The 71622-nt window shown below is 38.9% G+C and overlaps 3 pseudogenes; all 3 read left to right on the forward strand.

The window, feature by feature from the left end:
• Positions 1 to 23295: 23295 nt before the first annotated feature.
• LOC135966091 (uncharacterized) lies at positions 23296 to 24020 on the forward strand (annotated as a pseudogene).
• A 27281-nt stretch (positions 24021 to 51301) lies between these two features.
• LOC135966393 (uncharacterized) lies at positions 51302 to 55778 on the forward strand (annotated as a pseudogene).
• A 7226-nt stretch (positions 55779 to 63004) lies between these two features.
• LOC141408097 (uncharacterized) lies at positions 63005 to 65022 on the forward strand (annotated as a pseudogene).
• Positions 65023 to 71622: the final 6600 nt, after the last annotated feature.

Raw genomic sequence — 71622 nt, forward strand, 5'->3', positions numbered from 1 at the left:
AATTCATCCCAAAGATTAGAGCTTTCCCATCAAAAAGCCTAATGCCAAGACAGTTCTTGTTGAATTTGCAAAGTGATATTTGGAAGCCCATGGAGGGCATGGTGAAAAAGAAAATATCCTCAGATAAAAACTTTAAAGAAGCTTTCTGAGAAACTGTTTTGTGTTCTGTTAATTCATCTCACACTGTTACAGCTTTGCCATCAAGAAGCTGATCGCTAAGACTGTTTTTCTGGAATTTTCAAAGTGAAATTTGGAAGCCTATGGAGGGCTAAGGTGAAAAAGATAATATCTTCAGAAAAATACGGGAAAGAAGCTTTCTGAGAAACTGCTTTGTGATGTGTGACTTCCACACACTGAGTTACAGCTGTATTTCATGGAGCTGTTTGCTAGCCTTATTTCTGTGGAATCTGAGAACTGATATTTCAGAACCGTTTGAAGACTATAGGGCCAAAGGAAATATCCTCCGATAAAAATGAGAAAGAAGCTTTCTGAGAAACTTCTTTGTGATCTGTGAATTCATCTCATAGAGTTACAGCTTTCCCCTTAAGAAGCCTTTCGCTAGGACTGTTCTTGTGGAATTTGCAAAGGGATATTTGGAAACACATGGAGGGCTTTGGTGAAAAAGGAAATATCCTCAGATGAAACCTGGAAAGACGATTTCTGAGAAACTGCTTAGTGTTCTGTTAATTCATCTCACAGAGTTACAGCTTTCCCCTCAAGAAGCCGTCTGCTAAGACTGTTCTTGCGGTATTTGCAAAGTGATTGTTGGAAACCCGTAGAGGACTATGGTGAAAAAGAAGCTATCCTCTGATAAAAACTGGAAAGAACATTTCTGAGAAACTGCTTTGTGATGTGTGACTTCCACTCACTGAGTTACAGCGGTATTTCGTGGAGCTGTTTGCTAGCCTTATTTCTGTGGAATCTGAGAACTGATATTTCAGATCCCTTGGAAGACTATAGGGCCAAAGGAAATATCCTCCGATAAAAATGAGAAAGAAGATTTCTGAGAAACTTCTTTGTGATTTGTGAATTCATCTCACAGAGTTATCGCATTGCACGCAAGAAGCATTTTGCTAAGACTGTTCAAGTGGAATTTGGAAAGGGATATTTGGAAGCCCATGGAGGGCTACGGTGAAAAAGAAAATATCCTTAGATAAAAACTGGAAAGAAGCTTTCTGAGAAACTGCTTTGTGTTCTATTACTTCATCTCACAGTGTTACAGCTTTGCTCTAAAGAAGTCGATCACTAAGACTGTTCTTGTGGAATTTTCAAAGTGAAATTTGGAAACCCATGGAGTGCTTTGTTGAAAAAGAAAATATCTTCAGATAAATACTGGAAAGAAGCTTTTTGAGAAACTGCTCTGTGATGTGTGACTTCCGCTCACTGAGTTACAGCTGTATTTCGTGGAGCTGTTTGCTACCCTTATTTCTGTGGAATCCGAGAACTGATATTTCCGATCCCTTTGGAGACTATAGGGCCACCTGAAATGTCCTCCGATAAAAATGAAAAGAAAATTTCTGAGAAACTTCTTTGTGATCTGTGAATTCATCTCACAGAGTTACAGCTTTCCCCTCAAGAAGTCGTTTGCTAAGACTGTTCTTGTGGAATTTGCAAAGTGATATTTGGAAGCCCATAGAGGGCTATGTTGAAAAAGAAAATATACTCAGATAAAAACTGGAAAAAGATTTCTGAGAAACTGTTTGTGATGTGTGACTTCCACTCACAGAGTTACAGTTGTATTTCATCAAGCCGTTTGCTAGCTTTATTTCTGTGGAAAATGAGAACTGATATTTCAGATCCCTTTGAAACCTATAGGTCCAAAGGAAATATCCTAAGATAAAAATGAGAAAAAAGGGATTCTGAGGAATTTCTTTTTGATCTGTGAATGCATCTCACAGAGTTTCAGCTTTCCCCTTAAGAAGCCTTTCGCTAAGATTGTTCCTGTGGAATTTGCAAAGTGATATTTGGAAGCCCATTTAAGGCTAAGCTGAAAAAGAAAATATCCTCAGATTAAAATTGGAAAGAATCTTTCTGAGAGACTGCTTTGTGTTCTCTGAATTCATCTCACAGTGTTACAGCTTTCCCCTCAAGAAGCCGTTCATTAAGACTCTTCTCGTGGAATTTGCAAAGTGATATTTGGAAGCCCCCACAGGGCTATGGTGAAAAAGAAAATATCCTCAGATAAAAACTGGAAAGAAGCTTTCTCAGAAACTGCTTTGTGATGTGTGATTTCCACTCACTGAGTTACAGCTGTATTTCATGGAGCTGTTCTCTCACCTTATTTCTGTGTAATCTGAGAACTGATTATTCGGATCCCTTTGAAGACTATAGGGCCAAAGGAAATATCCTCCGATAAGAGAGAAAGAAGTTTTCTTAGTATATTCTTTGGGATCTTTGAATTCGTCTCACAGAGTTACAGCCTTCCCCTGAAGAAGCCATTCGCTAAGACTGTGATTGTGTAATTGGCAAAGTGATATTTGGAAGCCCATAGAGGGCTATGGTGAAAAAGATAATATCCTCAGATAAAAACTGGAAAGAAGCTTTCTGAGAAACAGCTTTGTGATGTGCGTCTGCCAGTAACTGCGTTACACCTGTATCTCTAGGAGCGGTTTTCTGGCTTTATTTCTCTGGAATCTGAGAACTGATATTTCGGATTCCTTTGAAGACTATAGGACCAAAGGAAATATCCTCCGACAAAAATGAAAAAAAAAAACCTTTCTGAGAAATTTCTTTGTAATCTGTGAATTCATCTCTCAGAGTTACTGGTTTCCCCTAAGGAAGCCGTACTCTAAGACTGTTCTTGTGGAATTTCCACAGAGATATTTGGAAGCCCATGGACGGCTATGGTGAAAAAGAAAATATACTCAGGTAAAAACTGGAAAGAGGATTTCTGAGAAACTGCTTTGTGATTTCTGACTTCCACTCCCTGAGTTACAGCTGTATTTCGTGGAGCTCTTTGCTAGCCTTCTTTCTGTGGAATCTGAGAACTGATATTTCGAATCCCTTTGAAGACTATAAGGCCAGTGGAAATATCCCCCAGTAAAAATGAGAAAGAAGCTTTCTGAGTGTCTTCTTTGTGATTTGTGAATTCATCTCACAGAGTTACAGCTTTAACCTCAAGAAGCCTTTCACTAAGACTGTTCTTGTTGAATTTGCAAAGTGATATTTGGAAGCCCATGGAGGGCTACGGTGGAAAAGAAAATATCCTCTGATACAAAATGAAAAGAAGCTTTCTGAGAAACTGCTTTGTGTTCTGTTCATTCATCTCACAGAGTTACAGCTTTCTCCTCAAGAAGCCTTTGGCTAAGATTGTTCTTGTGGAATTTGCAAAGGGATATTTGGAAGCCCATTAAGGGCTATGGTGAAAAAGAAAATATACTCAGATAAAAACTGGAAAGAATATTTCGGGGTAACTGCTTTGTTATGTGTGAGTTCCACTCACTGAGTTACAGCTGTATTTCGTGGAGCTGTTTGCTATCCTTATTTCCGTGAAATTTTAGAACTGATATTTCGGATCCCTTTGAAGACTCTAGGGTAAAAGGAAATGTCCTCCGATAAAAATGAGAAAAAAGGCCGGGTGCGGTGGCTCACGCCTGTAATCCCAGCACTTTGGGAGGCCGAGGCGGGCGGATCACAAGGTCAAGAGATCGAGACCATGGTGAAACCCCGTCTCTACTAAAAATACAAAAAAATTAGCCGGGCGCGGTGGCGGGCGCCTGTAGTCCCAGCTACTCAGGAGGCTGAGGCAGGAGAATGGCATAAACCCAGGAGGCGGAGCTTGCAGTGAGCCGAGATCGCGCCACTGCACTCCAGCCTGGGCGACAGAGCGAGACTCCATCTCAAAAAAAAAAAAAAAAAAAGAGAAAAAAGCTTGCTGAGAAATTTCTTTGTGATCTGTGAATTAATCTCACAGAGTTACAGCTTTACCCTCAAGAAGCCTTTCACTAAGACTGTTCTTGTTGAATTTGCAAAGTGATATTTGGAAGCCCATGGAGGGCTATGGTGAAAAAGAAAATATCCTCAGATAAAAACTGCAAAGAAACTTTCTGAGAAACTGCTTTGTGTTCTGTTAATTCATCTCACAGAGTTACAGTTTTCCCCTCAAGAAGTCGTTCGCTAAGACTGTTATTGTGGATTTGCAAAGTGATAATTGGAAGCCCATGGAGGGCTATGCTGAAAAAGAAATTAACCTCCGAGAAAACTGGAAAGATGCTTTCTGAGAAACTGCTTTGTGATGTGTGACTTCCACTCACTGAGTTACCGCTGTATTTCGTGGAGTTCATTGCTAGCTTTATGTCTTTGGAATCTGAGAACTGATATTTTGTATCCCTTTGAAGACTATAGGGCCAAAGGAAATATCCTCCGATAAAAATGAGAAAGATGCTTTATGAGTATCTAGTTTGTGATCTGTGAATTCATCTCACAGAGTTTCAACTTTCTCCTCTAAAAGCCTTTTGCTAAAACTGTTCTTGTGGAATTGCAAAGTGATATTTGTAAGCCCATGGAAGGCTATGGTGAAAAAGAAAATATCCTCTGATAAAAACTTTATAGAAACTTTCTGTGAAACTGCTTTGTTCTCTGTTAATTCATCTCATAGAGTTACAGGTTTCGCCTCAAGAAGCCGTTCGCTAAGACTGTTTTGTGGAATTTGCAAAGTGATATTTTGAAGCCCATGGAGGACTATGGTGAAAAAGAAAGTATCCTCAGATAAAAACTGGAAAGAAGCTATCTGAGAAACTGCGTTGTGTTCTGTTAATTCATCTCACAGTGTATACAGCTTTGCCTCAAGAAGCCAATCGCTAAGACTGTTCTTCTGGAATTTGCAAAGTGACATTTGGAAGCCTATGTAGGGATATGGTGAAAAAGAAAATATCATAAGATAAAAACTGGAAAGAAGCTTTCTGAGAAACTGCTTTGTGATGTGTGACTTCCACTCACTGAGGTACAGCTGTATTTCGTGGAGCTGTTTGCTAGCCTTACTTCTGTTGAATCTGAGAACTGATATTTCGGATCCTTTTGAAGACTATAGAGCCAAAGGAAATATCCTCAGATAGAAATGAGAAAGAAGCTTTTTCAGTATCTTCTTTGTGATCAGTGAATTAATCTCACAGAGTTACAGCGTTCCCCTCAAAAAGACTTTTGTTAAGACTGTTCTTGAGAAATTTGCAAAGGGATATTTGGAAGCCCATGTAGGGCTATGGTGAAAAAGAAAATATCCTCAGTTAAAAACTGGAAAGAAGCTTTCTGAGAAACTGCTTTGTGTTCTGTTAATTCCTCTCATGGAGTTACAGTTTTCCCCTCAAATAGTCGTTCGCTAAGACTGTTCTTGTGGAATTTGCAAAGTGATGTTTGGAACCCCTTAGACGGCTAAGGTGAAAAAGGAAATATCCTCAGATAACAACTGTAAAGAAGCTTTCTGAGAAACTGCCTTGTGTTTTGTGACTTCCACTCACTGAGTTACAGGGGGATTTTGTAGAGCTGTTTGCTAGAATTATGTCGGTGGAATCTGAGAACTGATATTTCGGATACCTTTGAAGACTATAGGGCCAAAGGAAATATCCTAAGATAAAATTGAGAGAGAAACTTTCTGATTATCTTCTTTGTGATCTGTGAATTCATCTCACAGACTTACAGCTCTCCCCTCAGGAAGTCTTTCACTAAGACTGTTCTTGTGGAATTTTCAAAGTGATATTTGGAAGGCCATGGAGGGCTATGATGAAAAAGAAAATATCCTCAGATAAAAACTGGAAAGAAGCTTTCTGAGAAATTACATTCTGTTCTGTTAATTCATTTCACAGAGTTACCGCTTTCCCCTCAAGAAGTCGTTTGATGAGTCTGTTCTTGTGGAATTTGCAAAGTGATATTTCGAAGCCATTTGAGGGCTATGGTGAAAAAGAAAATATCCTCAGATAAAAACTTTAAAGAAGCTTTCTGAGAAACTGCTTTGTGTTCTGTTAATTCATCTCAAAAAGTTACTGCTTTACCTTCAAAAAGCCGTTCGCTAAGACTGTTCTTCTGGAATTTGCAAAGAGATATTTGGAAGCCCAAAGAGGCCTATGGTGAAAAAGAAAATATACTCAGATAACAACTGGAAAGAAGATTTCTGAGAAACTGCTTTGTGATGTGTGACTTCCACTCACAGAGTTACAGCTGTATTTTGTGCAGCTGTTTGCTACCCTTATTTCTGTGGAATCTGAGAACTCATAATTTGGATTCCTTTGAAGACTATAGGGCAAAAGGAAATATCCTCCGATAAAAATGAAAAAGAAGCTTTCTGAGTATCTTCTTTGTGATCACTGAATTCATCTCACAGAGTTACAGCTTTCCCCTCAAGAAGCCTTTTGCTACAACTGTTCTTGTGGAATTTGCAAAGTGATATTTGGAAGCCCATAGAGGGCTATGTTGAAAAAGAAAATATCCTCAGATAAAAACAGGAAAGAAGCTTTCTGAGAAACTGCTTTGTGATGTGTGGTTTCCACTCACTGAGTTACAGCTGTATTTCATGGAGCTGTTTGCTCGCCTTATTTCTTTGGAATCTGAGAACTGATATTTTGGATCCCTTTGAAGACTATAGGACCAAAGGAAATATCCTCTGATAAAAGTGAGAAAGAAGTTTTCTGAGTATCTTCTTTGTGATCTCTGAATTCATCTCACAGAATTACAGCTTTCCCCTCAAGAAGTATTTCGCTAAGACTGTTCCTGTGGAATTTGCAAAGTGATATTTGGAAGCCCATGGAGGGCTGTGGTGAATAAGAAATTATCCTCAGATAGAAACTTGAAAGAAGATTTCTGAGAAACTGCTGTGTGATGTGTAACTTCCACCTACTGAGTTACAGCTGAATTTCGTGGAGTTGATCGCTAGCCTTGTTTCTGTGGAATCCGAGAACTGATGTTTCGTATCCCTTTGAAGACTAGAGGGCCAATGCAAATATACTCTGATAAAAATGAGAAAGAAGCTTTCTGAGTACCTTCTTTGTGATCTGTGATTTCATCTCAGAGAGTTACAGCTTTCCCCTGAAGAAGCCTTTCACTTACACTGTTCTTGTGGAATTTGCAAAGTGATATTTCGAAGCCCATAGAGGGCTACGGTGAAAAAGAAAATATCCTCAGGTATAAAGTGGAAAGAAGCTTTCTGAGAAACTGCTTTGTGTTCTGTTAATTCATCTCACAAAATTACAGGTTTCCCCTCAAGAAGCCATTTGCTAAGACTCTTCTTTTGGAATTTGCAAAGTGATATATGGAAGCCCATAGAGGGCTATGGTAAAAGAGAATATATCCTCAGATAAAAACTGGAAAGAAGCTTTCTGAGAAACTGCTTTGTGATGTGAGACTTCCACTCACTGAATTACAGCTATATTTCATTTAGCTGTTTGCTTGCCTTATTTCTGTGGAATCTGAGAACTGATAATACGGATCCCTTTGAAACCTATAGGGCCAAAGGAAATATCCTCCAATAAATATGAGAAAAAAGCTTTCTGAGAAATTTCTTTGTGATCTGGGGATTCATCTCACAGAGCTGCAGCATTCCCCTCTAGTAGCCTTTCGCTAAGACTGTTCTTGTGGAATTTGCAAAGTGATATTTGGAAGCCCATGGAGGGCTAAGGTGAAAAAGAAAATATCCTCAGAGACGAAGTGGAAAGAAGCATTCTGAGGAAGTGCTTTGTGTTCTCCTAATTCATTTCATAGAATTACAGCTTTCCCCTCAAGAAGCCGTTCGCTCAGACTCTTCTTGCGGAATATGCAAAGTGATATTTGAAAGCCCATAGAGAGCTAAGGTGAAAAAGGAAATATCCTCAGATAAAAACTGTAAAGAAGCTTTCTGAGAAACTGCTTTGTGTTTTGTGACTTCCACTCACTGAGTTACAGGGGGATTTTGTAGAGCTGTTTGCTAGCATTATTTCTGTGGAATCTGAGAACTGATATTTCGGATACCTTTGAAGACTATAGGGCCAAAGGAAATATCCTAAGGTAAAATTGAGAGAGAAACTTTCTGAGTATCTTCTTTGTGATCTGTGAATTCATCTCACAGACTTACAGCTCTCCCCTCAGGAAGTCTTTCGCTAAGACTCTTCTTGTGGAATTTTCAAAGTGATATTTGGAAGGCCATGGAGGGCTATGGTGAAAAAGAAAGTATCCTCAGATAAAACTGGAAAGAAGCTTTCTGAGAAAATGCTTTGTGATGTGAGACTTCCAGTCACTGAGTTACAGCTGTATTTCATGGAGCTGTTTGCTCACATTATTTCTGTGGAATCTGAGAACTGATATTTCGGACCCCTTTGAAGACTAGAGGACCAGAGGAAATATACTCCGATAACTGCGAGAAAGAAGTTTTCTGAGTATATTCTTTGTGATCTGTGAATTCATCTCACAGAGTTATGGCTTTCTCCTCAAGAAGCCATTCGCTAAGACTGTTCTTGTGGAATTTACAAAGTGACATTTGGAAGCCCGTGTAGGGCTATGTTGAAAAAGAAAATATCCTCTGATAAAAACTGGAAAGAAGCTTTCTGAGAAAATGCTTTATGATGTGTGACTTCCTCTCACTGAGTTACGGCTGAATTTCATGGAGCTGTTTGCTGTCCTTATTTATGTGGAATCTGAGAACTGATATTTCAGAACCGTTTGAAGACTATAGGGCCAAAGGAAACATCCTCCTATAAAAATGAGAAAAAAGCTTTCTGAGAAATTGTTTGTGATCTGTGAATTCATCTCACAGATTTGCAGCATTCTCCTAAAGAAGCCTTTCGCTAAGACTGTTCCTGTGTAATTTGCAAAGTGATATTTGGAAGCCCATGGAGGGCTAAGGTGAAAAAGAAAATATCCTCGGAGACAAAGTGGAAGGAAGCTTTCTGAAAAACTTCTTTGTGTTCTACTAATTCATTTCATAGAATTACAGCTTTCCCTTCAAGAAGCCTTTTGCTAAGATTCTTCTTGCGTAATTTGCCAAGTGATATTTGGAAGCCCGTACAGTGCTATGGTGAAAAAAAAAATATGCTCAGATAAAAATTGGAAAGAAGCTTTCTGATAACCTGCTTTGTGTTCTTAATTCATCCCACAGAGTTACAGCTTTCCCCTCAAGAAACCGTTCGCTAAGACTGTTCTTGTGTAATTTGGAAACTGATATTTGGAAGCCCATGGAGGGCTATGGGGAAAAAGAAAACTCACTCAGATAAAAACTGGAAAGAAGGTTTCTGAGAAACTGTTTCTGTTTTGTTAATTCTTCTCCCAGAGTTACAGCTTTCCCCGCAAGAAGGCCATCGCTAAGACTGTTCTTGTGGAATTTGGAAAGTGACATTTGGAAGCCCATAGAGGGCTGTGGTGAAAAAGAAAATATCCTCAAATAAAAATTGAAAAGAAGCTTTCTGAGAAACTGCTTTGTGATGCTTGACTTCCACTCACTGAGTTACAACTGTATTTCATGGAGCTGTTTGCTAGCCTTATTTCTGTGGAATCTGAGAACTGATATTTCGGATTCTTTTGAAGACTATGAGGCCAAAGGATATATTCTGCAATAAAAATGAAAAAGAAGCTTTCTGAGTATCTTCTTTGTGATCTGTGAATTCAACTCCCAGAGGTGCAGCTTTCCACTCAAGAAGCGTTTGGCTAAGACTTGTCTTGTGCAATTGGCAAAGTGATATTTGGAAGCAAATGGAAGACTATGGTGAAAAAGAAAATATCCTCAGATAAAAACTGGAAAGAAGCTTTCTGAGAAACTGCTTTGTGACGTGTGACTTACAGTTGTATTTTGTGGAGCTCTTTGCTAGCCTTATTTCTGTGGAATCCCAGAATTGATATTTCGGGTCCTTTTGAAGACTATAGGGCCAAAGGAAATATCCTCCGATGAAAATAAGAAACAAGCTTTCTGAGAAACTGCTTTGTTAAGTGTGACTTCCACTCACTGAGTTACAGCTGTATTTCGTGGAGCTGTTTCCTAGCCTTATTTCTGTGAAATCTCAGAACTGATATTTCCGATCTCTTTGAAGACACAAGAGCCAAATTAAATATCCTCCTATAAAAATGAGAAAGAAGTTTTATGAGTAATTTCTTTGTGATCTGTGAATTCATCTCACTGAGTTACAGCTTTCTCCTCAAGAAGCCTTTCGCTAAATCGGTTCTTGGGGAATTTGCAAAGTGATATTTGAAAGCTCATGGAGGGCTGTGGTGAGAAAGAAAATATCCTCTGATTAAAACTTTAAAGGAGCTTTCTGAGAAACTGCTTTGTGTTCTGTTAATTCATCTCAAACAGTTACAGCTTTCCCCTCAGGAAGCCGTTCGCTAAGACTACTCTGTGCAATTTGCAGTGATATTTGGAAGCCCATGGAGGGCTATGGTGAAAAAGATAATATCCTCAGATAAAAACTAGAAAGAAGCTTTCTGAGAAACTGCTTTGTAATGTGTGACTTTCACTCACTGAGTTAGAGCGGTATTTTGTGGAGCTATTTGCTTGCATTATTTCTGTGGAATCTGAGAACAGATATTTCGAACCCCTTTGAAATCTATAGGGCCAAAGGAAATAACCTCCGATAAAAATGAGAAATAAGATTTCTGAGAAACTTCTTTGTGATTTGTGAATTCATCTTACAGAGTTACAGCTTTCCCCTCAAGAATCCTTTGGCTAAGGCTGTTTTTGTGGAATTCGCAAAGTGACATTTGGAAGCCCAAAGAGGGCTATGGTGAAAAAGAAAATATCCTCACATAAAAACTGGAAAGAAGCTTTCTGAGAAACTGCATTGAGTTCTGTTAATTCATCTCACAGGGTTACAGCATTCCCCTCCAGAAGCCGTTCGCTAAGAGTCTTCTTGTGGAGTTTGCAAAGTGATATTTGGAAGCAGATAGAGGGCTGTGGTGAAAAAGAAAATATCCTCAGATAAAAACTGGAAAGAAAGAAGCTTTCTGACAAACTGCTTTGTGATGTGTGACTGCCACTCATTGAGTGACAGCTGCATTTCGTGGAGCTGTTTGCTCGCCTTATTTCTTTGGAATCTGAGAACTGATATTTCGGAACCCTTTGAAGACCATAGGGCCTATGGAAATATCCTCCAATAAAAGTGAGAAAGAAGTTTTCTGAGTATCTTTTTTGTGATCTGTGAATTCATCTCACAGAGTTACAGATTTCCCCTCAAGAATTCTTTTGCTAAGACTGTTCTTGTGGAATTTGCAAAGTGAAATTTGGAAGCCCATGGAGGGCTATGGTGAAAAAGAAAATATCTTCAGATAAAAACTGGAAAGAAGCTTTCTGAGAAACTCCTTTGTGATGTGTGACTTCCACTCACTGAGTTACAGCTGTATTTCGTGGAGCTGTTTGCTAGCCTTATTTTTGTGAAATCTGAGAACTGATATTTCATATTCCTTTGAAGACTATAGGGCCAATGCAAATATCCTCTGATAAAAATGAGAAAAAAGCTTTCTGAGAACCTTCTTTGTGTTCTGTTAATTCATCTCACGGAGTTACAGCTTTCCCCTCAAGAAGCCGTTCGCTAAGATTCTTCTTGTGGAATTTGCAAAATGATGTTTCAAATCCCAAAGAGGGCTATGATGAAAAAGAAAATATCCTCCGATAAAAACTGGAAAGAGGCTTTCTGAGAAAATGCTTTGTGATATGTGACACCCACTCATTGAGTTACAGCTGTATTTGATGGAAATCCTTGCTAGCTTTATTTCTGTGGAATGTGGAACTGATATTTCGGATCCCTTTGAAGACTATAGGGCCAAAGGAAATATCCTCCTATAAAAATGAGAAAGAATCTTTCTAAGTTACCTCTTGGTGATCTGTGAATTCATCTCACAGAGTTACAGCTTTCCCCTCAAGAAGCAGTTCGCTAAGACTGTTCTTGTGTAATTTGAGCAGTGATATTTGGAAGCCCATAGAGGGCTATGGTGAAAAAGAAAATTTTCTCAGATAAAAACTGGAAGGAAGCTTTATGAGAAATTGCTTTGTGATGTGTGACTTTCACTCACTGAGTTACAGCTATATTTCGAGGGGCTCTTTGCCAGCCTTATTTCTGTGGAATCTCAGAACTGATTTTTCGGATCCTTTTGAAAACTATAGGGCCAAAGGAAATATCCTTCGATAAAAATGAGAATTAAGCGTTCTGAGTATCTTCTTTGTGATCTGTGAATTCATCTCACAGAGTTACTGCTTCCCCTCAAGAAGCCTTTCACTAAGAGTCTTCTTGTGGAATTTGCAAGCTGATATTTGGAAGCCCTTGGAGGGCTGTGGTGAAAAAGAAAATATCCTCATATAAAAAGGGGAAAGAAGTTTTCTGAGAAACTGTTGTGTTCTTAATTCATCTCACAGAGTTATAGCTTTCCCTTCAAGCAGCCGTTCGCTTAGATTATTCTTGTGGAATTTGGAAACTGATATTTGGAAGCCCGTGGTGGGCTATGGTGAAAAAGAAAATATCCTCAGATAAAAACTGGAAAGAAGCTTTCTAAGAAACCGCTTTCTGTTCCGTTAATATTTCTCCCTGAGTTCCAGCTTTCCCCTCAAGAAGGCGATCGCTAAGACTGTTCTTTTGGAATTTGGATAGTGACATTTGGAAGAACATAGAGGGCTATGGTGAAAAAGAATATATCCTCAGATAAAAACTGGAAAGAAGCTTTCTGAGAATCTGCTTTGTGAAGTTTGACTTCCACTCACTGTGTTACAGCTGTATTCCATGTAGCTGTTTGCTAGCCTTATTTCTGTGGAATCTGAGAACTAATATTTCGGATCCCTTTTAGGACTATAAGGCCAAAGGAAATATCCTCTGATAAAAATGAGAAAAAAGCTTTCTGAGAAACTTCTTTGTGATCGGTGTATTCATCTCACAGAGTTACACCTTTCCCCTCAAGAAGCCATCGCTAAGACTGTTCTGGAAATTGCAAAGTGATATTTGGAAGCCCACAGAGGGCTATGGTGAAAGAGAAAATCTCCTCAGATTAAAACTGGAAAGAAGCTTTCTGAGAAACTGCTTTGTGATGTGTGACTTCCACTCACTGAGTTACAACTGTATTTCGTGGATCTCTTTACTAATCTTATATAAGTGGAATCTCAGAATTGATATTTCGGATCCTTTTGAAGACTCTATGGCCAAAGGAATTATCCTCCGATAGAAATGAGAAAGAAGCATTCTGAGTATTTTCTTTGTGATCTGTGAATTCATCTAACAGAGTTACAGATTTCCCTTCCAGAAACCTTTAGCTAAGATTGTTCTTGTGGAATTTGCCAAGTGATATTTGGAAGCCCATGGAGGGATATGGTGAAAAAGAAAATATACTCAGATAAAAAGTGGAAAGAAGCTTTATGACAAACTGCTTCGTGTTCTATTAATTCATCTCACAGTGTTACAGCTTTCCCCTAATGAAGCCGTTCGCTAAGATTGTTCTAGTGGAATCTACAAGGTGATATTTGGAAGCCCATAAAGGGTTATGGTGAAAAAGAAAATATCCTCAGATAAAAACTGCAAAGAAGCCTTCAGAGAAACTGCTTTGTGATGTTTGACTTCCACTAACTGAGTTACAGCTGTATTTCGTGGATCCGTTTGCTAGCCTTATTTCTGTGAAATCTGAGAACTGATATTTCGAATGCCTTTGAAGACTATAGGGCCAAAGGAAATATCCTCCGATAAAAATGAGAAAGAAGCTTTCTGAGAAACTTTGTGATCTGTGAATTCACCTCACAGAGTTACAACTTTCCCCTCACGAAGCCTTTCGCTAAGACTGTTCTTGTGGAATTTGCAAAGAGATATTTGAAGCCCATGGAGGACTATGGTGAAAAAGAAAATATCCTCAGATAAAAACTGGAAAGAAGCTTTGTGAGAAACTGCTTTGTGATGTGTGACTTCCACTCACTGAGTTACCCCTGTTTTTCTTGGAGCTGTTTGCAAGCCTTAATTCTATTTAATCTGAGAACTGATATTTCGGAAGCCTTGAAAAACTATGGGACCAAAGGAAATATCCTCTGATAAAAATGAGAAAGGATATTTCTGAGAATCTTCTTTGTGATCTGTGAATTCATCTCACAGAGTTACAGCTTTCCACTAAAGAAGCCTTTCTCTGGCCGGGCGCGGTGGCTCAGCCTGTAATCCCAGCACTTTGGGAGGCTGAGATGGGTGGATCATGAGGTCAGGGGATCGAGACCATCCTGGCTAACACGGTGAAACCCCCTCTCTACTAAGAAATACAAAAAACTAGCCTGGCGAGGTGGCGGGCGCCTGTAGTCCCAGCTACTCGGGAGGCTGATGCCAGAGAATGGCGTCAACCCAGGAGGCGGAGCTTGCAGGGAGCTGAGATCCGGCCACTGCTCTCTAGCCTGGGCTACAGAGCGAGACTCTGTCTCAAAAAAAAAAAAAAAAGAAGAAGCCTTTCTCTAAGACTGTTCTTGTGGAATTTACAAAGTGATATTTGGAAGCCCATGGAGTGCTACAGTGAAAAAGAAAATATCCTCAGATAAAAACTGTAAAGAGGCTTTCTGAGAAACTACTTTCTGTTCTGTTAATCTTCTCCCAGAGTTACAGCTTTCCCTTCAAGAAGGAGATCACTAAGACTGTTATTGTGGAATTTGCAAAGTGATATTTGGAAGACCATAGAGGGTATGGTGAAAAAGAAAACATCCTCAGATAAAAACAGGAAAGAAGCTTTCTGAGAAACTGCTTTGTGATGTGTGACTTCCAATCACTTAGTTACAGCTCTATTTCGTGGAGCTTTTTCTAGCTTTATTTCTGTAGAATCTCAGAACGGATATTTCGGAACCTTTTGAAGAGTATAGGGCCAAAGGAAATATCCTCCGATAAAAATGAGGATTAAGCGTTCTGAGTTTCTTCTTTGTGGTCTGTGAATTCATCTCACAGAGATACAGCTTTCCCTTAAAGAAGCCTTTCGCTAAGACTGTTCTTGTGGAATTTGCAAAGTGATATTTGGAAGCCCATGGAGGGCTATGGTGAAAAAGAAAATATCCTCATATAAAAAGGGGAAAGAAGCTTTCTGAGAAACTCCTTTGTGTTCTTAATTCATATCACAGAGTTACAGCTTTCTCCTCAAGATGCCGTTCACTAAGTCTGTTCTTGTGGAATTTGGAAACTGATATTTGGAAGCCCATGGAGGGCTATCGTGAAAAAGTAAATATCCTCAGATAAAAACTGGAAAGAAAGTTTCTGAGAAACTGTTTTCTCTTCTGTTAATTCTTCTCCCAGAGTTACAGCTTTCAACTCAAGAAGTCATTCACTAAGACTGTTCTTGTGGAATGTGCAAAGTGATATTTGGATGCCCATAGAGGGTTATGGTGAAAAAGAAAATATCCACAGATAAAAATCGGAAAGAAGGTTTCTGGAAACTGCTTTGTGATGTGTGACTTCCACTCACTGAGTTATAGCTGTATTTCGTGGAGCTGTTTACTAGTTTTATTTCTCTGGAATATCAGAACTGATATTTTAGATCCCTTTGAAGACTCTAGGCCCAAAGGAAATATCCTCCGATAAAAATGAGAATGCAGCTTTCTGAGAATCTTCTTTGTGATCTGTGAATTCATCTCACAGAGTTACAGCTTTCCACTCAGGAAGCCGTTCATTCAGACTGTTCTTGTGGAATTTGCAAAGTGATATTTGGAACCCCTTGGAGGTCTATAGTGAAAAAGAAAATATCCTCAGAAAAAAACTGGAAATAATTTTTCTGAGAAACTACATTGTGATGTGTGAGTTCCACTCACTGAGTTACAGCTGTATTTCATGGAGGTGTTTGCTAGCCTTATTTCTGTGGAATCTGAGAACAGATATTTCGGATCCCTTTGAAGACTATAGGACCAAAGGAAATATCCTCCGATAAAAGTGAGAAAGAAGTTTTCTGAGTATCTTCTTTGTGAGCTGTGAATTCATCTCACAAAGTTACAGCTTTCCCCTCAAGAATTCTTTCGCTAAGTTTCTTCTTGTGGAATTTGCAAAGTGATATTTGGAAGCCCATGGAGGGCTGAGGTGAAAAAGAAAATATCCTCAGTTAAAAACTGGAAAGAATCTGACACACTGCTTTGTGATGTGTGACTTTCACTCACTGAGTTACAGCTGTATTTCGTGGAGCTGTTTGCTAACCTTATTTTTTTGGAATCTGAGAACTGATATTTCGTATTCCATTGAAGACTATAGTTCCAAAGCAAATATCCTCTGATAAAAATGAGAAAGCAGCTTTCTGAGTACCTTCTTTGTGATATGTGTTTTCATCTCACAGAATTACTGCTGTTCCCTCAGGAAGCCTTTCGCTCACACTGTTCTTGTGGAATTTGCAAGGTGATATTTCGAAGCCCATGGAGTGTTATGTTGAAAAAGAAAATATCCTCAGATAAAAAGTGGAAAGAAGCTTTCTGAGAAACTGCTTTGAGTTCTGTTTTTATCTCACAGAGTTACAGCTTTGCCCTCAAGAAGCCGTTCGCTAAGTTTGTTCTTGTGGAATTTGCAAAGTGATATTTGGAAGCCCATAGAGGGCTATGGTGAAAGAGAAAATCTCCTCAGATAAAAACTGGAAAGAAGCTTTCTGAGAAACTGCTTTGTGATGTGTGACTTCCAGTCTCGGAGTTACAGCTGTATTTTGAGGAGCTCTTTGCTAGCCTTATATCTGTGGAATGTCAGAACTGATGTTTCGGAACCTTTTGAAGACTGTAGGGCCAAAGGAAAAACCCTCCGATAAAAATGAGAAAGGAGCTTTCTGAGATACTTCTTTGTGATCTGTGAATTCAACTCACAGAGTTACAGCTTTCTCCTCAAGAAGCCTTTCCCTAACCCTGTTCTTGTGGAATTCGCAAAGTGATATTTGGAAGCCCATAGAGGGCTATGGTGAAAAAGAAAATATTTTCAGAATAAAACTGGAAAAAAGCTTTCTAAGAAACTGCTTTATGATGTGTAACTTCCACTCACGGAGTTACAGCTGTATTTCGTGCAGCTGTTTGCTACCCTTATTTCTGTGGAATCTCAGAACTGATATTTCGTATGCTTTTGAAGACTATTGGGACAATGGAAATATCCTCCTATAAAAATGAGAAAGAAGCTTTCTGAGAAACTTCTTTGTGATCTGTGAATTCTTCTCACAGAGTTACAGCATTCCCCAAAAGAAGCCTTTCTCTAAGACTGGTCTTGTGGAATTTGCAAAGTGATATTTGGCAGCCCATGGAGGGCTATGGTGAAAAAGAAAATATCCTCCGATAAAAACAGGAAAGAAGCTTTCTGAGAAACTGTGTTGTGATGTGTGACTTCCACTCACTGAGGTACAGCTGTGTTTCATGGAGCTGTTTGCTAGCCTTATTTCTGTGGAATCTAAGAACTCATATTTAGTATCCCCTTGAAGAGGATAGGGCCAAAAAATATCTTTTGATGAAAATGAGAAAGAAGTTTTTTGAGATACTTTTTTGTGATCCGTTAATTCATCTCACAGAGTTACAGATTTCCCCTCAAGATGCCATTCGCTAAGACTGCTCTTGTGGAATTTGCATAGTGATATTTGGAAGCCCATGGAGGTCAATGGTGAAAAAGAAAATATCCTCAGATAAAAACTGGAAAGAAGTTTTCTGAGAAACTGCTTTGTGATGTGTGGCTTCCACTCATTGAGTTACAGCTCTATTTGGTGGCAATGTTTGCCACCTTTATTTCTGTAGAATCTGAGAACTGATATTTCGGATCCCTTTGGAGTCTATAGGTGCACAGGAAATATCCTCCAATAAAAGTGAGAAAGAAGCTTTCTGAGAAACTTCTTTGTGATCTGTGAATTCATCTCAAAGAGTTAGAGCTTTCCCCTCAAAAAGCCTTTCGCTAAAAGTGTTCTTGTGGAATTTGCAATGGATATTTGGAAGCCCATGGAGGGCTATGGTGAAAAAGAAAATATCCTCATATAAAAATTGGATAGAAGCTTTCTGAAAAACTGCTTTGTCTTCTCTGAATTTATCTCATAGACTTGCAGCTTTCCCCATAAGAAGCCGTTCGCTAATACTGTTCTTGTGGAATTTGCAAAGTGATATTTGGAAGCCCTTAGAGGGCTATGATGAAAAAGAAAATACCCTCCGATAAAAACTGGAAAGAAGCTTTCTGAGGAACTGCTTTGTGATGTGTGACTTCCAGTCTCTGATTTACAGCTGTATTTCGTGGAGCTGTTTACTAGCCTTGTTTCTGTGGAATCTGAGAACTGATACTTCGGATCCCTTTGAAGACTATAGCGCCAAAGGAAATATCCTCGGACAAAAATGAGAAACAAGCTTTACGAGTAACTTCTTTGTGATCTGTGAATTCATCTCACAGAGTAATAGCTTTCCCCTCAAGCAGCCTTTCGCTAAGACTGTTCTACTGGAATTTGCAAAGGGATATTTGGAAGCCCATGGAGGGTTATGGTGAAAAAGAAAATATCCTCAGATAAAAACTGGAAAGAAGCTTTCTAGGAAACTGCTTTGTGTTCTGTTAATTCATCCTACAGAGTTACAGCTTTGGCCTCATGAAGCCGTTCACTAACACTGCTTTTGTGGAATTTGCAAAGTGATATTAGGAAGCCCTTAGATGCCTATCGTGAAAAAGAAAATATCCTCAGATAAAAACTGGAAAGAAGCTTTCTGAGAAACTGCTTTGTGATGTGTGACTTCCACTCACTGAGTTACAGCTCTATTTCATTGAGCTGATTCCTACCCTTCTTTCTCTGGAATCTGAGAACTGATATTTCAGATCGCTTTGAAGACTACAGGGCCAAAGGAAATGTCCTCCGATAAAAAGGAGAAAGAAGCATTCTGAGAAACTTCTTTGTGTTCTGTTTATGCATCTCACAGGGTTGAAGCTTCCCCCTCCAGAATCCGTTCGCTAAGACTCTTCTTGTGGAATTTGCATAGTGATATTTTTGGAAGCCCATAGAGCGCTGCGGTGAAAAAGAAAATATCCTCAGGTAAAAACTGGAAAGAAGCTTTCTCAGAAACTGCTTTGTGATGTGTGACTTCCACTCACTGAGTTACAGCTGTATATCGTGGAGCTGTTTGCTAACTTTATTTCTGTGGAATCTGAGAAATGATATTTCTGATCCCTTTGAAGACTATAGGGCGAAAGGAAATATCCTGTGATAAAAATGAGAAAGAAGCTTTGTGAGTATCTTCTTTGTAATCTGAGAATTCATCTCACAGAGTTACTCCTTTCTCCTCAAGAAGCCTTTCGCTAAGACTGTTCTTGGGGAATTTGCAAAGTGATATTTGGAAGCCCATGGAAGGCTATGGTGAAAAAGAAAACATCCTCAGATAAAAACTGGAAGGAAGCTTTCTGAGAAACTGCTTTGTGTTCTGTTAATTCATCTCACTGAGTTACAGCTTTGCCCTGAAGAAGCCGTTCACTAAGACTGCTATTGTGGAATTTGAAAAGTGATATTTGGAAGGTCATGGAGGGATATGATAAAAAAGAAAATATTCTCAGAAAAAAACTGGAAAGAAGGTTTCTGAGAAACGGCTTTGTGATGTGTGACTTCCACTCACTGAGTTACAGCTGTATTTCATGGAGCTGTTAGCTAGCCTTATTTCGGTGGAATCTGAGAACTGATATTTCGGATCCTTTTGAAGATACAGGGTCAAAGGAAATATCCTCTGATAAAAATGAGAAAGAAGCTTTCTGAGAAACTTCTTTGTAATCTCTGAATTCATCTCAGAGAGTTACAGCTTTCCCCTGAAGAACCTTTCTGCTAAGACAGTTCTTGTGGAATTTCAAAAGTGATATTTGGAAGCAAATGGAGGGCATGGTGAAAAGAAAATATCCTCAGATAAAATCTGGAAAGAAGCTTTCTGAGAAACTGCTTTGTGTTCTTTTATTTAATCTCACAGAGTTACAATTTTATCCACAAGAAGCGGTTCGCTAAGACTATTCTTGTGGAATTTGCAAATGATATTTGGAAACCCATAAAGGGCTATGGTTAAAAAGAAAAATTTCCTCTGAAAAAAACTGGAAAGAAGCTGTCTGAGAAACTGCTTTGTCATGTGTGACTGCCACTCACTGAGTTACAGCTCTATTTCGTGTAGCTGTTTGTTGCCCTTATTTCTATGGCTTCAGAGCACTGATATTTTGGATCCCTTTGAGGACTGTATGGCCAAAGGAAATATCCTCCGATAAAAATGAGAAAGAAGGTTTCTGAGAAACTTCTTTGTGATCTGTGAATTCATCTCACAGTGTTACAGGTATCCCTTCAAGAAGCCTTTCGCTAAGTCTGGTTTTGTGGAATTTGCAAAGTGATATTTGGAAGCCCATAGGGCTATGGTGAAAAAGAATATATCCTCAGATAAAAACTGGAAAGAATCTTTCTGGGAAACTGCTTTGTGTTCTGTTATTTCATCTCACAGAGTTGCAGCTTTGTCTTCAAGAAGCCGTTCGCTAAGACGGTTCTTGTGGAATTTGAAAAGTGATATTTGGAAGCCCATAGAGGGCAACGGTGTAAAAGAAAGTGTCCTCCTAAAGAAACTCGAAATAAACTTTCTGAGAGACTGCTTTGTGAAGTGTGACTTCCACTCACTGACTTACAGCTGTATTTCGTGTAGCTGTTTGCTCCCCTTATTTCTATGGCATCAGAGCACTGATATTTTGGATCCCTTTGAGGACTGTATGGCCAATGGAAATATCCTCCGATAAAAATGAGAAAGAATCTTTCTGAGAAACTTCTTTGTGATCTGTGAATTCATCTCACAGTGTTACAGGTATCCCTTCAAGAAGCCTTTCGCTAAGACTGGTTTTGTGGAATTTGTAAAGTGATATTTGGAAGCACATAGAGGGCTATGGTGAAAAAGAAAATATCCTCAGATAAAAATTAGAAAGAAGCTTTCTGGGTAACTGCTTTGTGTTCTGTTATTTCATCTCACAGAGTTGCAGCTTTACCTTCAAGAAGCCGTTCGCTAAGACGGTTCTTGTGGAATTTGTAAAGTGATATTTGGAAACCCATAGAGGGCTACGGTGTAAAACAAAGTGTCCTCCTAAAGAAACTCGAAAGAAACTTTCTGAGAAACTGCTTTGTGAAGTGTGACTTCCACTCACTGACTTACAGCTGTATTTCGTGTAGCTGTTTGCTCCCCTTATTTCTATGGCATCAGAGCACTGATATTTTGGATCCCTTTGAGGTCTGTATGGCCAAAGGAAATATCCTCCGATAAAAATGAGAAGGAAGCTTTTTGAGAAACTTCTTTGTGATCTGTGAATTCATCTCACAGTGTTACAGGTATCCCTTCAAGAAGCCTTTGGCTAAGACTGGTTTTGTGGGATTTGTAAAGTGATATTTGGAAGCACATAGAGGGCTATAGTGAAAAAGAAAATATCCTCAGATAAAAACTAGAAAGAAGCTTTCTGGGAAACTGCTTTGTGTTCTGTTATTTCATCTCACAGAGTTGCAGTTTGTCTTCAAGAAGCCGTTCGCTAAGACAGTTCTTGTGGAATTTGTAAAGTGATATTTGGAAGCCAATAGAGGGCTATGGTGTAAAAGAAAGTATCCTCGTAAAGAAACTCGAAAGAAACTTTCTGAGAAACTGCTTTGTGAAGTGTGACCTCCACTCACTGAGTTACAGCTGTATATCATGGAGCCGTTTGGTAAACTTATTTCTGTGGAATCTGAGAATGGATATTTCGAATCCCTTTGAAGACTATAGGACCAAAGGAAATATCCTCAAAAAAAGTGAGAAAGGAGCTTTTTGAGAAACTTCTATGTGATCTGCGAAATCATCTCACAGAGTTACAGCTTTCCCCTCAAGAAGCCTTTTGCAAAGACTTTTCTTGTGGAATATGCAAAGGGATATTTGGAAGCCCATGGAGAGCTATGGTGAAAAAGAAAATATCATCAGATAGAAACTGGAAAGAAGCTTTCTGAGAAACTGCTTTGTGTGGTGTGACTTCCACTCACTGAGTTACAGCTGTATTTCGTGGAGCTGTTTGCTAGCCTTATTTCTGTGGAATCATAGAACTGATATTTCAGATCCCTTTGAAGACTATAGGGCCAAAGGAAATATCCTCCCATAAAAATGAGAAAGAAGCTTTCTGAGTATCTTCTTTGTGATCAATGACTTCATCTCACAGAGTTATATCTTTCCCCTCAAGAAGCTTTTCGCTAAGACTGTTCTTGTGGAATTTACAAAGGGATATTTGGAAGTCCATGGAGTGCTATGGTGAAAAAGAAAATATCCTCAGATACAAACAGGAAAGAAGCATTCTGAGAAGCTGCTTTGTGTTCTGCTAATTCATCTCACAGAGTTACAATTTTCCCCCCAAGAAGCCGTTCGCTGAGACTGTTCTTGTGGAATTTGCAAAGTGATATTTTGAAGCCCATAGAGGGCTATGGTGAAAATGAAAATATCCTCAGATTAAAACTGCAAAGAAACTTTCTGGGAATCTGCTTTGTGATGTGTGACTTCCACTCAATGAGTTAAAGCTGTATTTCGTGGAGCTGTATGCTAGTCTTATTTCTGTGGAATCTGAGAACTGATATTACGGAACCCTTTGAAGACTATAGGGCTAAAGAAAATATCCTCCGATAAAAATGACAGCTTAGCATTCTGAAAAACTTCTTTGTGATCAGTGAATTCGTCTCACAAAGTTACAGATTTTCCCTCAAGAAGCATATGGCTAAGACAGTTATTCTGGAATTTGCAAAGTGATATTTGGAAGCCCATAGAGGGCAATGGCGAAAAAGAAAATATACTTAGATGAAAACTGGAAAGAAGCCTTGTGATTAACTGCATTGTGTTCTGTTAATTCATCTCACAGAGTTACAGCTTTGCCCTCAGGAATCCGTTCACTAAGACTGCTCTTGTGGAATTTGCAAAGTGATATTTGGAAGCCTATAGTGGCGTATGGTGAAAAAGAAAATATCCTCCGATAAAAACTGGAAAGAAGATTTCTGAGAAACTGCTTTGTGTTCTGTCAATTCATCTCACAGAGTTATAGCTTTGCCATAAGAAGCCGTTCGCGAAGACTGTTCTTGTGGAATTTGCCAAGGGATATTGGATGTCCATGGAGGACTATGTTGAAAAAGAAAATATCCTCAGACAGAAAATGGAAAGAAGCTTTCTGAGAAACTGCTTTGTGATGTGTGACTTCCACTCACTGAGTTAGAGCTGCATTTGGTGGAGCTGTTTGTTAGTCTTATTTCTGTGGAATCTGAGAACAGATATTTCGGATCCCTTTGAAGACTATAGGGCCAAAGGAAATATCCTCCGAAAAAAATGAGAAAGAAGCATAGTGAGAAACTTCTTTGTGAACCGTGACTTCATCCTACAGAGTTTTAGCTTTCCCCTCAAGAGGGATTTCCCTCAGACAGTTTTTGTGGAATTTGCAAAGTGATATTTGGAAGCCCATGGAGTACATGATGAAAAAGAAAATATCCTCAGATAAAAACTGGAAAGAAGCTTTGCGAGAAACTGCTTTGTGTTCTGCTAATTCATCTGACAGAGTTACAGCATTCCCCTCAAGAAGCCGTTCGCTAAGACTGTTCTTGTGGAATTTGCATAGGGATATTGGAAGCCCATAGAGGGCTACGGTGAAAGTGGAAGTATCCTCAGATAAAAACTGAAAAGAAGCTTTCTGAGAAATTCCTTTGTGTTCTGGTAATTCATCTCACAGAGTTACAGCGTTGCCCGCAAGAAACTGTTTGCTAAGACAGTTCGAGTGGAATTTGCAAAATGATATTTGTAATCCCATAGAGGGCTATGGTGAAAGAGGAAATATCCTCAGATAAAAACTGGAAAGAAGCTTTGTGAGAAACTACTTTGTGTTCTGTTAATTCATCTCAAAATGTTATAGCTTTCCCCTCAAGAAGCCGTTCGCTAAGACTGTTCTTGTGGAATTTGCAAAGTGATATTTGGAAGCCCATAGAGGGCTATGGCAAAAGATGAAATATCCTCAGATAAAAACTGGAAAGAAGCTTTGTGAGAAACTACTTTGTGTTCTGTTAATTCATCTAAAAGAGTTACAGCTTTCCCCTCAAGAAGCCGTTCGCTAAGACTGTTCTTGTGAAATTTGCAAAGTGATATTTGGAAGCCAATAGAGGGCTATGGTGAAAAAGAAAATATCCTCAGATAGAACCTGGAAAGAAGCTTTCTGAGAAACTGCTTTGTGTTCTGTTAATTCATCTCACAGAGTTACAGCTTTCCCCTCAGGAAGCCGTTCTCTAAGCCTGTTCTTGTGGAATTACAAAGTGATATTTTTTAGCCCATAGAAGGCTATGGTGAAAAAGGAAATATGCTCAGATAAAAACTGGAAAGAAGCTTTCTGAGAAACTTCTTTGAGATCTATGAATTCATCTCAGAGAATTACATTTTTCTCCTCAAGAAGCCTTTTGCTAAGACTCTTCTTCTGGAATTTGCAAAGTGATATTTGGAAGCCCATGGATGGCTTTGAAGAAAAAGAAAATATCCTCAGTAAAAAATGGAAGGAAGCTTTCTGAGAAACTGCTTTGTGATGTGTGACTTCTACTCATAGAGTTACAGCTGTATTTAGTGGAGCTGTTTGATAGCCTTATTTCTGTGGAATCTGAGACCTGATATTTCGGATCCATTTGAAGACAATAGGGCCAAAGAAAGTATCCCCAGATAAAAATGAGAAAGAAGCTTTCTGAGAAACTTCTTTGTGATCTGTGAATTCATCTCACAGAGTTACAGCTTTCCCCTAACGATGCCTTACGCTAAGACTCTTCTTGTGGAATTTGCAAAGTGATATTTTGAAGACTGTGGAGGGCGATGGTGAAAAAAAAATATCCTCAGATAAAAACTGGAAAGAAGCTTTGTGAGAACCTAATTTGTGTTCTGTTAATTCATCTCACAGAGTTACAGCTTTCCCCTCAAGAACCCGTTCGCTAAGACTGTTCTTGTGGAATTTGCAAAGTGATATTTGGAACCCCAGAGAGGGCTATGGTGAAAAAGGAAATATCCTCAGATAAAAACTGGAAAGAAGGTTTCTGAGAAACTGCTTTTTGTTCTGTTAATTCATCTCAAAGAGTTACAGTGTTCCCCGCAAGAAGCTGTTTGCTAAGAATGTTCTTGTGGAATTTGCAAAGTGATATTTTGAAGCCCATGGAGGGCTAGGGTGAAAAAGAAAATATCCTCAGATAAAAACTGGAAAGAAGCTTTCTGAGAAACTGCTTTTTGATGTATGAATTCTACTCACTGAGATACAGCTGTATTTCATGGAGCTCTTTGCTAGCCTTGTTTCTGTGGAACCTGAGAACTATTATTTCAGATCCCTTTGAAGAATATTGGGCCAAACTAAATATCCTCTGATAAAAATGAGAATGAATCTTTCTGAGAAACTTTTTGTGATCTGTGAATTCGTCTCACAGAGTTGCAGATTTCCCTTCAAAAAGCCTTTCTCTAAGACTGTTCTTGTGCCATTTTCAAAGTGATATTTGGAAGCCCATGAAGGGCTATGGTTAAAAAGAAAATATCCTCAGATGAAAACTGGAATGAAGCTTTGTGAGATACTGTTTTGTGTTCTCTTAAATCATCTCAAAGAGTTACAGCTTTCCCATCAAAAAGCCGTTCGCTAACACTGTTCTTGTGGAAATTTCAAAATCATATTTGGAAGCCCATAGAGGGTTATGGTGAAAAAGGAAATATACTGAGATAAAAATTGGAAAAAAGCTTTCTGAGAAACTGCTTTGTGATGTGTGACTTCCACTCACTGAGTAACAGCTGTATTTCTTGCAGCTGTTTGCTAGACTTATTTCTGTGGAATCTGAGAACTGATATTTCGGGTCTCTTTGAAGACTATAGGGCCAAAGAAAATATCCTCTGATGAAAATGAGAAAGAAGCTTTCTGAGAAACTTCTTTGAGTTCTGTGAATTCATCTCACAGAGCAACAGCTTTCCCATCAAGAAGCCTTTCGCTAAGACTGTTCTTGTGGAATTTGCAAAGTGATATTTGGAAGCGGATGGAGAACTTTGCTGAAAAAGAAAATATCCTCAGATAAAACTAGGAAATAAGCTTTCTGACAAATTAGTTTGTGTTATGTGGATTCATCTCAAAGAGTTACAGCTTACCCCTCAAGAAGCCTTTGCTAAGACAGTTCTTGTGGAATTTGCAAAGTGATATTTGGAAGCCAATAGAGGGCTATGGTGAAAAAGAAAATATCCTCAGATAAAAACTGGAAAGAAGCTTTGAGAGAAACTGCTTTGTGTTCTGTTGTTTCATATCAAAGAGTTACAGCTTTCCCCTCCAGAATCCGTTCGCTGAGAACGTTCTTGCGCAATTTCAAAAGTGGTATTTGGAATCCTATAGAGCTCTGTGGGGAGAAAGGATCTATTCTCAGATAAATACTTGAAAGAAGCTTTCTGAGAAACTGCTTTTTGATGTGTGACTTCCACTCACAGAGTTACAGCTGTATTTCGTGGAGCTGTTTGCTAGTCTGCTTTCTGTGGAATCTGAGAACTCATATTTCAGATCCCTTTGAAGACTATAGGGCCAAAGGAAATATATTCCGATAAAAATGAGAAAGAATTTTTCTATGAAACTTCTTTGGAGCTGTGAATTCATCTCATAGAGTTACAGCTTTCTCCTCAAGAAGCCATTCTCTAAGACTATTCTTGTGGAAGTTGCAAAGTGATTTTGGAAGCCCTTAGAGGGCTATGGGGAAAAAGGAAATATCCTCAGATAAAAACTGGAAAGAAGCTTTCTGCGAAACTGCTTTGTGATGTGTGACTTCCACTCACTGAGTTACATCTGTATTTCGTGGAGCTGTTTCCTAGCCTTATTTCTGTGGAATCTGAGAACTGATATTTCGAATCCCTTTGAAGACTATAGGGCCAAAAATAATATCCTCCGATAAAAATGAGAAAGAAGCTCTTTGAGAAACTTGTTTCTGAACTGTGAATTTATCTCACAGATTTTCAGCTTACCCCTCAAGAAGTCTTTCACTAAGCCTGTTCTTTTGGAATTTGCAAAGTGATATTTGGAAGCCCAAGGAGGGCTATGGTCAAGAAGAAAATATCCTCTGATAAAATCTTGAAAGAAGCTTTGTGAGAAACTGTTTTGTGTTCTGTTAATTCATCTGAAAGAGTTACAGTTTTCCCCTCAAGAAGACTTTCGCGAAGACTGTTCTGTGGAATTTGCAAAGTGATATTTGGAAGCCCATAGAGGGCTATGGTGAAAAAGGAAATTTCCTCAGATAAAAAGTGGGAAGAAGCTTTCTGAGGAACTGCTTTGTGATGTGTGACTTCCACTCACTGAGTTACATTTGTGTTTCTTTGAGGTGTTTGCTAGCCTTATTTATGTGGGATCTGAGAACTGATATTTTAGATCCCTTTGAAGAGTATAGGGCCAAAGGAAATATCCTCCGATAAAAATGAGAAAGAAGCTTTCTGAGAAACTTCTCTGTGAGCTGTGAATTCGTCTCACAGAGTTACAGGTTTCCCCTCAAGAGGCCTTTCGCTAAGACTGTTCTTGTGGAATTTGCAAAGTGATATTTGGAAGCCCATGGAGGGCTGTGGTGAAAAGTTAAATATCCTCAGATAAAAACTGGAAAGAAGCTTTGTGAGAAACTGCTTTGTGTTCTGTTAATTCATCTCACAGTGTTACAGCTCTCCCCTAAACAAGCCGTCGCTAAGACTGTTCTTTTGGAATTTGAAAGTGATATTTGGAACCCCATATATGGCTAAGGTGAAAAAGGAAATATCCTCAGATAAAAACTGTAAAGAAGCTTTCTGAGAAACTGCTTAGTAATATGTGGCTTCCACTCATTGAGTTACAGCTGTATTTCATGGAGCTGTTTGCTAGCCTTATTTCTGTGGAATCTGAGAACTGGTGTTTCGGATCCCTTTGAAGACTATGCGGTCAAAGGAAATATCCTCCGACAAAAAAGTGAAAGAAGCTTTCTGAGAAACTTCCTTGTGATCTGTTAATTCATCTCAAGAAGTTACAGCTTACCCCTCAAGAAGCCTTTTGCTAAGACTGTTCCAGTGGAAATTGCAAAGAGATATTTGGAAGCCCATGGAGGGCTGTGGTGAAAAAGAAAATCTCCTCGGATAAAAACTGGAAAGAAGTTTTGAGAGAAACTGCTTTGTGTTCTCTTAATTCATCTCAAAGAGTTACAGCTATCCCCTTAAGAAGCCTTTTGGTAGGACTGTTCTTGTGGAATTTGCGAAGTGATATTTGGAAGACCATAGGGGCTATGGTGAAAAAGGAAAAATCCTCAGATAAAAACTGGAAAGAAGCTTTCTGCGAAACTGCTTTGTGATGTGTGACTTCCACTCACTGAGTTATATCTGTATTTCGTGGAGCTGTTTCCTAGCCTTATTTCTGTGGAATCTGAGAACTGATATTTCGAATCCCTTTGAAGACTATAGGGCCAAAAATAATATCCTCCGATAAAAATGAGAAAGAAGCTCTTTGAGAAACTTGTTTCTGAACTGTGAATTTATCTCACAGATTTTCAGCTTACCCCTCAAGAAGTCTTTCACTAAGCCTGTTCTTTTGGAATTTGCAAAGTGATATTTGGAAGCCCAAGGAGGGCTATGGTCAAGAAGAAAATATCCTCTGATAAAATCTTGAAAGAAGCTTTGTGAGAAACTGTTTTGTGTTCTGTTAATTCATCTGAAAGAGTTACAGTTTTCCCCTCAAGAAGACTTTCGCGAAGACTGTTCTGTGGAATTTGCAAAGTGATATTTGGAAGCCCATAGAGGGCTATGGTGAAAAAGGAAATTTCCTCAGATAAAAAGTGGGAAGAAGCTTTCTGAGGAACTGCTTTGTGATGTGTGACTTCCACTCACTGAGTTACATTTGTGTTTCTTTGAGGTGTTTGCTAGCCTTATTTATGTGGGATCTGAGAACTGATATTTTAGATCCCTTTGAAGAGTATAGGGCCAAAGGAAATATCCTCCGATAAAAATGAGAAAGAAGCTTTCTGAGAAACTTCTCTGTGAGCTGTGAATTCGTCTCACAGAGTTACAGGTTTCCCCTCAAGAGGCCTTTCGCTAAGACTGTTCTTGTGGAATTTGCAAAGTGATATTTGGAAGCCCATGGAGGGCTGTGGTGAAAAGTTAAATATCCTCAGATAAAAACTGGAAAGAAGCTTTGTGAGAAACTGCTTTGTGTTCTGTTAATTCATCTCACAGTGTTACAGCTCTCCCCTAAACAAGCCGTCGCTAAGACTGTTCTTTTGGAATTTGAAAGTGATATTTGGAACCCCATATATGGCTAAGGTGAAAAAGGAAATATCCTCAGATAAAAACTGTAAAGAAGCTTTCTGAGAAACTGCTTAGTAATATGTGGCTTCCACTCATTGAGTTACAGCTGTATTTCATGGAGCTGTTTGCTAGCCTTATTTCTGTGGAATCTGAGAACTGGTGTTTCGGATCCCTTTGAAGACTATGCGGTCAAAGGAAATATCCTCCGACAAAAAAGTGAAAGAAGCTTTCTGAGAAACTTCCTTGTGATCTGTTAATTCATCTCAAGAAGTTACAGCTTACCCCTCAAGAAGCCTTTTGCTAAGACTGTTCCAGTGGAAATTGCAAAGAGATATTTGGAAGCCCATGGAGGGCTGTGGTGAAAAAGAAAATCTCCTCGGATAAAAACTGGAAAGAAGTTTTGAGAGAAACTGCTTTGTGTTCTCTTAATTCATCTCAAAGAGTTACAGCTATCCCCTTAAGAAGCCTTTTGGTAGGACTGTTCTTGTGGAATTTGCGAAGTGATATTTGGAAGACCATAGGGGCTATGGTGAAAAAGGAAAAATCCTCAGATAAAAACTGGAAAGAAGCTTTCTGCGAAACTGCTTTGTGATGTGTGACTTCCACTCACTGAGTTATATCTGTATTTCGTGGAGCTGTTTCCTAGCCTTATTTCTGTGGAATCTGAGAACTGATATTTCGAATCCCTTTGAAGACTATAGGGCCAAAAATAATATCCTCCGATAAAAATGAGAAAGAAGCTCTTTGAGAAACTTGTTTCTGAACTGTGAATTTATCTCACAGATTTTCAGCTTACCCCTCAAGAAGTCTTTCACTAAGCCTGTTCTTTTGGAATTTGCAAAGTGATATTTGGAAGCCCAAGGAGGGCTATGGTCAAGAAGAAAATATCCTCTGATAAAATCTTGAAAGAAGCTTTGTGAGAAACTGTTTTGTGTTCTGTTAATTCATCTGAAAGAGTTACAGTTTTCCCCTCAAGAAGACTTTCGCGAAGACTGTTCTGTGGAATTTGCAAAGTGATATTTGGAAGCCCATAGAGGGCTATGGTGAAAAAGGAAATTTCCTCAGATAAAAAGTGGGAAGAAGCTTTCTGAGGAACTGCTTTGTGATGTGTGACTTCCACTCACTGAGTTACATTTGTGTTTCTTTGAGGTGTTTGCTAGCCTTATTTATGTGGGATCTGAGAACTGATATTTTAGATCCCTTTGAAGAGTATAGGGCCAAAGGAAATATCCTCCGATAAAAATGAGAAAGAAGCTTTCTGAGAAACTTCTCTGTGAGCTGTGAATTCGTCTCACAGAGTTACAGGTTTCCCCTCAAGAGGCCTTTCGCTAAGACTGTTCTTGTGGAATTTGCAAAGTGATATTTGGAAGCCCATGGAGGGCTGTGGTGAAAAGTTAAATATCCTCAGATAAAAACTGGAAAGAAGCTTTGTGAGAAACTGCTTTGTGTTCTGTTAATTCATCTCACAGTGTTACAGCTCTCCCCTAAACAAGCCGTCGCTAAGACTGTTCTTTTGGAATTTGAAAGTGATATTTGGAACCCCATATATGGCTAAGGTGAAAAAGGAAATATCCTCAGATAAAAACTGTAAAGAAGCTTTCTGAGAAACTGCTTAGTAATATGTGGCTTCCACTCATTGAGTTACAGCTGTATTTCATGGAGCTGTTTGCTAGCCTTATTTCTGTGGAATCTGAGAACTGGTGTTTCGGATCCCTTTGAAGACTATGCGGTCAAAGGAAATATCCTCCGACAAAAAAGTGAAAGAAGCTTTCTGAGAAACTTCCTTGTGATCTGTTAATTCATCTCAAGAAGTTACAGCTTACCCCTCAAGAAGCCTTTTGCTAAGACTGTTCCAGTGGAAATTGCAAAGAGATATTTGGAAGCCCATGGAGGGCTGTGGTGAAAAAGAAAATCTCCTCGGATAAAAACTGGAAAGAAGTTTTGAGAGAAACTGCTTTGTGTTCTCTTAATTCATCTCAAAGAGTTACAGCTATCCCCTTAAGAAGCCTTTTGGTAGGACTGTTCTTGTGGAATTTGCGAAGTGATATTTGGAAGACCATAGGGGCTATGGTGAAAAAGGAAAAATCCTCAGATAAAAACTGGAAAGAAGCTTTCTGCGAAACTGCTTTGTGATGTGTGACTTCCACTCACTGAGTTATATCTGTATTTCGTGGAGCTGTTTCCTAGCCTTATTTCTGTGGAATCTGAGAACTGATATTTCGAATCCCTTTGAAGACTATAGGGCCAAAAATAATATCCTCCGATAAAAATGAGAAAGAAGCTCTTTGAGAAACTTGTTTCTGAACTGTGAATTTATCTCACAGATTTTCAGCTTACCCCTCAAGAAGTCTTTCACTAAGCCTGTTCTTTTGGAATTTGCAAAGTGATATTTGGAAGCCCAAGGAGGGCTATGGTCAAGAAGAAAATATCCTCTGATAAAATCTTGAAAGAAGCTTTGTGAGAAACTGTTTTGTGTTCTGTTAATTCATCTGAAAGAGTTACAGTTTTCCCCTCAAGAAGACTTTCGCGAAGACTGTTCTGTGGAATTTGCAAAGTGATATTTGGAAGCCCATAGAGGGCTATGGTGAAAAAGGAAATTTCCTCAGATAAAAAGTGGGAAGAAGCTTTCTGAGGAACTGCTTTGTGATGTGTGACTTCCACTCACTGAGTTACATTTGTGTTTCTTTGAGGTGTTTGCTAGCCTTATTTATGTGGGATCTGAGAACTGATATTTTAGATCCCTTTGAAGAGTATAGGGCCAAAGGAAATATCCTCCGATAAAAATGAGAAAGAAGCTTTCTGAGAAACTTCTCTGTGAGCTGTGAATTCGTCTCACAGAGTTACAGGTTTCCCCTCAAGAGGCCTTTCGCTAAGACTGTTCTTGTGGAATTTGCAAAGTGATATTTGGAAGCCCATGGAGGGCTGTGGTGAAAAGTTAAATATCCTCAGATAAAAACTGGAAAGAAGCTTTGTGAGAAACTGCTTTGTGTTCTGTTAATTCATCTCACAGTGTTACAGCTCTCCCCTAAACAAGCCGTCGCTAAGACTGTTCTTTTGGAATTTGAAAGTGATATTTGGAACCCCATATATGGCTAAGGTGAAAAAGGAAATATCCTCAGATAAAAACTGTAAAGAAGCTTTCTGAGAAACTGCTTAGTAATATGTGGCTTCCACTCATTGAGTTACAGCTGTATTTCATGGAGCTGTTTGCTAGCCTTATTTCTGTGGAATCTGAGAACTGGTGTTTCGGATCCCTTTGAAGACTATGCGGTCAAAGGAAATATCCTCCGACAAAAAAGTGAAAGAAGCTTTCTGAGAAACTTCCTTGTGATCTGTTAATTCATCTCAAGAAGTTACAGCTTACCCCTCAAGAAGCCTTTTGCTAAGACTGTTCCAGTGGAAATTGCAAAGAGATATTTGGAAGCCCATGGAAGGCTGTGGTGAAAAAGAAAATCTCCTCGGATAAAAACTGGAAAGAAGTTTTGAGAGAAACTGCTTTGTGTTCTCTTAATTCATCTCAAAGAGTTACAGCTATCCCCTTAAGAAGCCTTTTGGTAGGACTGTTCTTGTGGAATTTGCGAAGTGATATTTGGAAGACCATAGGGGCTATGGTGAAAAAGGAAAAATCCTCAGATAAAAACTGGAAAGAAGCTTTCTGCAAATTGCTTTGTGTTCTGTTAATTCATCTCACAGAGTTACAGCTTTCCCCTCAAGAAGCCGTTCTCTAAGAATGTTCTTGTTTAAATGGCCAAGTGATAATTGGAAGTCCATAGAGGGCTATGCAGAAAAAGAAAATATCCTCAGATAAAAACTGGAAAGAAGCTTTCTCAGAAACTGCTTTGTGATGTGTGATTTCCACTCACTGAGTTACAGCTGTATTTCATGGAGCTGTTCTCTCACCTTATTTCTGTGTAATCTGAGAACTGATTATTCGGATCCCTTTGAAGACTATAGGGCCAAAGGAAATATCCTCCGATAAGAGAGAAAGAAGTTTTCTTAGTATATTCTTTGGGATCTTTGAATTCGTCTCACAGAGTTACAGCCTTCCCCTGAAGAAGCCATTCGCTAAGACTGTGATTGTGTAATTGGCAAAGTGATATTTGGAAGCCCATAGAGGGCTATGGTGAAAAAGATAATATCCTCAGATAAAAACTGGAAAGAAGCTTTCTGAGAAACAGCTTTGTGATGTGCGTCTGCCAGTAACTGCGTTACACCTGTATCTCTAGGAGCGGTTTTCTGGCTTTATTTCTCTGGAATCTGAGAACTGATATTTCGGATTCCTTTGAAGACTATAGGACCAAAGGAAATATCCTCCGACAAAAATGAAAAAAAAAAACCTTTCTGAGAAATTTCTTTGTAATCTGTGAATTCATCTCTCAGAGTTACTGGTTTCCCCTAAGGAAGCCGTACTCTAAGACTGTTCTTGTGGAATTTCCACAGAGATATTTGGAAGCCCATGGACGGCTATGGTGAAAAAGAAAATATACTCAGGTAAAAACTGGAAAGAGGATTTCTGAGAAACTGCTTTGTGATTTCTGACTTCCACTCCCTGAGTTACAGCTGTATTTCGTGGAGCTCTTTGCTAGCCTTCTTTCTGTGGAATCTGAGAACTGATATTTCGAATCCCTTTGAAGACTATAAGGCCAGTGGAAATATCCCCCAGTAAAAATGAGAAAGAAGCTTTCTGAGTGTCTTCTTTGTGATTTGTGAATTCATCTCACAGAGTTACAGCTTTAACCTCAAGAAGCCTTTCACTAAGACTGTTCTTGTTGAATTTGCAAAGTGATATTTGGAAGCCCATGGAGGGCTACGGTGGAAAAGAAAATATCCTCTGATACAAAATGAAAAGAAGCTTTCTGAGAAACTGCTTTGTGTTCTGTTCATTCATCTCACAGAGTTACAGCTTTCTCCTCAAGAAGCCTTTGGCTAAGATTGTTCTTGTGGAATTTGCAAAGGGATATTTGGAAGCCCATTAAGGGCTATGGTGAAAAAGAAAATATACTCAGATAAAAACTGGAAAGAATATTTCGGGGTAACTGCTTTGTTATGTGTGAGTTCCACTCACTGAGTTACAGCTGTATTTCGTGGAGCTGTTTGCTATCCTTATTTCCGTGAAATTTTAGAACTGATATTTCGGATCCCTTTGAAGACTCTAGGGTAAAAGGAAATGTCCTCCGATAAAAATGAGAAAAAAGGCCGGGCGCGGTGGCTCACGCCTGTAATCCCAGCACTTTGGGAGGCCGAGGCGGGCGGATCACAAGGTCAAGAGATCGAGACCATGGTGAAACCCCGTCTCTACTAAAAATACAAAAAAATTAGCCGGGCGCGGTGGCGGGCGCCTGTAGTCCCAGCTACTCAGGAGGCTGAGGCAGGAGAATGGCATAAACCCAGGAGGCGGAGCTTGCAGTGAGCCGAGATCGCGCCACTGCACTCCAGCCTGGGCGACAGAGCGAGACTCCATCTCAAAAAAAAAAAAAAAAAAAAGAGAAAAAAGCTTGCTGAGAAATTTCTTTGTGATCTGTGAATTAATCTCACAGAGTTACAGCTTTACCCTCAAGAAGCCTTTCACTAAGACTGTTCTTGTTGAATTTGCAAAGTGATATTTGGAAGCCCATGGAGGGCTATGGTGAAAAAGAAAATATCCTCAGATAAAAACTGCAAAGAAACTTTCTGAGAAACTGCTTTGTGTTCTGTTAATTCATCTCACAGAGTTACAGTTTTCCCCTCAAGAAGTCGTTCGCTATTGTGGATTTGCAAAGTGATAATTGGAAGCCCATGGAGGGCTATGCTGAAAAAGAAATTAACCTCCGAGAAAACTGGAAAGATGCTTTCTGAGAAACTGCTTTGTGATGTGTGACTTCCACTCACTGAGTTACCGCTGTATTTCGTGGAGTTCATTGCTAGCTTTATGTCTTTGGAATCTGAGAACTGATATTTTGTATCCCTTTGAAGACTATAGGGCCAAAGGAAATATCCTCCGATAAAAATGAGAAAGATGCTTTATGAGTATCTAGTTTGTGATCTGTGAATTCATCTCACAGAGTTTCAACTTTCTCCTCTAAAAGCCTTTCGCTAAAACTGTTCTTGTGGAATTGCAAAGTGATATTTGTAAGCCCATGGAAGGCTATGGTGAAAAAGAAAATATCCTCTGATAAAAACTTTATAGAAACTTTCTGTGAAACTGCTTTGTTCTCTGTTAATTCATCTCATAGAGTTACAGGTTTCGCCTCAAGAAGCCGTTCGCTAAGACTGTTTTGTGGAATTTGCAAAGTGATATTTTGAAGCCCATGGAGGACTATGGTGAAAAAGAAAGTATCCTCAGATAAAAACTGGAAAGAAGCTATCTGAGAAACTGCGTTGTGTTCTGTTAATTCATCTCACAGTGTATACAGCTTTGCCTCAAGAAGCCAATCGCTAAGACTGTTCTTCTGGAATTTGCAAAGTGACATTTGGAAGCCTATGTAGGGATATGGTGAAAAAGAAAATATCATAAGATAAAAACTGGAAAGAAGCTTTCTGAGAAACTGCTTTGTGATGTGTGACTTCCACTCACTGAGGTACAGCTGTATTTCGTGGAGCTGTTTGCTAGCCTTACTTCTGTTGAATCTGAGAACTGATATTTCGGATCCTTTTGAAGACTATAGAGCCAAAGGAAATATCCTCAGATAGAAATGAGAAAGAAGCTTTTTCAGTATCTTCTTTGTGATCAGTGAATTAATCTCACAGAGTTACAGCGTTCCCCTCAAAAAGACTTTTGTTAAGACTGTTCTTGAGAAATTTGCAAAGGGATATTTGGAAGCCCATGTAGGGCTATGGTGAAAAAGAAAATATCCTCAGTTAAAAACTGGAAAGAAGCTTTCTGAGAAACTGCTTTGTGTTCTGTTAATTCCTCTCATGGAGTTACAGTTTTCCCCTCAAATAGTCGTTCGCTAAGACTGTTCTTGTGGAATTTGCAAAGTGATGTTTGGAACCCCTTAGACGGCTAAGGTGAAAAAGGAAATATCCTCAGATAACAACTGTAAAGAAGCTTTCTGAGAAACTGCCTTGTGTTTTGTGACTTCCACTCACTGAGTTACAGGGGGATTTTGTAGAGCTGTTTGCTAGAATTATGTCGGTGGAATCTGAGAACTGATATTTCGGATACCTTTGAAGACTATAGGGCCAAAGGAAATATCCTAAGATAAAATTGAGAGAGAAACTTTCTGATTATCTTCTTTGTGATCTGTGAATTCATCTCACAGACTTACAGCTCTCCCCTCAGGAAGTCTTTCACTAAGACTGTTCTTGTGGAATTTTCAAAGTGATATTTGGAAGGCCATGGAGGGCTATGATGAAAAAGAAAATATCCTCAGATAAAAACTGGAAAGAAGCTTTCTGAGAAATTACATTCTGTTCTGTTAATTCATTTCACAGAGTTACCGCTTTCCCCTCAAGAAGTCGTTTGATGAGTCTGTTCTTGTGGAATTTGCAAAGTGATATTTCGAAGCCATTTGAGGGCTATGGTGAAAAAGAAAATATCCTCAGATAAAAACTTTAAAGAAGCTTTCTGAGAAACTGCTTTGTGTTCTGTTAATTCATCTCAAAAAGTTACTGCTTTACCTTCAAAAAGCCGTTCGCTAAGACTGTTCTTCTGGAATTTGCAAAGAGATATTTGGAAGCCCAAAGAGGCCTATGGTGAAAAAGAAAATATACTCAGATAACAACTGGAAAGAAGATTTCTGAGAAACTGCTTTGTGATGTGTGACTTCCACTCACAGAGTTACAGCTGTATTTTGTGCAGCTGTTTGCTACCCTTATTTCTGTGGAATCTGAGAACTCATAATTTGGATTCCTTTGAAGACTATAGGGCAAAAGGAAATATCCTCCGATAAAAATGAAAAAGAAGCTTTCTGAGTATCTTCTTTGTGATCACTGAATTCATCTCACAGAGTTACAGCTTTCCCCTCAAGAAGCCTTTTGCTACAACTGTTCTTGTGGAATTTGCAAAGTGATATTTGGAAGCCCATAGAGGGCTATGTTGAAAAAGAAAATATCCTCAGATAAAAACAGGAAAGAAGCTTTCTGAGAAACTGCTTTGTGATGTGTGGTTTCCACTCACTGAGTTACAGCTGTATTTCATGGAGCTGTTTGCTCGCCTTATTTCTTTGGAATCTGAGAACTGATATTTTGGATCCCTTTGAAGACTATAGGACCAAAGGAAATATCCTCTGATAAAAGTGAGAAAGAAGTTTTCTGAGTATCTTCTTTGTGATCTCTGAATTCATCTCACAGAATTACAGCTTTCCCCTCAAGAAGTATTTCGCTAAGACTGTTCCTGTGGAATTTGCAAAGTGATATTTGGAAGCCCATGGAGGGCTGTGGTGAATAAGAAATTATCCTCAGATAGAAACTTGAAAGAAGATTTCTGAGAAACTGCTGTGTGATGTGTAACTTCCACCTACTGAGTTACAGCTGAATTTCGTGGAGTTGATCGCTAGCCTTGTTTCTGTGGAATCCGAGAACTGATGTTTCGTATCCCTTTGAAGACTAGAGGGCCAATGCAAATATACTCTGATAAAAATGAGAAAGAAGCTTTCTGAGTACCTTCTTTGTGATCTGTGATTTCATCTCAGAGAGTTACAGCTTTCCCCTGAAGAAGCCTTTCACTTACACTGTTCTTGTGGAATTTGCAAAGTGATATTTCGAAGCCCATAGAGGGCTACGGTGAAAAAGAAAATATCCTCAGGTATAAAGTGGAAAGAAGCTTTCTGAGAAACTGCTTTGTGTTCTGTTAATTCATCTCACAAAATTACAGGTTTCCCCTCAAGAAGCCATTTGCTAAGACTCTTCTTTTGGAATTTGCAAAGTGATATATGGAAGCCCATAGAGGGCTATGGTAAAAGAGAATATATCCTCAGATAAAAACTGGAAAGAAGCTTTCTGAGAAACTGCTTTGTGATGTGAGACTTCCACTCACTGAATTACAGCTATATTTCATTTAGCTGTTTGCTTGCCTTATTTCTGTGGAATCTGAGAACTGATAATACGGATCCCTTTGAAACCTATAGGGCCAAAGGAAATATCCTCCAATAAATATGAGAAAAAAGCTTTCTGAGAAATTTCTTTGTGATCTGGGGATTCATCTCACAGAGCTGCAGCATTCCCCTCTAGTAGCCTTTCGCTAAGACTGTTCTTGTGGAATTTGCAAAGTGATATTTGGAAGCCCATGGAGGGCTAAGGTGAAAAAGAAAATATCCTCAGAGACGAAGTGGAAAGAAGCATTCTGAGGAAGTGCTTTGTGTTCTCCTAATTCATTTCATAGAATTACAGCTTTCCCCTCAAGAAGCCGTTCGCTCAGACTCTTCTTGCGGAATATGCAAAGTGATATTTGAAAGCCCATAGAGAGCTAAGGTGAAAAAGGAAATATCCTCAGATAAAAACTGTAAAGAAGCTTTCTGAGAAACTGCTTTGTGTTTTGTGACTTCCACTCACTGAGTTACAGGGGGATTTTGTAGAGCTGTTTGCTAGCATTATTTCTGTGGAATCTGAGAACTGATATTTCGGATACCTTTGAAGACTATAGGGCCAAAGGAAATATCCTAAGGTAAAATTGAGAGAGAAACTTTCTGAGTATCTTCTTTGTGATCTGTGAATTCATCTCACAGACTTACAGCTCTCCCCTCAGGAAGTCTTTCGCTAAGACTCTTCTTGTGGAATTTTCAAAGTGATATTTGGAAGGCCATGGAGGGCTATGGTGAAAAAGAAAGTATCCTCAGATAAAACTGGAAAGAAGCTTTCTGAGAAAATGCTTTGTGATGTGAGACTTCCAGTCACTGAGTTACAGCTGTATTTCATGGAGCTGTTTGCTCACATTATTTCTGTGGAATCTGAGAACTGATATTTCGGACCCCTTTGAAGACTAGAGGACCAGAGGAAATATACTCCGATAACTGCGAGAAAGAAGTTTTCTGAGTATATTCTTTGTGATCTGTGAATTCATCTCACAGAGTTATGGCTTTCTCCTCAAGAAGCCATTCGCTAAGACTGTTCTTGTGGAATTTACAAAGTGACATTTGGAAGCCCGTGTAGGGCTATGTTGAAAAAGAAAATATCCTCTGATAAAAACTGGAAAGAAGCTTTCTGAGAAAATGCTTTATGATGTGTGACTTCCTCTCACTGAGTTACGGCTGAATTTCATGGAGCTGTTTGCTGTCCTTATTTATGTGGAATCTGAGAACTGATATTTCAGAACCGTTTGAAGACTATAGGGCCAAAGGAAACATCCTCCTATAAAAATGAGAAAAAAGCTTTCTGAGAAATTGTTTGTGATCTGTGAATTCATCTCACAGATTTGCAGCATTCTCCTAAAGAAGCCTTTCGCTAAGACTGTTCCTGTGTAATTTGCAAAGTGATATTTGGAAGCCCATGGAGGGCTAAGGTGAAAAAGAAAATATCCTCGGAGACAAAGTGGAAGGAAGCTTTCTGAAAAACTTCTTTGTGTTCTACTAATTCATTTCATAGAATTACAGCTTTCCCTTCAAGAAGCCTTTTGCTAAGATTCTTCTTGCGTAATTTGCCAAGTGATATTTGGAAGCCCGTACAGTGCTATGGTGAAAAAAAAAATATGCTCAGATAAAAATTGGAAAGAAGCTTTCTGATAACCTGCTTTGTGTTCTTAATTCATCCCACAGAGTTACAGCTTTCCCCTCAAGAAACCGTTCGCTAAGACTGTTCTTGTGTAATTTGGAAACTGATATTTGGAAGCCCATGGAGGGCTATGGGGAAAAAGAAAACTCACTCAGATAAAAACTGGAAAGAAGGTTTCTGAGAAACTGTTTCTGTTTTGTTAATTCTTCTCCCAGAGTTACAGCTTTCCCCGCAAGAAGGCCATCGCTAAGACTGTTCTTGTGGAATTTGGAAAGTGACATTTGGAAGCCCATAGAGGGCTGTGGTGAAAAAGAAAATATCCTCAAATAAAAATTGAAAAGAAGCTTTCTGAGAAACTGCTTTGTGATGCTTGACTTCCACTCACTGAGTTACAACTGTATTTCATGGAGCTGTTTGCTAGCCTTATTTCTGTGGAATCTGAGAACTGATATTTCGGATTCTTTTGAAGACTATGAGGCCAAAGGATATATTCTGCAATAAAAATGAAAAAGAAGCTTTCTGAGTATCTTCTTTGTGATCTGTGAATTCAACTCCCAGAGGTGCAGCTTTCCACTCAAGAAGCGTTTGGCTAAGACTTGTCTTGTGCAATTGGCAAAGTGATATTTGGAAGCAAATGGAAGACTATGGTGAAAAAGAAAATATCCTCAGATAAAAACTGGAAAGAAGCTTTCTGAGAAACTGCTTTGTGACGTGTGACTTACAGTTGTATTTTGTGGAGCTCTTTGCTAGCCTTATTTCTGTGGAATCCCAGAATTGATATTTCGGGTCCTTTTGAAGACTATAGGGCCAAAGGAAATATCCTCCGATGAAAATAAGAAACAAGCTTTCTGAGAAACTGCTTTGTTAAGTGTGACTTCCACTCACTGAGTTACAGCTGTATTTCGTGGAGCTGTTTCCTAGCCTTATTTCTGTGAAATCTCAGAACTGATATTTCCGATCTCTTTGAAGACACAAGAGCCAAATTAAATATCCTCCTATAAAAATGAGAAAGAAGTTTTATGAGTAATTTCTTTGTGATCTGTGAATTCATCTCACTGAGTTACAGCTTTCTCCTCAAGAAGCCTTTCGCTAAATCGGTTCTTGGGGAATTTGCAAAGTGATATTTGAAAGCTCATGGAGGGCTGTGGTGAGAAAGAAAATATCCTCTGATTAAAACTTTAAAGGAGCTTTCTGAGAAACTGCTTTGTGTTCTGTTAATTCATCTCAAACAGTTACAGCTTTCCCCTCAGGAAGCCGTTCGCTAAGACTACTCTGTGCAATTTGCAGTGATATTTGGAAGCCCATGGAGGGCTATGGTGAAAAAGATAATATCCTCAGATAAAAACTAGAAAGAAGCTTTCTGAGAAACTGCTTTGTAATGTGTGACTTTCACTCACTGAGTTAGAGCGGTATTTTGTGGAGCTATTTGCTTGCATTATTTCTGTGGAATCTGAGAACAGATATTTCGAACCCCTTTGAAATCTATAGGGCCAAAGGAAATAACCTCCGATAAAAATGAGAAATAAGATTTCTGAGAAACTTCTTTGTGATTTGTGAATTCATCTTACAGAGTTACAGCTTTCCCCTCAAGAATCCTTTGGCTAAGGCTGTTTTTGTGGAATTCGCAAAGTGACATTTGGAAGCCCAAAGAGGGCTATGGTGAAAAAGAAAATATCCTCACATAAAAACTGGAAAGAAGCTTTCTGAGAAACTGCATTGAGTTCTGTTAATTCATCTCACAGGGTTACAGCATTCCCCTCCAGAAGCCGTTCGCTAAGAGTCTTCTTGTGGAGTTTGCAAAGTGATATTTGGAAGCAGATAGAGGGCTGTGGTGAAAAAGAAAATATCCTCAGATAAAAACTGGAAAGAAAGAAGCTTTCTGACAAACTGCTTTGTGATGTGTGACTGCCACTCATTGAGTGACAGCTGCATTTCGTGGAGCTGTTTGCTCGCCTTATTTCTTTGGAATCTGAGAACTGATATTTCGGAACCCTTTGAAGACCATAGGGCCTATGGAAATATCCTCCAATAAAAGTGAGAAAGAAGTTTTCTGAGTATCTTTTTTGTGATCTGTGAATTCATCTCACAGAGTTACAGATTTCCCCTCAAGAATTCTTTTGCTAAGACTGTTCTTGTGGAATTTGCAAAGTGAAATTTGGAAGCCCATGGAGGGCTATGGTGAAAAAGAAAATATCTTCAGATAAAAACTGGAAAGAAGCTTTCTGAGAAACTCCTTTGTGATGTGTGACTTCCACTCACTGAGTTACAGCTGTATTTCGTGGAGCTGTTTGCTAGCCTTATTTTTGTGAAATCTGAGAACTGATATTTCATATTCCTTTGAAGACTATAGGGCCAATGCAAATATCCTCTGATAAAAATGAGAAAAAAGCTTTCTGAGAACCTTCTTTGTGTTCTGTTAATTCATCTCACGGAGTTACAGCTTTCCCCTCAAGAAGCCGTTCGCTAAGATTCTTCTTGTGGAATTTGCAAAATGATGTTTCAAATCCCAAAGAGGGCTATGATGAAAAAGAAAATATCCTCCGATAAAAACTGGAAAGAGGCTTTCTGAGAAAATGCTTTGTGATATGTGACACCCACTCATTGAGTTACAGCTGTATTTGATGGAAATCCTTGCTAGCTTTATTTCTGTGGAATGTGGAACTGATATTTCGGATCCCTTTGAAGACTATAGGGCCAAAGGAAATATCCTCCTATAAAAATGAGAAAGAATCTTTCTAAGTTACCTCTTGGTGATCTGTGAATTCATCTAAAAGAGTTACAGCTTTCCCCTCAAGAAGCAGTTCGCTAAGACTGTTCTTGTGTAATTTGAGCAGTGATATTTGGAAGCCCATAGAGGGCTATGGTGAAAAAGAAAATTTTCTCAGATAAAAACTGGAAGGAAGCTTTATGAGAAATTGCTTTGTGATGTGTGACTTTCACTCACTGAGTTACAGCTATATTTCGAGGGGCTCTTTGCCAGCCTTATTTCTGTGGAATCTCAGAACTGATTTTTCGGATCCTTTTGAAAACTATAGGGCCAAAGGAAATATCCTTCGATAAAAATGAGAATTAAGCGTTCTGAGTATCTTCTTTGTGATCTGTGAATTCATCTCACAGAGTTACTGCTTCCCCTCAAGAAGCCTTTCACTAAGAGTCTTCTTGTGGAATTTGCAAGCTGATATTTGGAAGCCCTTGGAGGGCTGTGGTGAAAAAGAAAATATCCTCATATAAAAAGGGGAAAGAAGTTTTCTGAGAAACTGTTGTGTTCTTAATTCATCTCACAGAGTTATAGCTTTCCCTTCAAGCAGCCGTTCGCTTAGATTGTTCTTGTGGAATTTGGAAACTGATATTTGGAAGCCCGTGGTGGGCTATGGTGAAAAAGAAAATATCCTCAGATAAAAACTGGAAAGAAGCTTTCTAAGAAACCGCTTTCTGTTCCGTTAATATTTCTCCCTGAGTTCCAGCTTTCCCCTCAAGAAGGCGATCGCTAAGACTGTTCTTTTGGAATTTGGATAGTGACATTTGGAAGAACATAGAGGGCTATGGTGAAAAAGAATATATCCTCAGATAAAAACTGGAAAGAAGCTTTCTGAGAATCTGCTTTGTGAAGTTTGACTTCCACTCACTGTGTTACAGCTGTATTCCATGTAGCTGTTTGCTAGCCTTATTTCTGTGGAATCTGAGAACTAATATTTCGGATCCCTTTTAGGACTATAAGGCCAAAGGAAATATCCTCTGATAAAAATGAGAAAAAAGCTTTCTGAGAAACTTCTTTGTGATCGGTGTATTCATCTCACAGAGTTACACCTTTCCCCTCAAGAAGCCATCGCTAAGACTGTTCTGGAAATTGCAAAGTGATATTTGGAAGCCCACAGAGGGCTATGGTGAAAGAGAAAATCTCCTCAGATTAAAACTGGAAAGAAGCTTTCTGAGAAACTGCTTTGTGATGTGTGACTTCCACTCACTGAGTTACAACTGTATTTCGTGGATCTCTTTACTAATCTTATATAAGTGGAATCTCAGAATTGATATTTCGGATCCTTTTGAAGACTCTATGGCCAAAGGAATTATCCTCCGATAGAAATGAGAAAGAAGCATTCTGAGTATTTTCTTTGTGATCTGTGAATTCATCTAACAGAGTTACAGATTTCCCTTCCAGAAACCTTTAGCTAAGATTGTTCTTGTGGAATTTGCCAAGTGATATTTGGAAGCCCATGGAGGGATATGGTGAAAAAGAAAATATACTCAGATAAAAAGTGGAAAGAAGCTTTATGACAAACTGCTTCGTGTTCTATTAATTCATCTCACAGTGTTACAGCTTTCCCCTAATGAAGCCGTTCGCTAAGATTGTTCTAGTGGAATCTACAAGGTGATATTTGGAAGCCCATAAAGGGTTATGGTGAAAAAGAAAATATCCTCAGATAAAAACTGCAAAGAAGCCTTCAGAGAAACTGCTTTGTGATGTTTGACTTCCACTAACTGAGTTACAGCTGTATTTCGTGGATCCGTTTGCTAGCCTTATTTCTGTGAAATCTGAGAACTGATATTTCGAATGCCTTTGAAGACTATAGGGCCAAAGGAAATATCCTCCGATAAAAATGAGAAAGAAGCTTTCTGAGAAACTTTGTGATCTGTGAATTCACCTCACAGAGTTACAACTTTCCCCTCACGAAGCCTTTCGCTAAGACTGTTCTTGTGGAATTTGCAAAGAGATATTTGAAGCCCATGGAGGACTATGGTGAAAAAGAAAATATCCTCAGATAAAAACTGGAAAGAAGCTTTGTGAGAAACTGCTTTGTGATGTGTGACTTCCACTCACTGAGTTACCCCTGTTTTTCTTGGAGCTGTTTGCAAGCCTTAATTCTATTTAATCTGAGAACTGATATTTCGGAAGCCTTGAAAAACTATGGGACCAAAGGAAATATCCTCTGATAAAAATGAGAAAGGATATTTCTGAGAATCTTCTTTGTGATCTGTGAATTCATCTCACAGAGTTACAGCTTTCCACTAAAGAAGCCTTTCTCTGGCCGGGCGCGGTGGCTCAGCCTGTAATCCCAGCACTTTGGGAGGCTGAGATGGGTGGATCATGAGGTCAGGGGATCGAGACCATCCTGGCTAACACGGTGAAACCCCCTCTCTACTAAGAAATACAAAAAACTAGCCTGGCGAGGTGGCGGGCGCCTGTAGTCCCAGCTACTCGGGAGGCTGATGCCAGAGAATGGCGTCAACCCAGGAGGCGGAGCTTGCAGGGAGCTGAGATCCGGCCACTGCTCTCTAGCCTGGGCTACAGAGCGAGACTCTGTCTCAAAAAAAAAAAAAAAAGAAGAAGCCTTTCTCTAAGACTGTTCTTGTGGAATTTACAAAGTGATATTTGGAAGCCCATGGAGTGCTACAGTGAAAAAGAAAATATCCTCAGATAAAAACTGTAAAGAGGCTTTCTGAGAAACTACTTTCTGTTCTGTTAATCTTCTCCCAGAGTTACAGCTTTCCCTTCAAGAAGGAGATCACTAAGACTGTTATTGTGGAATTTGCAAAGTGATATTTGGAAGACCATAGAGGGTATGGTGAAAAAGAAAACATCCTCAGATAAAAACAGGAAAGAAGCTTTCTGAGAAACTGCTTTGTGATGTGTGACTTCCAATCACTTAGTTACAGCTCTATTTCGTGGAGCTTTTTCTAGCTTTATTTCTGTAGAATCTCAGAACGGATATTTCGGAACCTTTTGAAGAGTATAGGGCCAAAGGAAATATCCTCCGATAAAAATGAGGATTAAGCGTTCTGAGTTTCTTCTTTGTGGTCTGTGAATTCATCTCACAGAGATACAGCTTTCCCTTAAAGAAGCCTTTCGCTAAGACTGTTCTTGTGGAATTTGCAAAGTGATATTTGGAAGCCCATGGAGGGCTATGGTGAAAAAGAAAATATCCTCATATAAAAAGGGGAAAGAAGCTTTCTGAGAAACTCCTTTGTGTTCTTAATTCATATCACAGAGTTACAGCTTTCTCCTCAAGATGCCGTTCACTAAGTCTGTTCTTGTGGAATTTGGAAACTGATATTTGGAAGCCCATGGAGGGCTATCGTGAAAAAGTAAATATCCTCAGATAAAAACTGGAAAGAAAGTTTCTGAGAAACTGTTTTCTCTTCTGTTAATTCTTCTCCCAGAGTTACAGCTTTCAACTCAAGAAGTCATTCACTAAGACTGTTCTTGTGGAATGTGCAAAGTGATATTTGGATGCCCATAGAGGGTTATGGTGAAAAAGAAAATATCCACAGATAAAAATCGGAAAGAAGGTTTCTGGAAACTGCTTTGTGATGTGTGACTTCCACTCACTGAGTTATAGCTGTATTTCGTGGAGCTGTTTACTAGTTTTATTTCTCTGGAATATCAGAACTGATATTTTAGATCCCTTTGAAGACTCTAGGCCCAAAGGAAATATCCTCCGATAAAAATGAGAATGCAGCTTTCTGAGAATCTTCTTTGTGATCTGTGAATTCATCTCACAGAGTTACAGCTTTCCACTCAGGAAGCCGTTCATTCAGACTGTTCTTGTGGAATTTGCAAAGTGATATTTGGAACCCCTTGGAGGTCTATAGTGAAAAAGAAAATATCCTCAGAAAAAAACTGGAAATAATTTTTCTGAGAAACTACATTGTGATGTGTGAGTTCCACTCACTGAGTTACAGCTGTATTTCATGGAGGTGTTTGCTAGCCTTATTTCTGTGGAATCTGAGAACAGATATTTCGGATCCCTTTGAAGACTATAGGACCAAAGGAAATATCCTCCGATAAAAGTGAGAAAGAAGTTTTCTGAGTATCTTCTTTGTGAGCTGTGAATTCATCTCACAAAGTTACAGCTTTCCCCTCAAGAATTCTTTCGCTAAGTTTCTTCTTGTGGAATTTGCAAAGTGATATTTGGAAGCCCATGGAGGGCTGAGGTGAAAAAGAAAATATCCTCAGTTAAAAACTGGAAAGAATCTGACACACTGCTTTGTGATGTGTGACTTTCACTCACTGAGTTACAGCTGTATTTCGTGGAGCTGTTTGCTAACCTTATTTTTTTGGAATCTGAGAACTGATATTTCGTATTCCATTGAAGACTATAGTTCCAAAGCAAATATCCTCTGATAAAAATGAGAAAGCAGCTTTCTGAGTACCTTCTTTGTGATATGTGTTTTCATCTCACAGAATTACTGCTGTTCCCTCAGGAAGCCTTTCGCTCACACTGTTCTTGTGGAATTTGCAAGGTGATATTTCGAAGCCCATGGAGTGTTATGTTGAAAAAGAAAATATCCTCAGATAAAAAGTGGAAAGAAGCTTTCTGAGAAACTGCTTTGAGTTCTGTTTTTATCTCACAGAGTTACAGCTTTGCCCTCAAGAAGCCGTTCGCTAAGTTTGTTCTTGTGGAATTTGCAAAGTGATATTTGGAAGCCCATAGAGGGCTATGGTGAAAGAGAAAATCTCCTCAGATAAAAACTGGAAAGAAGCTTTCTGAGAAACTGCTTTGTGATGTGTGACTTCCAGTCTCGGAGTTACAGCTGTATTTTGAGGAGCTCTTTGCTAGCCTTATATCTGTGGAATGTCAGAACTGATGTTTCGGAACCTTTTGAAGACTGTAGGGCCAAAGGAAAAACCCTCCGATAAAAATGAGAAAGGAGCTTTCTGAGATACTTCTTTGTGATCTGTGAATTCAACTCACAGAGTTACAGCTTTCTCCTCAAGAAGCCTTTCCCTAACCCTGTTCTTGTGGAATTCGCAAAGTGATATTTGGAAGCCCATAGAGGGCTATGGTGAAAAAGAAAATATTTTCAGAATAAAACTGGAAAAAAGCTTTCTAAGAAACTGCTTTATGATGTGTAACTTCCACTCACGGAGTTACAGCTGTATTTCGTGCAGCTGTTTGCTACCCTTATTTCTGTGGAATCTCAGAACTGATATTTCGTATGCTTTTGAAGACTATTGGGACAATGGAAATATCCTCCTATAAAAATGAGAAAGAAGCTTTCTGAGAAACTTCTTTGTGATCTGTGAATTCTTCTCACAGAGTTACAGCATTCCCCAAAAGAAGCCTTTCTCTAAGACTGGTCTTGTGGAATTTGCAAAGTGATATTTGGCAGCCCATGGAGGGCTATGGTGAAAAAGAAAATATCCTCCGATAAAAACAGGAAAGAAGCTTTCTGAGAAACTGTGTTGTGATGTGTGACTTCCACTCACTGAGGTACAGCTGTGTTTCATGGAGCTGTTTGCTAGCCTTATTTCTGTGGAATCTAAGAACTCATATTTAGTATCCCCTTGAAGAGGATAGGGCCAAAAAATATCTTTTGATGAAAATGAGAAAGAAGTTTTTTGAGATACTTTTTTGTGATCCGTTAATTCATCTCACAGAGTTACAGATTTCCCCTCAAGATGCCATTCGCTAAGACTGCTCTTGTGGAATTTGCATAGTGATATTTGGAAGCCCATGGAGGTCAATGGTGAAAAAGAAAATATCCTCAGATAAAAACTGGAAAGAAGTTTTCTGAGAAACTGCTTTGTGATGTGTGGCTTCCACTCATTGAGTTACAGCTCTATTTGGTGGCAATGTTTGCCACCTTTATTTCTGTAGAATCTGAGAACTGATATTTCGGATCCCTTTGGAGTCTATAGGTGCACAGGAAATATCCTCCAATAAAAGTGAGAAAGAAGCTTTCTGAGAAACTTCTTTGTGATCTGTGAATTCATCTCAAAGAGTTAGAGCTTTCCCCTCAAAAAGCCTTTCGCTAAAAGTGTTCTTGTGGAATTTGCAATGGATATTTGGAAGCCCATGGAGGGCTATGGTGAAAAAGAAAATATCCTCATATAAAAATTGGATAGAAGCTTTCTGAAAAACTGCTTTGTCTTCTCTGAATTTATCTCATAGACTTGCAGCTTTCCCCATAAGAAGCCGTTCGCTAATACTGTTCTTGTGGAATTTGCAAAGTGATATTTGGAAGCCCTTAGAGGGCTATGATGAAAAAGAAAATACCCTCCGATAAAAACTGGAAAGAAGCTTTCTGAGGAACTGCTTTGTGATGTGTGACTTCCAGTCTCTGATTTACAGCTGTATTTCGTGGAGCTGTTTACTAGCCTTGTTTCTGTGGAATCTGAGAACTGATACTTCGGATCCCTTTGAAGACTATAGCGCCAAAGGAAATATCCTCGGACAAAAATGAGAAACAAGCTTTACGAGTAACTTCTTTGTGATCTGTGAATTCATCTCACAGAGTAATAGCTTTCCCCTCAAGCAGCCTTTCGCTAAGACTGTTCTACTGGAATTTGCAAAGGGATATTTGGAAGCCCATGGAGGGTTATGGTGAAAAAGAAAATATCCTCAGATAAAAACTGGAAAGAAGCTTTCTAGGAAACTGCTTTGTGTTCTGTTAATTCATCCTACAGAGTTACAGCTTTGGCCTCATGAAGCCGTTCACTAACACTGCTTTTGTGGAATTTGCAAAGTGATATTAGGAAGCCCTTAGATGCCTATCGTGAAAAAGAAAATATCCTCAGATAAAAACTGGAAAGAAGCTTTCTGAGAAACTGCTTTGTGATGTGTGACTTCCACTCACTGAGTTACAGCTCTATTTCATTGAGCTGATTCCTACCCTTCTTTCTCTGGAATCTGAGAACTGATATTTCAGATCGCTTTGAAGACTACAGGGCCAAAGGAAATGTCCTCCGATAAAAAGGAGAAAGAAGCATTCTGAGAAACTTCTTTGTGTTCTGTTTATGCATCTCACAGGGTTGAAGCTTCCCCCTCCAGAATCCGTTCGCTAAGACTCTTCTTGTGGAATTTGCATAGTGATATTTTTGGAAGCCCATAGAGCGCTGCGGTGAAAAAGAAAATATCCTCAGGTAAAAACTGGAAAGAAGCTTTCTCAGAAACTGCTTTGTGATGTGTGACTTCCACTCACTGAGTTACAGCTGTATATCGTGGAGCTGTTTGCTAACTTTATTTCTGTGGAATCTGAGAAATGATATTTCTGATCCCTTTGAAGACTATAGGGCGAAAGGAAATATCCTGTGATAAAAATGAGAAAGAAGCTTTGTGAGTATCTTCTTTGTAATCTGAGAATTCATCTCACAGAGTTACTCCTTTCTCCTCAAGAAGCCTTTCGCTAAGACTGTTCTTGGGGAATTTGCAAAGTGATATTTGGAAGCCCATGGAAGGCTATGGTGAAAAAGAAAACATCCTCAGATAAAAACTGGAAGGAAGCTTTCTGAGAAACTGCTTTGTGTTCTGTTAATTCATCTCACTGAGTTACAGCTTTGCCCTGAAGAAGCCGTTCACTAAGACTGCTATTGTGGAATTTGAAAAGTGATATTTGGAAGGTCATGGAGGGATATGATAAAAAAGAAAATATTCTCAGAAAAAAACTGGAAAGAAGGTTTCTGAGAAACGGCTTTGTGATGTGTGACTTCCACTCACTGAGTTACAGCTGTATTTCATGGAGCTGTTAGCTAGCCTTATTTCGGTGGAATCTGAGAACTGATATTTCGGATCCTTTTGAAGATACAGGGTCAAAGGAAATATCCTCTGATAAAAATGAGAAAGAAGCTTTCTGAGAAACTTCTTTGTAATCTCTGAATTCATCTCAGAGAGTTACAGCTTTCCCCTGAAGAACCTTTCTGCTAAGACAGTTCTTGTGGAATTTCAAAAGTGATATTTGGAAGCAAATGGAGGGCATGGTGAAAAGAAAATATCCTCAGATAAAATCTGGAAAGAAGCTTTCTGAGAAACTGCTTTGTGTTCTTTTATTTAATCTCACAGAGTTACAATTTTATCCACAAGAAGCGGTTCGCTAAGACTATTCTTGTGGAATTTGCAAATGATATTTGGAAACCCATAAAGGGCTATGGTTAAAAAGAAAATTTCCTCTGAAAAAAACTGGAAAGAAGCTGTCTGAGAAACTGCTTTGTCATGTGTGACTGCCACTCACTGAGTTACAGCTCTATTTCGTGTAGCTGTTTGTTGCCCTTATTTCTATGGCTTCAGAGCACTGATATTTTGGATCCCTTTGAGGACTGTATGGCCAAAGGAAATATCCTCCGATAAAAATGAGAAAGAAGGTTTCTGAGAAACTTCTTTGTGATCTGTGAATTCATCTCACAGTGTTACAGGTATCCCTTCAAGAAGCCTTTCGCTAAGTCTGGTTTTGTGGAATTTGCAAAGTGATATTTGGAAGCCCATAGGGCTATGGTGAAAAATAATATATCCTCAGATAAAAACTGGAAAGAATCTTTCTGGGAAACTGCTTTGTGTTCTGTTATTTCATCTCACAGAGTTGCAGCTTTGTCTTCAAGAAGCCGTTCGCTAAGACGGTTCTTGTGGAATTTGAAAAGTGATATTTGGAAGCCCATAGAGGGCAACGGTGTAAAAGAAAGTGTCCTCCTAAAGAAACTCGAAATAAACTTTCTGAGAGACTGCTTTGTGAAGTGTGACTTCCACTCACTGACTTACAGCTGTATTTCGTGTAGCTGTTTGCTCCCCTTATTTCTATGGCATCAGAGCACTGATATTTTGGATCCCTTTGAGGACTGTATGGCCAATGGAAATATCCTCCGATAAAAATGAGAAAGAATCTTTCTGAGAAACTTCTTTGTGATCTGTGAATTCATCTCACAGTGTTACAGGTATCCCTTCAAGAAGCCTTTCGCTAAGACTGGTTTTGTGGAATTTGTAAAGTGATATTTGGAAGCACATAGAGGGCTATGGTGAAAAAGAAAATATCCTCAGATAAAAATTAGAAAGAAGCTTTCTGGGTAACTGCTTTGTGTTCTGTTATTTCATCTCACAGAGTTGCAGCTTTACCTTCAAGAAGCCGTTCGCTAAGACGGTTCTTGTGGAATTTGTAAAGTGATATTTGGAAACCCATAGAGGGCTACGGTGTAAAACAAAGTGTCCTCCTAAAGAAACTCGAAAGAAACTTTCTGAGAAACTGCTTTGTGAAGTGTGACTTCCACTCACTGACTTACAGCTGTATTTCGTGTAGCTGTTTGCTCCCCTTATTTCTATGGCATCAGAGCACTGATATTTTGGATCCCTTTGAGGTCTGTATGGCCAAAGGAAATATCCTCCGATAAAAATGAGAAGGAAGCTTTTTGAGAAACTTCTTTGTGATCTGTGAATTCATCTCACAGTGTTACAGGTATCCCTTCAAGAAGCCTTTGGCTAAGACTGGTTTTGTGGGATTTGTAAAGTGATATTTGGAAGCACATAGAGGGCTATAGTGAAAAAGAAAATATCCTCAGATAAAAACTAGAAAGAAGCTTTCTGGGAAACTGCTTTGTGTTCTGTTATTTCATCTCACAGAGTTGCAGTTTGTCTTCAAGAAGCCGTTCGCTAAGACAGTTCTTGTGGAATTTGTAAAGTGATATTTGGAAGCCAATAGAGGGCTATGGTGTAAAAGAAAGTATCCTCGTAAAGAAACTCGAAAGAAACTTTCTGAGAAACTGCTTTGTGAAGTGTGACCTCCACTCACTGAGTTACAGCTGTATATCATGGAGCCGTTTGGTAAACTTATTTCTGTGGAATCTGAGAATGGATATTTCGAATCCCTTTGAAGACTATAGGACCAAAGGAAATATCCTCAAAAAAAGTGAGAAAGGAGCTTTTTGAGAAACTTCTATGTGATCTGCGAAATCATCTCACAGAGTTACAGCTTTCCCCTCAAGAAGCCTTTTGCAAAGACTTTTCTTGTGGAATATGCAAAGGGATATTTGGAAGCCCATGGAGAGCTATGGTGAAAAAGAAAATATCATCAGATAGAAACTGGAAAGAAGCTTTCTGAGAAACTGCTTTGTGTGGTGTGACTTCCACTCACTGAGTTACAGCTGTATTTCGTGGAGCTGTTTGCTAGCCTTATTTCTGTGGAATCATAGAACTGATATTTCAGATCCCTTTGAAGACTATAGGGCCAAAGGAAATATCCTCCCATAAAAATGAGAAAGAAGCTTTCTGAGTATCTTCTTTGTGATCAATGACTTCATCTCACAGAGTTATATCTTTCCCCTCAAGAAGCTTTTCGCTAAGACTGTTCTTGTGGAATTTACAAAGGGATATTTGGAAGTCCATGGAGTGCTATGGTGAAAAAGAAAATATCCTCAGATACAAACAGGAAAGAAGCATTCTGAGAAGCTGCTTTGTGTTCTGCTAATTCATCTCACAGAGTTACAATTTTCCCCCCAAGAAGCCGTTCGCTGAGACTGTTCTTGTGGAATTTGCAAAGTGATATTTTGAAGCCCATAGAGGGCTATGGTGAAAATGAAAATATCCTCAGATTAAAACTGCAAAGAAACTTTCTGGGAATCTGCTTTGTGATGTGTGACTTCCACTCAATGAGTTAAAGCTGTATTTCGTGGAGCTGTATGCTAGTCTTATTTCTGTGGAATCTGAGAACTGATATTACGGAACCCTTTGAAGACTATAGGGCTAAAGAAAATATCCTCCGATAAAAATGACAGCTTAGCATTCTGAAAAACTTCTTTGTGATCAGTGAATTCGTCTCACAAAGTTACAGATTTTCCCTCAAGAAGCATATGGCTAAGACAGTTATTCTGGAATTTGCAAAGTGATATTTGGAAGCCCATAGAGGGCAATGGCGAAAAAGAAAATATACTTAGATGAAAACTGGAAAGAAGCCTTGTGATTAACTGCATTGTGTTCTGTTAATTCATCTCACAGAGTTACAGCTTTGCCCTCAGGAATCCGTTCACTAAGACTGCTCTTGTGGAATTTGCAAAGTGATATTTGGAAGCCTATAGTGGCGTATGGTGAAAAAGAAAATATCCTCCGATAAAAACTGGAAAGAAGATTTCTGAGAAACTGCTTTGTGTTCTGTCAATTCATCTCACAGAGTTATAGCTTTGCCATAAGAAGCCGTTCGCGAAGACTGTTCTTGTGGAATTTGCCAAGGGATATTGGATGTCCATGGAGGACTATGTTGAAAAAGAAAATATCCTCAGACAGAAAATGGAAAGAAGCTTTCTGAGAAACTGCTTTGTGATGTGTGACTTCCACTCACTGAGTTAGAGCTGCATTTGGTGGAGCTGTTTGTTAGTCTTATTTCTGTGGAATCTGAGAACAGATATTTCGGATCCCTTTGAAGACTATAGGGCCAAAGGAAATATCCTCCGAAAAAAATGAGAAAGAAGCATAGTGAGAAACTTCTTTGTGAACCGTGACTTCATCCTACAGAGTTTTAGCTTTCCCCTCAAGAGGGATTTCCCTCAGACAGTTTTTGTGGAATTTGCAAAGTGATATTTGGAAGCCCATGGAGTACATGATGAAAAAGAAAATATCCTCAGATAAAAACTGGAAAGAAGCTTTGCGAGAAACTGCTTTGTGTTCTGCTAATTCATCTGACAGAGTTACAGCATTCCCCTCAAGAAGCCGTTCGCTAAGACTGTTCTTGTGGAATTTGCATAGGGATATTGGAAGCCCATAGAGGGCTACGGTGAAAGTGGAAGTATCCTCAGATAAAAACTGAAAAGAAGCTTTCTGAGAAATTCCTTTGTGTTCTGGTAATTCATCTCACAGAGTTACAGCGTTGCCCGCAAGAAACTGTTTGCTAAGACAGTTCGAGTGGAATTTGCAAAATGATATTTGTAATCCCATAGAGGGCTATGGTGAAAGAGGAAATATCCTCAGATAAAAACTGGAAAGAAGCTTTGTGAGAAACTACTTTGTGTTCTGTTAATTCATCTCAAAATGTTATAGCTTTCCCCTCAAGAAGCCGTTCGCTAAGACTGTTCTTGTGGAATTTGCAAAGTGATATTTGGAAGCCCATAGAGGGCTATGGCAAAAGATGAAATATCCTCAGATAAAAACTGGAAAGAAGCTTTGTGAGAAACTACTTTGTGTTCTGTTAATTCATCTAAAAGAGTTACAGCTTTCCCCTCAAGAAGCCGTTCGCTAAGACTGTTCTTGTGAAATTTGCAAAGTGATATTTGGAAGCCAATAGAGGGCTATGGTGAAAAAGAAAATATCCTCAGATAGAACCTGGAAAGAAGCTTTCTGAGAAACTGCTTTGTGTTCTGTTAATTCATCTCACAGAGTTACAGCTTTCCCCTCAGGAAGCCGTTCTCTAAGCCTGTTCTTGTGGAATTACAAAGTGATATTTTTTAGCCCATAGAAGGCTATGGTGAAAAAGGAAATATGCTCAGATAAAAACTGGAAAGAAGCTTTCTGAGAAACTTCTTTGAGATCTATGAATTCATCTCAGAGAATTACATTTTTCTCCTCAAGAAGCCTTTTGCTAAGACTCTTCTTCTGGAATTTGCAAAGTGATATTTGGAAGCCCATGGATGGCTTTGAAGAAAAAGAAAATATCCTCAGTAAAAAATGGAAGGAAGCTTTCTGAGAAACTGCTTTGTGATGTGTGACTTCTACTCATAGAGTTACAGCTGTATTTAGTGGAGCTGTTTGATAGCCTTATTTCTGTGGAATCTGAGACCTGATATTTCGGATCCATTTGAAGACAATAGGGCCAAAGAAAGTATCCCCAGATAAAAATGAGAAAGAAGCTTTCTGAGAAACTTCTTTGTGATCTGTGAATTCATCTCACAGAGTTACAGCTTTCCCCTAACGATGCCTTACGCTAAGACTCTTCTTGTGGAATTTGCAAAGTGATATTTTGAAGACTGTGGAGGGCGATGGTGAAAAAAAAATATCCTCAGATAAAAACTGGAAAGAAGCTTTGTGAGAACCTAATTTGTGTTCTGTTAATTCATCTCACAGAGTTACAGCTTTCCCCTCAAGAACCCGTTCGCTAAGACTGTTCTTGTGGAATTTGCAAAGTGATATTTGGAACCCCAGAGAGGGCTATGGTGAAAAAGGAAATATCCTCAGATAAAAACTGGAAAGAAGGTTTCTGAGAAACTGCTTTTTGTTCTGTTAATTCATCTCAAAGAGTTACAGTGTTCCCCGCAAGAAGCTGTTTGCTAAGAATGTTCTTGTGGAATTTGCAAAGTGATATTTTGAAGCCCATGGAGGGCTAGGGTGAAAAAGAAAATATCCTCAGATAAAAACTGGAAAGAAGCTTTCTGAGAAACTGCTTTTTGATGTATGAATTCTACTCACTGAGATACAGCTGTATTTCATGGAGCTCTTTGCTAGCCTTGTTTCTGTGGAACCTGAGAACTATTATTTCAGATCCCTTTGAAGAATATTGGGCCAAACTAAATATCCTCTGATAAAAATGAGAATGAATCTTTCTGAGAAACTTTTTGTGATCTGTGAATTCGTCTCACAGAGTTGCAGATTTCCCTTCAAAAAGCCTTTCTCTAAGACTGTTCTTGTGCCATTTTCAAAGTGATATTTGGAAGCCCATGAAGGGCTATGGTTAAAAAGAAAATATCCTCAGATGAAAACTGGAATGAAGCTTTGTGAGATACTGTTTTGTGTTCTCTTAAATCATCTCAAAGAGTTACAGCTTTCCCATCAAAAAGCCGTTCGCTAACACTGTTCTTGTGGAAATTTCAAAATCATATTTGGAAGCCCATAGAGGGTTATGGTGAAAAAGGAAATATACTGAGATAAAAATTGGAAAAAAGCTTTCTGAGAAACTGCTTTGTGATGTGTGACTTCCACTCACTGAGTAACAGCTGTATTTCTTGCAGCTGTTTGCTAGACTTATTTCTGTGGAATCTGAGAACTGATATTTCGGGTCTCTTTGAAGACTATAGGGCCAAAGAAAATATCCTCTGATGAAAATGAGAAAGAAGCTTTCTGAGAAACTTCTTTGAGTTCTGTGAATTCATCTCACAGAGCAACAGCTTTCCCATCAAGAAGCCTTTCGCTAAGACTGTTCTTGTGGAATTTGCAAAGTGATATTTGGAAGCCGATGGAGAACTTTGCTGAAAAAGAAAATATCCTCAGATAAAACTAGGAAATAAGCTTTCTGACAAATTAGTTTGTGTTATGTGGATTCATCTCAAAGAGTTACAGCTTACCCCTCAAGAAGCCTTTGCTAAGACAGTTCTTGTGGAATTTGCAAAGTGATATTTGGAAGCCAATAGAGGGCTATGGTGAAAAAGAAAATATCCTCAGATAAAAACTGGAAAGAAGCTTTGAGAGAAACTGCTTTGTGTTCTGTTATTTCATATCAAAGAGTTACAGCTTTCCCCTCCAGAATCCGTTCGCTGAGAACGTTCTTGCGCAATTTCAAAAGTGGTATTTGGAATCCTATAGAGCTCTGTGGGGAGAAAGGATCTATTCTCAGATAAATACTTGAAAGAAGCTTTCTGAGAAACTGCTTTTTGATGTGTGACTTCCACTCACAGAGTTACAGCTGTATTTCGTGGAGCTGTTTGCTAGTCTGCTTTCTGTGGAATCTGAGAACTCATATTTCAGATCCCTTTGAAGACTATAGGGCCAAAGGAAATATATTCCGATAAAAATGAGAAAGAATTTTTCTATGAAACTTCTTTGGAGCTGTGAATTCATCTCATAGAGTTACAGCTTTCTCCTCAAGAAGCCATTCTCTAAGACTATTCTTGTGGAAGTTGCAAAGTGATTTTGGAAGCCCTTAGAGGGCTATGGGGAAAAAGGAAATATCCTCAGATAAAAACTGGAAAGAAGCTTTCTGCGAAACTGCTTTGTGATGTGTGACTTCCACTCACTGAGTTACATCTGTATTTCGTGGAGCTGTTTCCTAGCCTTATTTCTGTGGAATCTGAGAACTGATATTTCGAATCCCTTTGAAGACTATAGGGCCAAAAATAATATCCTCCGATAAAAATGAGAAAGAAGCTCTTTGAGAAACTTGTTTCTGAACTGTGAATTTATCTCACAGATTTTCAGCTTACCCCTCAAGAAGTCTTTCACTAAGCCTGTTCTTTTGGAATTTGCAAAGTGATATTTGGAAGCCCAAGGAGGGCTATGGTCAAGAAGAAAATATCCTCTGATAAAATCTTGAAAGAAGCTTTGTGAGAAACTGTTTTGTGTTCTGTTAATTCATCTGAAAGAGTTACAGTTTTCCCCTCAAGAAGACTTTCGCGAAGACTGTTCTGTGGAATTTGCAAAGTGATATTTGGAAGCCCATAGAGGGCTATGGTGAAAAAGGAAATTTCCTCAGATAAAAAGTGGGAAGAAGCTTTCTGAGGAACTGCTTTGTGATGTGTGACTTCCACTCACTGAGTTACATTTGTGTTTCTTTGAGGTGTTTGCTAGCCTTATTTATGTGGGATCTGAGAACTGATATTTTAGATCCCTTTGAAGAGTATAGGGCCAAAGGAAATATCCTCCGATAAAAATGAGAAAGAAGCTTTCTGAGAAACTTCTCTGTGAGCTGTGAATTCGTCTCACAGAGTTACAGGTTTCCCCTCAAGAGGCCTTTCGCTAAGACTGTTCTTGTGGAATTTGCAAAGTGATATTTGGAAGCCCATGGAGGGCTGTGGTGAAAAGTTAAATATCCTCAGATAAAAACTGGAAAGAAGCTTTGTGAGAAACTGCTTTGTGTTCTGTTAATTCATCGCACAGTGTTACAGCTCTCCCCTAAACAAGCCGTCGCTAAGACTGTTCTTTTGGAATTTGAAAGTGATATTTGGAACCCCATATATGGCTAAGGTGAAAAAGGAAATATCCTCAGATAAAAACTGTAAAGAAGCTTTCTGAGAAACTGCTTAGTAATATGTGGCTTCCACTCATTGAGTTACAGCTGTATTTCATGGAGCTGTTTGCTAGCCTTATTTCTGTGGAATCTGAGAACTGGTGTTTCGGATCCCTTTGAAGACTATGCGGTCAAAGGAAATATCCTCCGACAAAAAAGTGAAAGAAGCTTTCTGAGAAACTTCCTTGTGATCTGTTAATTCATCTCAAGAAGTTACAGCTTACCCCTCAAGAAGCCTTTTGCTAAGACTGTTCCAGTGGAAATTGCAAAGAGATATTTGGAAGCCCATGGAAGGCTGTGGTGAAAAAGAAAATCTCCTCGGATAAAAACTGGAAAGAAGTTTTGAGAGAAACTGCTTTGTGTTCTCTTAATTCATCTCAAAGAGTTACAGCTATCCCCTTAAGAAGCCTTTTGGTAGGACTGTTCTTGTGGAATTTGCGAAGTGATATTTGGAAGACCATAGGGGCTATGGTGAAAAAGGAAAAATCCTCAGATAAAAACTGGAAAGAAGCTTTCTGCGAAACTGCTTTGTGATGTGTGACTTCCACTCACTGAGTTACATCTGTATTTCGTGGAGCTGTTTCCTAGCCTTATTTCTGTGGAATCTGAGAACTGATATTTCGAATCCCTTTGAAGACTATAGGGCCAAAAATAATATCCTCCGATAAAAATGAGAAAGAAGCTCTTTGAGAAACTTGTTTCTGAACTGTGAATTTATCTCACAGATTTTCAGCTTACCCCTCAAGAAGTCTTTCACTAAGCCTGTTCTTTTGGAATTTGCAAAGTGATATTTGGAAGCCCAAGGAGGGCTATGGTCAAGAAGAAAATATCCTCTGATAAAATCTTGAAAGAAGCTTTGTGAGAAACTGTTTTGTGTTCTGTTAATTCATCTGAAAGAGTTACAGTTTTCCCCTCAAGAAGACTTTCGCGAAGACTGTTCTGTGGAATTTGCAAAGTGATATTTGGAAGCCCATAGAGGGCTATGGTGAAAAAGGAAATTTCCTCAGATAAAAAGTGGGAAGAAGCTTTCTGAGGAACTGCTTTGTGATGTGTGACTTCCACTCACTGAGTTACATTTGTGTTTCTTTGAGGTGTTTGCTAGCCTTATTTATGTGGGATCTGAGAACTGATATTTTAGATCCCTTTGAAGAGTATAGGGCCAAAGGAAATATCCTCCGATAAAAATGAGAAAGAAGCTTTCTGAGAAACTTCTCTGTGAGCTGTGAATTCGTCTCACAGAGTTACAGGTTTCCCCTCAAGAGGCCTTTCGCTAAGACTGTTCTTGTGGAATTTGCAAAGTGATATTTGGAAGCCCATGGAGGGCTGTGGTGAAAAGTTAAATATCCTCAGATAAAAACTGGAAAGAAGCTTTGTGAGAAACTGCTTTGTGTTCTGTTAATTCATCTCACAGTGTTACAGCTCTCCCCTAAACAAGCCGTCGCTAAGACTGTTCTTTTGGAATTTGAAAGTGATATTTGGAACCCCATATATGGCTAAGGTGAAAAAGGAAATATCCTCAGATAAAAACTGTAAAGAAGCTTTCTGAGAAACTGCTTAGTAATATGTGGCTTCCACTCATTGAGTTACAGCTGTATTTCATGGAGCTGTTTGCTAGCCTTATTTCTGTGGAATCTGAGAACTGGTGTTTCGGATCCCTTTGAAGACTATGCGGTCAAAGGAAATATCCTCCGACAAAAAAGTGAAAGAAGCTTTCTGAGAAACTTCCTTGTGATCTGTTAATTCATCTCAAGAAGTTACAGCTTACCCCTCAAGAAGCCTTTTGCTAAGACTGTTCCAGTGGAAATTGCAAAGAGATATTTGGAAGCCCATGGAAGGCTGTGGTGAAAAAGAAAATCTCCTCGGATAAAAACTGGAAAGAAGTTTTGAGAGAAACTGCTTTGTGTTCTCTTAATTCATCTCAAAGAGTTACAGCTATCCCCTTAAGAAGCCTTTTGGTAGGACTGTTCTTGTGGAATTTGCGAAGTGATATTTGGAAGACCATAGGGGCTATGGTGAAAAAGGAAAAATCCTCAGATAAAAACTGGAAAGAAGCTTTCTGCAAATTGCTTTGTGTTCTGTTAATTCATCTCACAGAGTTACAGCTTTCCCCTCAAGAAGCCGTTCTCTAAGAATGTTCTTGTTTAAATGGCCAAGTGATAATTGGAAGTCCATAGAGGGCTATGCAGAAAAAGAAAATATCCTCAGATAAAAACTGGAAAGAAGCTTTTTGTGAAACTGATTTGTGATTTTAAGTTCCACTCACTGCATTACAGCTGTATTTCGTGGAGCTGTTTGCTAGCCTTATTTCGGTGGAATCTGAGAACTGTTATATCGGATCCCTTTTAAGACTGTAGGGGCAAAGGAAATATCCTCCGATAAAAATGAGAAAGAAGCCTTCTGAGAAACTTCTTTGTGATCTGTGAATTCATCTCACAGAGTTGCAGCTTTCCCGTCAAGAAGCCTTTTGCTAAGACTTTTCTTGTGGAATTTGCAAAGGGATAATTGTAAGCCCATGGAGGGTTATGTTGAAAAAGAAAATATCCTCGGATAAAATCTGGAAATAAGCTTTGTAAGAAACTGCTTCGTGTTCTGTTAATTCATCTCAAAGAGTTACAGCGTTCCCCTCAAGAAGACATTTGCTAAGATTGTTCTTGTGGAATTTAAACAGTGATATTTGGAAGCCCATAGAGGGCTATGGTTCAAAAGAAAATATCCTCGGATGAAAACTGGAAAGAAGCTTTGTGAGAAACTGCTTTGTGTTCTGTTAATTCACCTCACAGAGTTACAGCATTCCCCTCAAGAAGCCGTTCTCTAAGACTGTTCATGTGGAATTTGCAAAGTGATATTTGGAAGATCTTAGAGGGCTCTGGTGAAAAATGAAATATCCTCAGATAAAAACTGTAAAGAAGCCTTTGAGAAACTGGTTTGTTATGTATGACTTCCACTTACTGAGTTACAACTGTATTTCATGGAGCTGTTTGCTAGCCTTATTTCTGTGGAATCTGAGAACTGATAATTCAGATCACTTTGAAGACTATAGGGCCAAGGGAAATATCCTCTAATAAAAATGAGAAAGAAGCATTCTGAGAAACTTCTTGGTGATATGTGAATTCATCTCATAGAGTAACAGCTTTCCCCTCAAGAAGCCTTTTGCAAAAGAGTTCTTGTGGAATTTGCAAACTGATATTTGAAGCCCATGGAGGGCTTTGCTGAAAAAGAAAATATCCTCAGATAAAAACTGGAAATGAGCCTTGTGAAAAACTGCTTTTTGTTCTTTTAATTCATCTCACAGAGTTACATCTTTCCCCTCAAGAAGCCGTTCGCTATGTCTGTTCTTGTGGAATTTGCAAAGTGATATTTGGAAGCCCATAGAGGGCTATGGTGAAAAAGGAAATATTCTCAGATAAAAACTGGAAAGAAGCTTTCTGAGAAACTACTTTGTGATGTGTGACTTCACCTCACTGAGTTAAAGCTGTATTTCATGGAGCTGTTGGCTACCCTTATTTCTGTGGAATCTGAGAACTGATATTTCAAATCCCTTTGAAGACTATAGGGCCAAAGGAAGTATCCTCCGTTGAAAATGAGAAAGATTCTTTCTGATAATCTTCTTTGTGATCTGTGAATTCTTCTCACAATCTTACAGCTTTTCCCTCAAGAAGCCTTTCGCTAAGACTGTTATTGTGCAATTTACAAAGTGATATTTTTAAGCCCATGGAGGGGTATGGTGAAAAAGAAAATATCCTCAGATGAAAACTGGAAAGAAGCTTTGTAAGAATCTGCTTTGTGTTCTGTTAATTCATCTCACAGTGTTACAGCTTTCCCCTCAAGAAGCTGTCGCTAAGACTGTTCTTCTGGAATTTGAAAGTGATATTTGGAAGCCCGTATAGGGCAAAATGAAAAAGGAAATATCCTAAGATAAAAACTGTAAAGAAGGTTTCTGAGAAACTGCTTAGTGATATGTGACTTCCACTCACTGAGTTACAGCTGTATTTCATGGAGCTGTTTGCCAGGCTTATTTCTGTTGAATCTGAGAACTGATATTTCGGATCCCTTAGAAGACTATACTTTCAAAGGAAATATCCTCTGATAAAAAGGTGAAAGAAGCTTTCTGAGAAACCTCTTTGTGATCTCTTAATTCATCTCAAAGAGTTACAGATTACCCCTCAAGAAGCCTTTCGCTAAGTCTGTTCTTTTGGAATTTACAAAGTGATATTTGGAAGCCCATGGAGGGCTTTGATGAAAAAGAAAATATCCTCAGATGAAAACAGCAAAGAAGGTTTCTGAGAAACTGGTTTGTGTTCTGTTAATTCATCTCAAAGAGTTACAGCTTTCCCGTTAAGAAGCCTTTCGCTAAGACTGTTCTTGTGGAATTTGCAAGGGGATATTTGGAAGCCCATGGAGGGCTATGGTGAAAAAGAAAATATCCTCAGAGAAAAACTGGAAAGAAGCTTTTTGAGAAACTGCTTTGTGTTTTGCTAATTCATCTCAAATGGTTACAACTTTCCCCTCAAGAAGCCATTCGCTAAGAATGTTCTGTGCAATTTCAAAAGTGGTATTTGGAAGCCCATAGAGGGCTGTGGGGAAAAAGGATCTATTCTCAGTTAAAAACTTGAAAGAAGCTTTCTGAGAAACTGCTTTGTTATGTGTGACTTCCATTCACTGAGTTACAGCGGTATCTCATGGAGGTGTTTGCTAGCCTTCTTTGTGTGGAATCTGAGAACTCATATTTTAGATCCCTTTGAAGACTATAAGGCCAAAGGAAATATCCTCCAATAAAAATGAGAAAGAAGTTTTCTGAGAAATTTCTTTGGATCTGTGAACTCATCTCACATAATTACAGCTTTCTCCTCAAGAAGCCGTTCTCTAAGACTCTTCTTTTGGAAGCTGCAAAGTGATATTTGGAAGCCCATAGAGGGCTATGGGGCAAAAGGAAATAACCTGAGATAAAAACTGGGAAGAAGATATCTGAGAAACTGCTTTGTGATGTGTGACTTCACTCGCTGAGTTACATCTGTATTTCGTGGTGCTGTTTGCTACTCTTATTTCTGCGGATCTGAGAACTGATATTTCAAATCTCTTTGAAGACTATAGGGCCAAAGGAAGTATCCTCCGTTAAAAATAAGAAAGATGCTTACTGATAATCTTCTTTGTGATCTGTGAATTCGTTTCACAGACTTACAGCTTTCCCCTCAAGAAGCCTTTCGCAAAGACTGTTATTGTGTAATTTGCAAAATGATATTTTTAAGCCCATGGAGGGCTATGGTGAAAAAGAAAATATCCACAGATTAAAACTGGAAAGAAGCTTTGTGAGAATCTGCTTTGTGTTCTGTTAATTCATCTCAAAGAGTTAAACCTTTCCTGTCAAGAAGCTGTTCGTTAAGACTGTTCTTGTGGAATTTGCAAAATGATATTTGGAAGCCCTTAGAGGGCAATGGTGAAAACGAAAATATCCTCAGATAAAAATTGGAAAGAAGCTTTCTGAAAAACTCCTTTGTGATACATGACTTCCACTCACTGAGTTACCGCTGTATTTCGTGGAGCTGTTTGATAGACTTATTTCTGTGGAATCTGAGAACTGATATTTTGTATCCCTTTGAAGACTATAGGGCCAAACACAATATTCTCCGATAAAAATGAGAAAGAAGCTTTTTGAGAAACTTCTTTGTGAACTGTGAATTCATCTCACAGAGTTACAGCTTACCCCTCAAGAAGACGTTTCTAAGACTGTTTTTGTGGAATTTGCAAAGTGATATTTGGAAGCGCATGGACTGATATGCTGAAAAAGAAAAAATCATGAGGTAAAACCTGATAGAAGCTTTGTGGGAAACTGCTTTGTGTTCTGTTAATTCATCTCACAGAGTTACAGCTATCCACTCAAGAAGCCGTTTGCTAAGACTGTTCTTGTGGAATTCGCAAAGTGATATTTGGAAGCTCATAGAAGGCTATGGTGAAAAAGGAAATATCCTCAGATAAAAAGTGGAAAGAAGGTTTCTCAGAAACTGCTTTGTGATGTGTGACTTCCACTCAATGAGTAACATTTGTATTTCTCTGAGCTGTTTGCTAGCCTTATTTCTGTGGAATCTGAGAAATGATATTTCAAATCCCTTTGAAGACTTTAGGGCCAAAGAAATATCCTCCGATAAAAATGAGAAAGAAGCTTTCTGAGAAACTTCTTTGTGATATGTGATTTCGTCTCACAGATTTACAGCTTTCCCCTAAAGAAGCCTTTCGCTAGAACTGTTCTAGTGGAATTTGCAAAGTGATATTTGGAAGCCCATGGAGGGCTATGGTGTAAAAGAAAATATCCTCAAATAAAAATTGGAAAGAAGCTTTGTGAGAAACTGAATTCTGTTCTGTTAATTCATCTCAAAGAGTTACAGCTTTCCCCTCAGGAAGTCGTTCGCTAAGACTGTTCTGCTGGAATTTGCAAGGTGATACTTGTGAGCCCATGAAAGGTTATGCTGAAAAAGAAAATATCCTCAGATAAAAACTGGAAAGAAGCTTTTTGAGAAACTGCTTTGTGTTCTGTTAATTCATCTCACAGAGTTACAGCTTTCCCCTCAAGAAGCCGTTCTCTAAGACTGTTCTTGTGGAATTTGCAAAGTGATATTTGGAAGCCCGTATAGGGCTATAGTGAAAAAGGAAATATCCTCAGATAAAAACTGAAAGGAAGATTTCTGTGAAACCGCTCTTTGATGTCTGACTTCCACTTAATGAATTACAGCTGTATTTCGTGGAACTCTTTACTAGCTTTATTACTGTGGATTCTGAGAACTCATATTTCAGATCCCTTTGAAGTCTATAGAGTCAAAGGAAATATCCTCCGATAAAAATGAGAAAGAACCTTTCTGAGAATCCTTTTTCTGAACTGTGAATTCATCTCACAGAGTTTCATCTTTCCCCTGAAGAAGCCGTTCTCTAAGACGGTTCTTGTTGAACTAGCAAAGTGATATTTGTAAGCCCATAGAGGGCTATGGTGAAAAAGAAAATATCCTCAGAGAAAAACTGGAAAGAAGCTTTCTGAGATACTGCTTAGTGATATGTGACTTCTACACACTGATTACAGCGGTATTTCATGGAGCTGTTTACTAGCCTTACTTCTCTGGAATCTGAGAACTGTTATTTGTGATCCCTTCGAATACTATAGGGGCAAAGGAAATATACTCCGATAAAAATGAGAAAGAAGCTTTCTGAGGAACTTCTTTGTGATCTGTGAATTCATCTGACAGAGTTACAGCTTTCCCCTCAAGTAGCGTTTCATTAAGACTGTTCTTGCGGAATTTGCAAAGTGATATTTGGAAGCCCATGGAGGGCTACGGTGAAAAAGAAAATATCCTCAGATAAAAATTGGAAAGAAGCTTTGTGAGAAATTGTTTTGTGTTCTATTAATTCACCTCAAAGAGTTACAGTTTTCCCCTCAGGAAGCCGTAAGCTGAGACTCTTCTAGTGGAATTTACAAAGGGACATTTGGAAGCCAATGGAGGGCTATGGTGAAAAAGAAAATATCCTCAGAAAAAAACTGGAAAGAATCTTTCTGAAAAACTGCTTGTGTTCTGTTAATTCATATCACGGAGTTACAGCTTTCCCCTCAAGAAGCCGTTCGCCAAGACTATTCTTGTGGAATTTGCAAAGAGATATTTGGAAGCTCTTAGAAGGCTACTGAAAAAGAAAATTTCCTCAGAGAAAAACAGGAAAGAAGCTTTCTGAGGAACTGCTTTGTGATGTGAGACTTCAACTCACAAATTTACAGGTGTATTTTGTGGAGCTGTTTGGTAGCCTTATTTCTGTGGAATTTGAGAACTGATATTTCGGATCCCTTTGAAGACTATAGGGCCAATGGAAATATCCTCTGATAACAAAGAGAAAGAAGCTTTCTGAGAATCTACTTTATGTTCTGTGAAATCATCTCACATAGTTACAGCTTACCCCTCAAGAAGCCTTTCGCTAAGACTGGTCTTGTGGAATTTGAAAGTGATATTGGGAAGCCCATGGAGGGCTATGGTGAAAAAGAAAATATCCTCAGATCAAAACTGGAAAGAAGATTTCTGAGAAAATGATTAGTGATCTCTGAATTCGTCTCACAGCGTTACAGCTTTACCCACAAGACGCCGTTCGCTAAGTGTGTTCTTGTGGAATTTTCAAAGTGATATTTGGAAGCGCATAGAGGGCTACGGTGAAAAAGAAAATATGCTCAGAGAAAAACTGGAAAGAAGGTTTCTGAGAAACTGCTTTGTGATGTGTGACTTCCAATCACAGATTTACAGCTGTATTTCGTTTAGCTGTTTGCTAGCCTTATTTCTGTGGAATCTGAGAAATGATATTTTGGATGCCTTTGAATACTATTGGGCCAAAGGAAATATCCTCCGATAACAAAGAGAAAGAAGCTTTCTGAGAAACTTCTTTGTGTTCTGTGAAATTATCTCACAGAGTTACAGCTTTCCCCTCAAGAAGCCTATCGCTAAGACTGTTCTTGTGGAATTTGCAAAGGGATATTTGGTAGCCCATGGAGGGCTGTGGTGAAAAAGGAAATATCCTCAGATGAAAACTGGAAAGAAGCCTTCTGTGAAACTGCTCAGTGTTCTGTTAATTCATCTCACAGAGTTACAGCTTTCTCCTCAAGAAGCCGTTCGCTAAGCTTATTCTTGAGGAATTTGCAAAGTGATATTTGGAAGCCCATAGATGGCTATGGTGAAAAAGAATGTATCCTCAAAGAAAAACAGGAAAGAAGATTTCTGAGAAACTGCTTTGTGATGTGTGACTTCCACGCAGAGTTACAGCTGTATTTCGTGGATCTGTTTGCTAGCTTTATTTCTGTGGAATCTGTGAACTGATATTTCGGATCCCTTTGAAGACTATAGGGCCAAAGGAAATTATCTCTGATAACAAAGAGAAAGAAGCTTTCTGAGAAACTTCTTTGTGTTCTGTGAAATCATCTCACAGAGTTACAGCTTTCCCATCAAGAAAACTTTCGTTAAGACAGTTCTTGTGGAATTTGCAAAGTGATATTTGGAACCCCATGGAGGGCTACGGTGAAAAACGAAATATCCTCAGTTGAAAACTGGAAAGAAGCTTTCTGAGAAACTGCTTTGTGATGTGTGACTTCCACTCACAGAGTTACATCTGTATGTCGTAGAGATGTTTGCTAACCTTATTTCTGTGGAATCTGAGAACTCATAATTCGCATCCCTTTGAAGAATATAGGGCCAAAGAAAATCTCCTGCGATAACAAAGAGAAAGAAGCTTTCTGCGAAACTTCTTTGTGTTCCGTGAAATCATCTCACAGAGTTACAGCTTTCACCTCAGGAAGCCTTTCGCTAAGCCTGTTCTTTTTGAATTTGTAAAGTGATATTTGGAAGCCCACAGAGGTCTATCATGAAAAAGAAAATATCCTCAGAGAAAAGCTGGAAAGAATCTTTCTGAGAAACTGCTTTGTGATGTGTGATTTCCACTCACAAAGTTACAACTGTATTTCGTGGAGCTGTTTGCTAGCCTTATTTCTGTGGAATCTGAGAACTGATATTTTGGATCTCTTTGAAGAGTATAGAGCCAAAGGAAATATCCTCCGATTATAAAGAGAAAGAAGCTTTCTGAGAAACTTCTTTGTGTTCTGTGAAATCATCTCTCAGAGTTACAGCTTTCCCCTGAAGAAGCCTTTCGCTAAGACTATTTTTGTGGAAATTGCAAAGTGATAGTTGGAAGGCCATGGAGGGCTATGTTGCAAAAGAAAATATCCTCAGATAAAAACTGGAAAGAAGCTTTCTGAGAAACTGCTTTGTGCATTGTTAATTCATCTCACAGTGTTACAGTTTTATTCACAAGAAGCCGTTCGTTAAGACTGTTCTTGTGGAATTTGCAAAGTGATATTTGGAAGCCCATGGAGGGCTATGTGAAAAGGAAAATATCCTCAGATAAAAAGTGGAAAGAATCTTTCTGAGAAACTGCTTAGTGTTCTCTTAATTTGTCTCACAGAGCTACAGCTTTCACCTCAAGATGCCGTTCGCTAAACCGGTTCTTCTGGAATTTGCAAAGTGATATTTGGAAGCCCATAGAGGGCTATGGTGAAAAAGGAAATATCCTCCGAGAAAAACTGGAAAGAAGCTTCCTGAGAAACTGCTTTGTTACGTGTGACTTCCACTCACATATTTACAGCTGTATTTCGTGGAGCTGTTTTCTAGCCTTATTTCTCTGGAATCTGTGAACTGGTATTTCGGATCCCTTTGAAGACTCTAGGGCCAAAGGAAATATCCTCTAATTTTTAAAGAGTAAGAAGCTTTCTGAGAAACTTCTTTGTGTTCTGTGAAGTCATCTCTCAGAGTTACAGCTTTCCCCTCAAGATGCCTTTCGCGAAGACTGGTCTTTTGGAATTTGCAAACTGATATTTGGAAACCCATGAAGGGCTTTGGTAAAAAAGGAAATGTCTTCCAATAAAAAAGAGAAAGAAGCTTTCTGAGAAACTTCTTTGTGTTCCATGTAATCATCTCACAGAGTGACAGTTTTCCCCTCAGGAAGCCATTCGCTAAGACTGTTCTTGTGGAATTTGCAAAGAGATATTTGGAAGCCCTTAGATGGCTCTGGTGAAAAAGAAAATATCCTCAGAGAAAAACTGCAAGAATCTTTCTCAGAAACTGCTTTGTAATGTTTGACTTCCATTCACTGAGTTACAGCTGTGTTTCCTGGAGCTGTTTGCTAACCTTATTTCTGTGGTATCAGAGAACTGATAATTTCGATCCCTTTGAAGACTATACGGCCAAAGGAAATATCCAAGGATTAAAATGAGAAACAAGCATTCTGAGACACTTCTTTGTGATCTGTTAATTCATCTCACAAAATTACAGCTTTCCCCTCAAGAAACCTTTCGCTGAGACAGTTCTTGTGGAATTTGCAAAGTGAAATTTGGAAGCCTATGGAGGGCATGGTGAAAAAGAAATTATCTTCAGATAAAAACTAAAAAGAAACTTTCTGAGAAACTGCTTTGTGTTCTGTTAATTCAACTCACAGAGTTGCAGCTTTCCCCTCAAAAAGCCATTCGCTAAGAATGTTCTTGTGGAAGTTGGAAAGTGATGTTTGGAAGCCCAAAGAGGCCTATGGTGAAAAAGAAAATATCCTCAGATAAAAACTGGAAAGAATCTTTCTGAAAAACTGCTTTGTGATGTGTGACTTTCACTCACTGAGTTAGAGCTGTGTTTCGTGGAGCTCTTTCCTAGCCTTATTTCTGTGGAATCTGAGAACTGGTATTTCGGATCCCTTTGAAGACTATAGGGCCAAAGGAAATATCCTGCGATAAAAATGAGACAGAAGCTTTCCACGAATCCTCTTTATGATCTGTGAATTCATCTCACAGAGTTACAGCTTTCCACTCAAGAAGGCATTCGCTAGGACTGTTCTTGCAGAATTTGCAAAGGGATATTTTTAAGCCCATGGAGGGATCTGCCGAAAGAGACATTATCCCCAGATAAAAACTGGAAGGAAGCTTTCTGAGAAACTGTTTTGTGTTCTGTTAATTCATCTCACAGAGTTACAGCTTGCTCTCAAGACGCCGTTCGCTAAGTGTTCTCTTGTGGAATTTGCAAAGTGATATTTGTAAACCCATGGAGGGCTATGGTGAAAAAGAAAATATCCTCAGATAAAAACTGGAAAGAAGCTTTCTGAAAAACTGCATAGTGTTCTGAAATTCGTCTCACAGAGTTACACTGTTCCCCTCAAGAATCCGTTTGCTAAGCCTGTTCTTGTGGAATTTGCACAGTGATATTTGGAAGCCCTTAGAGGGCTATGGTGATAAAGGAAATATCCTCTAATGAAAACTGGAAAGAAGCTTTCTGAGAAACTGCATATTTTTCTGATAATTCATCTCACTGTGTTACAACTTTCTTCTAAAGAAGCCGTTCGTTAAGACTGTTCTTGTGGAATTTGAAAAGTGATATTTGCAAGCCGTTTGAGGTCTATGGTGAAAAAAAAAAATCCTCAGATGAAAACTGGAAAGAAGCTTTGTGAGAAACTGCTTAGTGTTCTGTTAATTCATCTCACAGAGTTACAGCTTTCCCCTCAAGAAGCCGTTCACTAAGCCTGTTCTTGTGGAATTTACAAAGTGATATTTGGAAGCCTATAGAGGGCTACGGTGAAAAAGAAATTAACCTCAGGAAAAAAGGGAAAGAAGCTTTCTGAGAAACTGCTTTGTGATGTGTGACTTCCACTCACAGAGTTACAGCAGTATTTCCTGGAGCTGTTTGCACTCCTTATTTCTGTGGAATCTGAGAACTGATAATTCGGATCCCTTTGAAGACTCTAGGGTCAAAGGAAATATCCTCCGATAAAAAAGAGAAAGAAGCTTTCTGAGAAACTTCTTTGTGTTCTGTGAAATCATCTCACAGAGTTACAGTTTTCCCCACAGGAAGCCTTTCGCTAAGACTGTTCTTGCCGAATTTGCAAAGTGATATTTGGAATCCCATGGAGGGTTATGGTGAAAAAGAAAATACCCTCAGAGAAAAACTGGAAAGAAGATTTCTGAGAAACTACTTTGAGATATGTGACTTTCACTCACAGACTTGCACCTGTATTTCGTGGAGCTGTTTGCTAGCCTTATTTCTGTGGAATCTGAGAGCTGATATTCCGGATCCCATTGAAGACTATAGGGCCAAAGAAAAAATACTCCGAAAAAAAGAGAAAGAATCTTTCTGAGAAACTTCTTTGTGTTCTGTGAAATCATCTCACAGAGTTACAGCTTTCCCCTCAAGAAGCTTTTTGCTAAGACTGTTCTTGTGGAAATTGCAAAGAGATAATTGGATGCCCATGTAGGGCTAGGGTGAAAAAGAAAATACCCTCAGATGAAAACTGGAAAGAAGCTTTCTGAGATACTGCTTAGTGTTCTGTTAATTCGTCTCACAGAGTTACAGCTTTCCCCTCAAGAAGCCAGTAGCTAAGCCTGTTTTGTGGAATTTCCAAAATGATATTGGGAAGCCCTTAGAGGGCTATGGTGAAAAAGAAAATATCATCAGCGAAAAACTGGAAAGAAGCTTTAGGACAACCTGGTTTGTGATGTGTGACTTACACTCACAGAGTTACAGCTGTATTTCGTGAAGCTGTTTGCTAGCCATATTTTTGTGGAATCTGAGAACTGATATTTCGGATCCCTTTGAAGACTATACGGCCAAATGAAATATCCTGCGATAAAAAAGAGAGAGAAGCTTTCAGAGAAACTTCTTTGTGTTCTGTGAAATCAGCTCACAGAGTTACAGCTTTCCCTTAAGAAGCCTTTCGTTAAG

Source organism: Macaca fascicularis, chromosome 11, assembly GCF_037993035.2.
Source record: "Macaca fascicularis isolate 582-1 chromosome 11, T2T-MFA8v1.1".
NCBI classification, from domain to species: Eukaryota; Metazoa; Chordata; class Mammalia; order Primates; family Cercopithecidae; genus Macaca; species Macaca fascicularis.